This window comes from Eretmochelys imbricata, chromosome 19 (genome assembly GCF_965152235.1).
Source record: "Eretmochelys imbricata isolate rEreImb1 chromosome 19, rEreImb1.hap1, whole genome shotgun sequence".
NCBI lineage: Eukaryota > Metazoa > Chordata > Testudines > Cheloniidae > Eretmochelys > Eretmochelys imbricata.
Window position 1 is genome coordinate 1,320,821 of NC_135590.1, and position 71,065 is coordinate 1,391,885.

The following is a 71,065-nucleotide window of genomic DNA, read 5'->3' on the forward strand; positions in this document are numbered from 1 at the left end:
AATGTTAGTGTCTTTGTAATCCTTCCTATGCCACCGTTCTGCCCTGCCACCCTCTCCTGCCCCAGCACGAAGGTTATGCCTCTAGCACTCTCTGAGCTGCCCCATCTCCTCATTCTCTCTGTTACCAGATTTGTGTTTGCTGTTCTCCTTTCCCCTATTCTGCCCCCTTCTGGTCCTATTTTCTTTCTCTTGCTCTCCTGTGGGTGCTCAGGGCCACTTTGGTTGGGAGCCTAACTATGGGTTCAGGAGCCAAACTTTAGGCCAACCTAGCCTAATAATTTTAGCCTTATTTACATGTTGCTCCTTTGGTGAGCCGGAGCAGGGGTCTGGAGCCTTGCAGGTAGGATTCCCAGCACAAGAGAAATTGGTGAGGTGGCATCTGGGTGTACTCCAAGTATAACAGTCTTATTTACACATGCACCAGTCCTGGAACAGTGGTGATCACAAAGGCATGCAGAGCAACTCCTTCTCCCAGGAAGCTCAGTCCAGCACTAAGACCTGGTTCTTGAAGAGCAACCCCGCCTCATGAGTTTACTCCAATCAAAGACCAAGGCAGAGCAAACTCTCCGACTGCTCACACAGCTCCCTGGGCGCAGAGCCTTGCAGAACAAACACTACAGCATGTCATCCCAAGACTGAACATTTGCTCACAAGCTAACAAAAGGAACTTGAGGATTGTGTGTAGCAGAGCCACTGGGGACACCTGGCATAAGAGTATATACATGAATTCTCTCTCCCTTTTATAAAAAGAGATGGGAGAATTCACCATTCCTGAATGACTCATCCCTCCTCTGCCTAGTCATTAAAAGAAACGTCCCAACAGATCACCCTGTGTCTACTCTTGTACATACACACTCACAGAAAGTGGGCCAACTGTACAGCAACAAGCCTCTGCTTTCACTAAACATGTATGTGATTCATTCACAATCCTGCAGTACAGTCAGTCAGAGGAAAACAAACTGCAGCTGAGTTCATGGCAAAAATTCCTGTTTGATTTGAATTTCTGATATCCCCGTCACCTGTACTACATGATACGGGGTCAGGCATAAAGGCCATGAGATCCCTTCGGTTAGGAAGTGATAGGTGACAGTAGTGAAGACCCCGCCTGCCCAGATCTGTCCTGACACTGCTGGTCACCATGTAACACAGCTTTAATTCAGTGAGGCTCCAGACCACTGAAAAGTGAACACCAATCACATCTGTTAATTACTGTCTGCTTAATTAAGGGCCCGATTGTTAACTGATGTTAGTCAGGTTAATTAAACGTTAAATCTTTGTCAGACAGCAAAAAATTGAAAGTTACAGGAGCTTAAAATGCAAAACACTTACAAGCCTGTTAATGTGAGTAATGCACATACCTAGACATACCCCCCAGTATATAAAATCATGAGTGGTGTGGAGAAAGTGAATAATGAAAAGTTATTTACTTGTACCCATAATATAAGAACTAGGGGCCACCAAATGAAATTAATGGGCAGCAGGTTTAAAACAAATAAAAGGAAGTTCTTCTTCACACAGTGCACAGTCAACCTGTGGAACTCCTTGCCAGAGGAGATTTTGAAGGCTAGGACTGTAACAGAGTTTAAAGGAGAACTGGATAAATTCATGGAGGTTAAGTCCATTCATGGCTATTAGCCAGGATGGGTAAGGAATGGTGTCCCTAGCCTCTGTTTGTCAGAGGGTGGAGATGGATGGCAGGAGGGAGATCACTTGATCATTACCTGTTAGGTTCACTCCCTCTGCGGCACATGGCATTGACCACTGTGGGTAGACAGGATACTGGGCTGGATGGACCTTTGGTCTGACCCAGTATGGCCGTTCCTATGTTCTTAATACACCCCAAACTCAGAGTCAGCACCAGGGACACGGCTTTGCTCTTTATCCCTAACCCTTCTTCCCAGTCCTGCCACTTTCCTTCTGTGCACTCGAAGGCTTGAGCACCAGCACCCAGTTCAGCAAGGCTCTTATCCACAGGCTTCACCTTAAGTAGGGCGCAGTCCCGTTGACTCCAATGAGATTGCTTAAAGCAGTGGTTTTCACCTTGTGCTCCAGGGCCCCTGGGAGCCTCACAAACGAAGTCTAAGATTTCCAAAGGGGTCCACACCTCCATTTGAAATGTTTTAGGGGTCCCCAAATGAAAAGAGGTTAAAAACCACTGGCTTAAAGTAAATCCTGGTGCCAAGCTCTTTGTTGGACTGGGCAGTGCACTCGTGAGCTCGTAGGATCGAGCCTTGTATGCCGATGACTGTGTGTGGAAACAGGCTCAGAACGGGCGTGTCGGGATGAGTGAGAACAGGCAGCATGGTGACTGTTCGAGCCTCTGACCTGGCTGGGCTGGGAAATGACGCCGTTTCTCCTCTCTAGCAATGGGATCATACACAGATAAGAGCTGCGGTAAAAGAGTCTCATATCACTGATATTTTACAGCAGAGGAACTTAAAATGAGGGACAGAGCCCAGCCTTTCATCTCCAGGCACCTGACACAAGCTGCAGATGTCAGATAAGATTCCAGGTAACACGTCCTTGCCCAGGGGGCCTCCTTAGACATAAACGCATAGATTTCCCGATTGTAGATTGCTGCTTCCTCGGGGGTTTTCCCCCTCCTTTTCTTACTGCCATCCTAATCACCTCTCACTTCCAGAGAGGATGCTCTGCCCGTTCAGAGACGCCCCAGTAACTACCAGTGCTGGGCTGGAGCAAAACCAAAACACAGCGCACTTCTGAGCTACTCAGTGGGCTCCCTCTCTGGGAGAGTGGGCGAGTAGCTTTCTGAGGCAGCGACGCCGCGGGGACCAGGCCAGGGACGAAGAGCTCTTCAGATCTGACTCCCCATTTTTATCTTGTGCTCCCCCATTTCTTTGTGCAGCCACCTGTCATTTCTCATCCCTTATTTAGATTGTCAGCTCCTGGGGGCAGGGACAAGCTTTTTATTATTATATATATGGCTGTTCAGTACCCAGCACAATGGGGCCCTGATAAAGACCCTCTGGCACAACTGCAATGCAAATAATCTGTCAACCCCCCTAATAGCAGCTGTTGCTGCTAGTACAGTCTCCTCCAGTGATAACAGGGTGAGGAGCAAAATGCAGAGAGTGGCTAGCGTCACTAACCCCATCTCAGCTCCTTTGGAGTTGCTGAAGAAGCGGACTATCTAAGGGAGAAGTGACACTGCTCTGCAGCGTCAGGAGAGGTAAAATAGGACCAAACCTGCCCTGCGGCATGCCAGACACTCCGGGCTGCCATCTAGGGCAGATTATTTCACTATTCCACCACCCTTCATCATCCTGATGACCCTCAGCATCCCTCCTCACAGCAGATGGATTCTCTGCCTCTAACTAATGCAGAGTCGGGGCTCCAGCTTGCCCGGGCACAGGAAGCAAACAGCCTAGCAGGGTCCGTGAACACGGACACCACGTTCCCAAATGGACACATCTTCTAACAGGGACAAATGGTTTTCATTTAAAAATAACCCCCCTGCTCATTATTCAGCCATAATTTCCAATGTGGGAAGCATCCAGCTGTCCTGGAGTCACAGTCAAAACCCAGCTGCAGAAATCCAGAATGAATCAGCTGGCAAGGCTGAGTCCAGCTACAATATCATTAGGCAACGTGGCTGCTGCAAATTTACTCCAAATAATGCCCCTCAGCATCCAGGCACCTTGGGTCCTTTACCCCGGAAGACCTCAACTGCTCCCTGTTGTGAGGCTGTCTCTCCATGATTCAGCCTGATTCATGAATACTACATGAATTAAGAAAGTGAGTAATACATGTACACACTCTGGCTGGGACAGTTTGTTGCTACAGAATGGAGTTGGGCAAATAATTAGCAACAGATAATTTATGCAACAAATTTCACCTATTTTCACTGTCCGTGGACACATCAAAGAACTCTGGAATTTGTTCATGAATTCCATCAGTAGATAATACTTGGTCTGCAGTATAGTCTAACTGCTACTTGCAAATATTACAATAGAATATAAAGCTGATATTTCATGCTGCAATTTATGCCACAAAACTCATTCAATTGGCGCAAATTTAAAACTGTGCATTTGACCAAATCCACACTTCCTATAAGTCACTCCATCAGGAAACAGAAATAATGCACATCACCATGTAACTAACTGATGCATCACAATCTGCAAATTGCATTGTGTATTTAATACACATTTTGCTACTTGAGCATTTGCTCTTTCCAGGTATTCGCTGTGGCTGTACATGTGTATTAGCAGAAAGTTAACACAAAAAGGCCACATTTCTCATGAGCATTCATGGATAAAGCGTGCTCCCCATTTGCTCAGTTCTGATACATCACCCTAGTATGACGCTACGTTAAGCACAATCCAGAGCAGGCGATCCCTTTCCTAATATGCAGGAATTGCTTGTTTACGTCTGTCCTTCTTCCAGCTCAACTGTACTGACATTCCCCACTCCACTGCGCTCGTACTACGTGCAACTTCTGAACACTCCACAAGGGTTAAAATTCATGGTTCGCTCAGGGTCTAAGGCAGCCCTGAACCCTGGAACCAATATGCTGCCATTTTGTAGTTATTCTCTAACTGGGAATGGGGTATTTTCCAGATGGAGCAGCACAGGGTGAAAGATTGCAGTTGGGAGGGCCAGTGCCAAAGAGTTGTTAAGACCGCAAAGAAGCACAGATTTTTTGGAGGATGTTCTGTACAGTCAAAATAAATCTAGGCACCTGTGCAAATTACAGTGCTGTGCTGCTGACAGAAAGGCAGCATCCAGCTTTACCCTGCATCACAGCTCAGGCATGGACTGCGCTCACCAGCAGCACTAGTTTGGTCAGGCAAACGGTTGTTTGGTTGCCCTCCAGTAGCACAATACTCCACTTTTCAAGGGACTGATTTCTGGAGAGGCTTGGCAATGGAAGAGGTGCAGTGGAAGTGGAAGTAGAAATGACGTCATAGAGGGAAATCTATGGAAACCCTGAGAAATCAAGAAAGCAAGTTTGAACTGGAGTTGGAGCATGGCCAGGTAGGATGGCCTTGAAGGTGATGGATAAGGACATATGGTCATCTTTGCCATATTACCATCATTGCTCTGAAACATTCCTATTCCATTTCCAAGCCCTGCTGCTGAGTATGTATGGACTCAAACTAAGTAAGGTCAATGACCCAATACCACCTGTGAGGATGCCTTTTTAGTCTCCAGAATCAGTTTCATATAATTTTTTTACATCTAAGAAGTCCCTAGCCCTTATGGTGGCAAAGTAAAGCTTGAAAACATGAGCCAAGTGTAACTGATGCAGGATGTTTGCTTAAATTGGGAAAGAGCCTGAAAAACTTTCTGAGAGAATAGCGGAAGGCATTCCCCATTCATCTCGATGGGATGTTAACTGGGGATTAATAATGGGGTGACTAATTAATGCCAACATTAACTATTTCACTGCTGATCCAGCTTATAAGAAAAGACAAGGAGATTTATATGGTGATGCTTTACACACCCTGCTGAGTAACATTTCATTTTAGTGGCAAAAATTAGTTGTGACTGGAAGATACACCTCCTTCTTCCACCCCAATCTGACTCTGGGCACATGACAAAAATGATTTTGATTTTGGGTATGAAGCAGACATGTCAGCTAGAGAAGGAACATGTCAGCACTCCTGCTTCTTTAAATCCAAAACTCCCACAGAAAGTGACTGCCTAGAGCCATCTCTAATTTGTTCTAAGCTATCATCCCTTCTATCAGGAGGCAGGGAATCATCATCTATTTATTTCTTACAATGTCACCGAATTGGCGACCACCTGCAAGGTGTCCACGATGATAAACGCTTGCTTTGTATATGGAGCTATTTTTGACAAAGCTTGATAGGGCACATCTATCAATTTGCCTAGAAGAACCACCTGTTAGGATCATTATCTAACAGAATCCCTTTGTAGGAAGTTCAATGTCAGTGCATCTCGGGAAAGATACCTTGCTGGGTATCTTTTTAGCTCATTATATTCCTGAAGATTAATAATATTTCAGATTTCCATCATCAATTTGGGCTGAACTTTGGCGTTTGATACCCAGAACGAAGCCAACGGCAAGCGAAGTTTGGAGCATGCATTGAAGAGAGAGCTACCCCAAAGCGCAGCTTGCTGCTGCTCCCATCTGGCACAAGTTGGAATTGCTGTACCGAGGGCTGGGTGAGCTTTACACCTGACTTGCCAGACCTGGCTGCCTCAGGTGGGCAGATGGGGGGTGAATTTTCCTGTGATGTTCTTGCTCTCCTAATGTGGATGCACTTTGTGGGAAGAAGGCAACTCACTGCTGCCGCCTTGCTTCATGGTGGGTCACCTACACTCTAGGGACTTGCCCAGGCTCTATTTCTGCCCGACCCATTAGAGGAACTTGTTTTAAAATTCCAGCAGTCCAGGAAAGCTGCTTGGACCCTAAAAAGATGTGCTGGGCCCCAGCCTCCTCATCTGCAGGTAAATAATGCCATCACTTTTCAGGATTGCTTGTTTTAGGGGATTGCCAGGCTCCTCCCAGGGAAGACCACAGCTCCCAGCTCTGGCAGAGATACCTCTGCGCACACCTGGCACCACCCCTGTTCCAGGGAACTAGATATGAGAAGTGGAGGTCTCCCAGTGCCTTCTACTTTAAAAGAAAAGCCTATAACCACAAACAAATGAACAAAGCCCTTGAAGTGGTTTTTTTTTGATTTTCAGGATGAATATTTGCGGAGCAGCTGTTCTGAGAATGCCTTCCTGGGCTCTGTGTGCGGGAAGGAGGCACCAGGCCTTTCCTCTGCCTCCACTGGGAGGCGTTCCCTTTACACAGCCCAGTCCATACAATCACCGATGCCTACCCAAAGGAAAACTCTCAGGTCTGTCAGTGGCAGCAACTGTGCATGTAACACAAAGCTGATTTCAACAACCTGTCAGTGATGCATGCGGATGCCTTTTCAACTTGACAATCATTGTTTTGCTGCATTGCTTTTCATTTCCCACGACTTAGTTTGAAAGGACAATGCTGGCAGTAGCCAGGCTGGCATGCAAATAAATGCACACAAGCACAAAAAGCCTAAGTCCCTTCCCTGTAATGTTCCAGTAATCCCTGCACTGAGCAGAAAAGGGCAGTTGTAATTATTTTGTTAAACAAAATGCATCTGCCACGTAATGTGCAAAGGGGCCAGAAGTGTTGCTGGTAATTTACACGAGTGATAGAACAGCAGAAAAATGAACTACTACTTACCCGTGTTCCAGAGAGCAAACAGCACAGGCCGCATGGGGAAACGGACTCAGGTAATGAATGGGTTTAGCTACTGGCTGCCAGGTTGCTTTAATTCATGTCTGGTCTAATTAACTCTGGCTGACAGCAGTTGCAAATGTAGTTGAATATTATGAGTATTCTTTGCTACACTACAACAAAAACTGAAAGTCATTCTCAGAAGGCACCGACCCAGCCCCAAGGGAGTCTACAGCTAACACCCTCAGACCCCACAGAGCAAGTCCATCCCATGCTAGGGCAGAGAGGCCAGTACGAGTCACAAAACAACCCAAACAGAAATAAATGAGAGGGACCCTAGAAATGCAGCCATAAAACATTAGTTTACGTTCTGCAGGTCCTGCTTCGTCCCATTTTCCAGGAGTTAAAGTTTGCTATGGCTGTTTGCTGCCGGGGGTGTAAATGCTGTGTTAATTCCTGCACCAGTGTGGATGCAGCTGCCTTTCATTGCACTGAAACATCAGAAATGTATAGCAAGATTTCAGTGTCACTGCTTCGAGGATCAGGACTCAGCTGAAAAAAGCAGCATTGCTACTCCTAGGGATCAGTGCCAATTTTAAAGTCCAATATCTCAGGAGCCAGCAGAGCTAGGAATGAATGCGGCGTTCCATAACCGGAGAGCTGGGAAGGTAGGCTAGGGGTCTAAGGCATTCATCTGTGTCTAGGGTAAGTTATGAGACAACAGACTAGGAACTCAAGTCATTCCAATTAGCATCTTGTTTCTTCCCATTACCTGATTTTAATACCTGCTATCTCAAAAGCTACTAGCGCTAGAAACCGATGCTTTCTATGACCTGGGAGCTAGTGAACCCAGCTTTCAAGTGTTTGAAAGCTCAAAGGTAAGCGGCAGAAATCAGTGGAAGCTAGAAGTGGAAACTGTCTCACAGCCTTAACAATAGTGTATCCAATGGGGCTGCATGAAGTCATGTATAGATACACCATTCAGTACAGAGCAAAGCAGGAACAAACTCTGCCTTCATTTAAAGACTGATTTGTGCACCTAATCTTTGTCATTTCCAATGGGCTCCTCTCCATAGCATCTTGGCTCAAAGCAAGTACTTAGTTAAATGACAATCCAGGTCCAAAAGCACCATGCCATCCACATCTTGTCGTTTGTTCTGGCTTCAGGGTATATTCTGCAAGGGCCATGATCGGGAAAAGGCTTGCACAGAGCTGTCTTGCACTTTGAGCTCTGTCCTTCCACCAAAAGTGTTATGCTCTGGTCCCTGAATATTTGATCAGCAATAGCAGTATTGCAGCTCACTGGTGGGTCACAGACGCTGATGATTCTAAAGTAAGTAGGCACAAGCCAAAGTAGATAGAACCCTGAGTGGATACATCAGCTCCAATCAGTGATCTGTGAACGTGGCCTGTGGATAGCTGCAGATTTGCAGGACTCTAAAAGTAGGACCTTGAAGACTAGGACCAGGATGTTGAATTAAGTCCAGGATTTGATAGGGAGCAAGTGTAGAGAGCAGAGGAATAAGGGAAATGTTTGATCTGTGCTGGACAAATTTGCTTTTACATGGAGAAGCATTGAAAGATGAAAAAGATGAAAAACATACTTCTGTCTTCCAAACTGCAGTATTTACACAGCAATTAGATTCTAAGCCAACATGACCATTTTCATATTTACATGTCAGTGGCATTCAGCAGAGGTAGTAAAGCTGAGACAAAGCCCTGAGGCGTAATAATTTGCAGAGTGCCATCTGCAGTTAGGATTTAGAGGAGGCTGCCAAAACCATCAAGATGTTAAATAACTGAGCTCCTTCAAGGTATGTATAAACTGCAATCTGAGGTGTGACTGCAGCTGAGGTAAGTATACATGTACTGGCTTAAATCTAGCTAGCGTGGCTAGAAATGAAAACAGTAGCACAGGCTTCTGACCAAGCTGTACAAAACCTGCCCTGGACTCTGCCTGTGGACTCATGTTGCTAGCTGATACCACCACATCCATGCTGCTATTTTTAGCCGTGATAGCAGATTAAAGCTAGCACAGGTATGCCTACCCTACACTATGCTCATACCTTCAACTGAAGGGTAGACGTATCCTAACTATATGCAGTCAGAGGTTGCCCTACACCCTGACATGCTTAGCTACTTTCTAACCATAATCATACTTTGTATTAAAATATTCTTCACTGTGGGCTGAAACTAGAGAGGCAGTGAATTGCTGGCTACCAGCTGAGAGAAACAGTGCTTTCCATGAAGTGCTATCGTTTTCTAATCTTTAAGGCCAGGTTCTTACTGGAGTAGGAAGTGTGCATGTTGTTGTTGTTTCAGAAGTATCAATCCCTCCATATAAATATACGGGCTAGAAAGTGATTATGTTTAAATGTTTAAAGGAATACTGTCCATCAAACACAAAATCACATTTCTGCCTACATTTTTGTTGGCTCAAGTAACAACATTACTCTAATGGGGGAGTCAAATTGTTGTTCCTATTTTTTCCAGCTTGATGTTATGCAGCTAGTTAGCTATCTTCACCTTTCTTTTGTGCAGATTTTTCAGTTTCCTGAAAAATGAAAAAGTTAGGAATTCAAGTTGATGGCATCCCTTGAATCCAACAGCCTCACAAATCTGCATAGAAAGTATGATGTGCAGGATGAACAAAGACGCAGGGTAAACTGTCCCATTCAAGATAGGGACATGGATCCTAAATTCTGATAATTTCCCCTCCAAACCCATGCAATATGGTGATCACCATTAAGAGATACAAAAAAGTCCAGCCTTTCTTCCAAACCCTGCAGGTTGTCAGATACGCAAACAGATGCCAGGGCCAGACCTCTAGCGTCTTTCCCTCTGTGTTAAAATACCCTGTAACTCAGCTTTGAAAATGTTTGCTGTTATAGCTTTTCTCAAGTTGAGGGAATTTTGGAAAGTTACAAAGTGGCAGAGTTACAATTTCATTTTTCCTTTTACAACTCAACTTTTCCAGAGTTGGAAAAGGATTTGAAAAGTTACAGCAGATAAACGAAAACTGAAAAGAAATAAGTGAAAAGACAAACCCTAGACAGTCATTCTATTGAAGTCAGTGGAGGAAAAAAAGCAAAGAGTGGTCTGGAAAGGGAAAAAAACAAAAGTTTGAAATTTAAATTCAAATAAAATCTAAATTAAAATTTTCCTACAAAAAAATTCAAATGAACTTTCTTCCCATGATTTTTTTCCAGCCAGTCCCATTCCCTTTCTTGGCAAGAGGATAATAGTTACCTTTTGTAATGCACATTGAGCCAACTACTATGTACTAAGTGTCACTGGAATTATGTGGTGGGACAGAATCGGAAGAGGGCATGTAGTTTACTGTTAAGAACTGCCTGTTCCAGTATTGCCTTAGTTTATATAATGTTAAGTACACTATAGAAAAACAGACATTGGAGGAAAAGGGGTTGACAAGCCATTATTCCTAAAGTTCTGGAATGAAGCACAGAACAGAAGCCCAGACAACTTGGGGCTCATGTTCCACTTTGGAAAGATACAGGGTGTTAACTCTTGTTGCAAAGTTCAGCTTTCTGAACTTTTATTCTGGCTTCTTAAAGCTCTCTTCAGAACTCTGAAAACTATGTGTAAAGACACAGAACAGATGTTGTTGTTGTTGTTCCAGGCCAGGTTTCAGTCACATGATTCCTACACAGAGGTTATGAAGTGCTTCAGGCTTTTTCCATCACAGAAATGCTGGAGAAGAGTAAGGTGCTGGACACTGACCATTCTAATGCATCAGTGCTGTCCATGCGCTATTAAGCGAAGCAGGAATTTTCTAAACAGTAAAAGTCAATGAATATGTAACTAATTTTATTCCATCTATAAACAGTATTTATTGTGTAAAACTTTTTTAGTTCATGAAAAGAATGCAGGGAACACCGCAGTGGAGACCTAGACATAGAGGAACCTGGCCCTGCCACATCCCCATCTCCTCCCTAGGAGCTAGTGCAGGAAACAGCAGTTTCCTTGTGCAGAGGGAACTCTCCACTGGCTGTCTCCAACCACGCTAAAGGGACTTGCCCAGTAAGTGTATGTGCCTTAGGCTTAGAGGATCGGAGGTCTAGATGATTGGTTTTGTAGATAGAAGCTTTAAAACTCAGTAAAATGATGGGTTTAAGAACACAACAGTGTATTCATTTCTTTAAAAACAATGGTAGGATGTACAATAAAAGACTTCAAGTACATTGTTCACTGTAAACTGGAGAGCAGGATTGAAAGTTCAGTGGCTGCTGTGAGAAAAACAAAACAAAGGATTCGTTGTACCCCTAGCACCTTCATTAGCTGGTCTGCAATAAAATGTTCTTTTAGCACCCCCTATTAATTATTTGTAATTGAGGTTCATATTCCAGCTGTTAGAATACAACTAATTAGCACCTTGCAATGATGACATCAATAAACAGAAAACTTGCCTGGTAATAAGTGCAATGAGCAGCTCCACCGCTTTTGCTCCCAAACCAGATAAAACTTTTGTCAATCACACCTGTAATCCAATAGATCCCACTGCTTCGATCTTCTGCAGATTGCAGGGCAGCTGTATCCACCTGACTTGTCTCTCATACACTTTGGAGGATCCAAGGCCAAGGTATAGCTAGCTATCTTGAAACAGGAAACTAAGTACTTCTTTCTGTACAAAAAGAAGTCAACCTATTCTAATCACATTATATATTACAGGCTGAAAATCTGTTCCTAACTTCCACCGTGTAACAGAAAGGTAAAAGAATAGAGTAAGAATTCAGGTTGTAGTCCTAAAATTGATGTTCCAGATTTACAAAAAAAGTCAATTATCCCTGAAGTTTCATCTTTGGGTGTTCGTGCTGCTGCATACTTGTGCAAGACGAACCTAAAAAGGAGAAAGATTAACAAATAGCACTTGTAAAGAACACATGCTGCCATATCCTAAAGTAGGGGTGGGCAAACTACAGCCCAGGGGCAGCATCCGGCCCTCCAGACATTTTAATCTGGTCCTTGAGCTCCCTCTGGGGAGCGGGGTCCAGGGCTTGCCCAGCTCCGCGTGGCTCCTGGAAACAGCAGCATGTCCCTTCTCCAACTCCTACACATAGGGTAGCCAGGGGGCTCCGCATACTGCCTCCGCCCCAAGCGCTGCCCCCGCAGCTCCCATTGGCTGGGAACCACGGCCAATGGGAGCTGCAGGGGCAGCGCCTGTGGACGGGGCAGAACTGCCTGGCCGCGCCTCCTCATAGGAGCTGGATGGGGGACATGCTGGTGCTTCTGGGATCTGCTTGAGGTAAGTGCCCCGCAGAGCCTGCCCCCCTGCCATGCCCCAATCCCCTGCCCCAGCCCTGATATCCCTCCTGCCCTCTAACCCCTCGGTGCCAGCCCAGAACACCCTCCTACACCCTCATCGCCAGCCCCACTCCATAGCCTGCACCGCCAGCTGGAGCCCTCACCCCCTCCTGCACCCCAACCCATAATTTCGTGAGCATTCATGGCCCACCATACAATTTCCATACCCAGAGGTGGCCCTCAGGCCAAAAAGTTTGCCCACCCCCATCGTAAAACCACCTACTCTGGAAAAAAAGGAGGGCATATTCACCCTTGAATTAAATCCTAAGCACTACCGGTAGCTCTCTCCCACTAATGAAAGCACTGTTTGTATACAGACCAGTTGAGTGTAAGACCCACCTCTGTGTATTTTGCTGACTAGGTGAACAGACCCACATTGTATAAAACCATATTTTCTGGGCGCGCCAAAATCCAGGCAAACACAAGAGGAAAAGAATTTAACAAGAAAGATGACTGGCAGAGTCTAATGGAAACTGATGGCCCATTAACTTGACTACAGGGATGACGACAATGCTAGGCACCACAACAGACCAGTTTCAATTTATAGCCAAGTATATATTGACTTACTGATAACTTCTTCATAATTCCCAGGGTCTCTGGATTGAGATGACTCAAATTCCTTTTGGTCAGGTCACTGGCTGCTAAACGAATGTTCTGTACGAAAAAGACCACAAGTCTCAGTTACTGTTCAGCTGTGTCATACTGGTACATGTTAGCTTGTAAGTGAAACCAGTGAAAGAACCAAACAAGATTGAAGTATCTGGATTATATATTAGAAAGATTGATAGACCACTATATTTAAGAGCAGGGAATCATGTACTGCTTTTATAGCAAGTGATGGACCCACTGTCCTGGGAACAGGATAAGGTTACTGATAAACAGGACTAGTTACAAATAGAGGACCAGATGCAGCATGAGACCACAGACTTATCTCACACCTTTTCTGTATTACACCATGGCACATACTGCTATCAGCCATTATTTTAAATTGCATTTGGTGCACTTCAAGACCCACTAAAATATTTCCCTACATTTTTAATAAGTTTCTGCTTTACCTCCCCTCCTCCGACAGGGACCGTAATGATGACATCGTTGCTGTTAGCAAGAGGGCTGCCGTTTGCAGAGACGATGTAAACATGCTCATGTGCGGCAGGCGTGCGTAGACCTGGTGTCTTGAAAAGCCTGAAAGACGTTCCGAAGTTATTGCTGAATAACTTTATTCTAGCCAATTAAAATGATCAGCAGTACGTTTCATGAGATTCTCCCCAACTAGAGATTTCAAACATCTCATTTTCAAGGGAAACAGGTTGGAGAAAAATGTGTATCTTGAAGTGCGAAACCAACAGAGCTTGTCAGAACCCAACTGTACTAACAAAAAACTCTGATTAAACTAGGACATGATTTATCTTATCTTCTTTTTTCTATTTATGACCTCCATCTACCCTCTTCTGTGGGACTACAGGCTTCTGGCTCTAAATCAATCAAAACTCTGAGGCCAAAACCTAAGGCTATTAAGTGATGTGTTGTAGTCGTCTCAATATTCCATATTTTACACTGAAAGAGCTAATTCTGAGAAGACATTTGACATATTTAGGCCAACATTTCAAAAGCAGACTCTGGTTTTAGGTGCACAGCTCCAGACATCCTGAGCCCAATCTTCAGAAATGATAAGCACCCACAGCTCCCACTGACTACAGCTTTACTTGAGAACTATAAGATAAGCACTTCTAAAAATCAAGCCCAAGCGGTTTAAAAAACCAAAAGCACCCAACCTAAAAACTAAAGCACCTGCTTTTGAAATTTTAGATCCCTATCATATCCCTCCCTTAGTCATCTCTGTTCTAATCTGAACTGCCTCAGGTTTTTTAATCTGTCCTCATATGGAAGCTGTTCCTTAGCCCTAACCATTTTTGTTGCCCTTCTCTGTATCTTTTCCAATTCTAATGTATCTTTTTTGAGATGGGGTGACCAGTACTGCAAGCAGTATTCAAGGTGTGGATGTACCGTGGATTTGTATAGCAGCACTATATTTTCTGTCTCTCTCTTTTCTAATGGTTCTTAACATCGATAGCTTTTTTGACTGCCACTGTACATTGAGCAGATGTTTTCAGAGAACTATCCATGATGACTCCAAGATCTTTCATGAGTGGAACAGCTAATTAGACCCCACCATTTTGTATATAAAGTTGGTGTCACGGGTCCACTTACCATTGGGGTACTTTCTTGTGGCCACATCTGGGTATTAGCTCCACTAAGGTCTGATGTCCCCCCTCCCACTGGTGGCTCACATTGCATCCTCTCTCACTCTACAGGACATGTAGTGCTCCCTCCTCATGATTCAGCCCTCTGGCCAGGTCATTATGTAGTCCTCCCCTTCCAGGGTATTAAAGTCCCACTGGATTAGCTGTCCTCATCTTTTCCAGACAGTCTTCCCATCCAAGGCCAGGCCCTGTACCATTTTCCCAGTGGCTGGAAGGGGAACCCCAGCCCACACACTACTTTGGGTTCCAGTCCAGGGACCCTATGTCCAGCAATTATGGTCTGCTTGCTCCCTGTTGCTCTTTCCCTGGACTTCTTTCTACTTCTTTGCTCTATCTTCTGGCTCCCCCGGGCCCGAGTTTACCAACCCAAACTTCCTCCACCCAAGGAGGGACTGCAGACTACTTCTGCAACTCATGTTCTCAGCTTGCTGGCTTTATATGAACTCAGCCTGCCTCTGCTCAGCTGGACTCCACTTAGTGCTTGTCCATCAAGCCCAAGTCTCCACGCAGGTGCAGCCTACCAGGTTAATTGACCTAATTTAACCTGCTCTGCCTTGTGTGGCGTGGACACCCCATCACGGCTGAGATTATGTTTTCCAATGTACATTACTTTGCACTTATCAACTCTAAAATTTCATCTACAATTTTGGCGCCTGATCACCCAGTTTTGTGAGATCCCTTTGCAATTGTTTGTAGTCTTCTTTGGACTTAACTATTAAGTAATTCTGTATCATCTGCAAATTTTGCCACCTCATTGTTCACCCCCTTTTGCAGATCATTTATGAATATGTTGAACAGCACTGGTCCCAGTACACATCATTGAAGGATCCTGCTATTTTACCTCTCTCCACTGTGAAAACTGACCATTTATTCCTGCCCTTGGTGAAAAGATAGGAAACAAGTTACTGACTCATGAGAGGATCTTCCTTCTTATCCCATGACTGCTTACTAGTCTTTGGTATGGGACCTTGTCAAAGTCCAAGTACACTAAATCCACTGGATCACCCTTGTCCACATGCTTGTGACCACCCCCTCAAAGAATACTAATAGATTGGTGAGGCATGATTTCCCTTTACGAAGGCTATGTTGACGCTTTCCCAGCATATCTGCTAATTGTTCTTTACTATAGTTTCAACCAATCTGCCTGTTCCTGAAGTTAGGCTTACTAGCCTGTAATTGCCAGGATTGCCTCAGGGCCTTTTTAAAAACTCGGTGTTCTATTAGCTATCCTCCTCTCATCAGGCACAGAGGCTGATTTAAGCAATAGGTTACATACCACAGTTGTTAGTTTTGCACGCATCAGATGCACATATTTGAACAATGGAAAAAGGAGAGGGAGAAGGGACAGTGTGGAGATGGTTCAAACAAATAGACTACAATTTTGCTGATTGCACAGTACAAGACTGAGCACAGTAAGCCATGCACAAATGAATACAGAATCATGAAGTCTCAAATTCCAATCCTGGCTCTGCTGGTGACACTCTACTAACAGTAGTCAAATAATCTCACTTCTCTACCTCAGTTATCTCATCCTTAATATTTCAGGGTTGTGACGGTTAGTCAATATTTCTACAGCACTTTGAATATGTGAAGTGTTATATTATGGCTCTTATAACACACATCAGATAGGAACAGCCACTGCCCTGGGGCAGAATGGTAACAAGCTGATCTACATTGCAACTGTTCTGTCCCAGCACATGGAAAACTAATGGCAAGACACACTAGATGCCTTGACACCTAGCAAATTCTGATACTTAATAGAGACATTTTGCAGAATACTATAAATATATAGCAATGTGGCTTTGCTAATTAATGCACACTCACCTGGAATCAAATTTAGGGGTGACAGTGGAGGTCCTTCCCCATGTGCGGGCACCAGCGACTTGGCCAAGGGCTGGAGTGACAAAATTATTTTTGCTTGACCTGCTCAAAGAGAGTGGCAGTGATAAGATGATGCCCTTTTAAAAGACCAGTTTAGCAGTTGCTTCTCAGTTCTGAACATCTGTTTTATTAGTTAGAAAAGCTGAGAACAATGTGAGGGTATTTGGAAACTAGAGGTTTCTACTGATTTCAGGTAATGCCTCTTGGCAGCAAAGACTGCAGTTTTATGACAGCTTGATTCAGTGTAAAACTCCACACACCCTCAAAGAGAATAGCTGATCAGTCACCTTACCATACTATGAGACTGCCCTTTGTAGAGCTCCTCCATTTACCCCACCATACCTTTGTTAGCTCCTCCAGCACAGTACGCTTTGTCAGCCAGATTACTCTCTCCTCCATCCATCCACCCACCCCAACCATGGCTACTCTGGCAGTATCATTTCCGGTCTCCCCTTTCCATCCCCACATTGAAAGAGAGGGATTCACACCACTCCAGACTCTTACCTTTTACTAATGCGTTTCACTCTCGCTGATGGAGCTCTTCTGCTCTTCGAAACTGGCACTTTTTTGGTTGATGTCTTCACCTGGAACACACAGAACTAACTGAATTATTTACTGTTTCTTGATCAAACCACAGCTGAACTCCAGTTCTGAAGAAGTGCTCCCATAACTGAACTAACACTGGTAACAGGAACTGAAGAACAAGACTCACTGTTCCTCTTCTCAGATGATCAAAACTTTGGAAAACCTGTCCCTTTTGAGTCTTGGCTTTATCACAGCCTAGAGCTGAGCTGGGGAAGACACAGGGATTTGTGCAGAATTCTTTTCCATAGATATCAAAATTCTAATAGTTAGTTAGAGCAGTCTTGGGTAAAGAGACTCCTGCTCCCAGAACATGATGGAAGTTGAACATACAATTTAAGAGAAAAGGGATATAAAATGTTTCTTTACACTTTCAGAAGTGGTTGGGTTCTACCTCATAACAGAATCTATCTAAGGCACTCAGATACCATGTGGACTCTGATCTCATGACAAACTTAATTCAGGCTATGAAGCAAAGGGAGAAACTAATTTCTCGTTGAAGGTTTGGAGACACACAAAATATATGAAAATACCCTGAAGTCCCCTGACAATTTGTGGTTTTACACATTTTAAAAGAAATTCTCTCCCCAACAGGTCTTTCACACAGAAACAAACTAGGGAAATTGACTGTACAGTACAGAGGGGAAACAGTGAAAGAGACTACCCAGAGAGCTTTTACAAATGTACAAGAAAACAAAATGAGAAATCTCTCTCTTCCCATTATAGTCATCTTGGATATTACAAATAGAATAGGTAACATTTTCAGATGGTCATGTGATTTAAGCCGCATCTGAAAAATACGTATATTCTTCTGCAAAATAAAACTAGTTGTAAAGTTATATTTTACAAATTTTAAATAAAAAGATTATATAAACCTATACTGCTGATTAAAACAGGTAGCTAGCCTACGGCAAGCAAGCTATAAGCATCACCTCCATCAAAAGTCAACTCACTTCCTGCCTGGGCCATAACCACAACAAGATCAGTTATTTACCTTCCCTGTTTTGGGATTAACATTTTCATGTTCTGGTTCTGGTTCTTTGCTATCCTGTTTCCTCTTCTTTGCTACAGGAAGCAAACTAAGTTCTGTTTCTTCTTCAATAGCATCAATATCCTGTTTGGATTTTTTAGCTAGAAGGAGAAAAAAGTGTCCAAATTGAAAAAATTCAAAGCATATTAAAATATCCACGAACAGATAAGGTGAAAAGAAAACAGTCGTGAAGTTTGTTTGGCAAACAAATTATTGAACTAGTAGTTACATACTTATATAGAAATAAAATAGGATTTTATAAGGAAAGGGGTTTTATGGATGGCATAAACAAATGTGAACAACACTTCTATAAGATTTAGCAAATCTAAGTTAACACGCTCCACATGTAACATCACAAAGACTGAAGCAACAATTGTTTCTTTGAAACCTATTTAGGCCAGTTAATGAGAGTTGGAAGATAGCTGACAAGATCCATAAGGAACAAAAAAACATTCCACTATTGATTGCACCCAGAACATTCAGCAATGCTTGTAAACAAACTGACCTTTCTTGACAATTCTGAAAGGCGTCTGGATAACTTCTGCTGTAAGTTTGTTTATTTCTGATAGCTCCAAATCTGCCTAAAACCGAAAGCAATCACAATACCATGTGTATTATTAGTAAAGAACTCATTCCTAACTGCCTGCAAACAGCAGTGTAAACCCATAATTATTTTACAATAAAAATGCTTCTATGCTGCTTTGCACTTTGCTATGTAAACACTTCTCTGGTATTTTAGAAATGGTAACAGCTTGCAGGACCTGCACAGCACTTAGTACTGAAAGACTTTATTCACCTGCTACAGCTACTCCCAACCCCCAAACATTTCAGTCCAATCCCAACATAGAAGTTTTCTGGTTTACAAAGAAATGCATATTCCCTGGTGAATGAGGCAGGGCAAGATAACAGTAAGGAAACATTGTTTAACTGATAGTCTCTTTAGTCAATTAGTATCACTGGTAGGCAAGCCAAGATTTCATTGCAGAAAAATGGCTTCCTATAAAAAGACTGCTAAAATTGAAAACTTTCAGCTATCTGGGCCATGAGAGAAAGTAGGTCAGGACACTTGCTATTTTCCACTTCTTTAAAAATCAAAGGCAGACACCCACTATCAACTGCAGAGACCCAGCTTGAATTACAAGGTCAGTTTTCTGAAACTTGAGAATCCTCTGAGTAAGACAAGCAAAGAGGTAGTTACAGAATTCAGGAACAAGTCTTCCAGCTACCAAATGCTTCAGACTCAGGGCTTCTCTACACTTGAAACACTGCAGCTGAGCCACAAAGAGCTTCGGTATAGACACTCACTACAGCAAAGGAAGGGTTTTTTCAATCAGCATAGTTAATCCATGTCTCCAAGGCAGTAGCTAGGTGGTGGAAGAATTCTTCCATCAACCAAGGGCTGTTTATACTGGGGCTTAGATCAGCTTAACTATGTGGCTCAGGGGTGTGCATTTTTCACATTCCTGAGTGATGTAGCTGAGTTGACTTAACTTTTGAGTGTAGACCTGGCCTCAGTAAAGATTTCGGAGAAGTCTGTATTAGGTGGCAGCCATAACAATGAAGTGAGTTTCAATAGTCATTAAAGTGCACGGCACGGGAGACTGGATATGTATCTTGGAAAAAGGAGTGTCAAAGATTTACCATAAACCAAGTAATTGAAGGAGGAGGCTAGCACTTTGGCCAGACAGGAGAGACTACAAACGTTTCATGTCTTATTTAATCCTTTCACCAAGTGCTGTGCTAAGACTCTTAAAATGATGCAATGGTTTAAATAAAGATTGGGTTCCTAAAAACATTATCCAGTTGTACCAGAAAAGAAGTTTTTATTTGGCTTAGGAGCTACACTAGATGTATGTTACCTACCGTTGCTGCTTCTTCTAGGGCCTTTTTACTTCCTCCTTTAGCTGGAGACAGAACATTTTTTTATCAATGTATAACCAGAATAATTTATGCAATATTAAAGTTTTAATACTTGGGTAGAATTAAACAAACAGGCAAACAATGAGCATTTCTTGACAGTTAATGACCATCTTAAGATAAAGGAACTAGTGGGAAAGCAGGATTTATCATAAACAGAAAATCTGTGGTTGTCTACGAATCCATGTGGATAGGATATTCAATTTGCCTCTTCTTGTTCCCAAAGGTTTTTTTTTAAACACATGATTTTGTACCCAGTTAACCCAGTGCCACACCTCTTATCTCATGTGCCAATGAGTTTAAGACATCCAAAGGAAAAACATTTGAAGCCTTATTTTGAATTAACACTTTCATACAAATAAACTTATCCAATATACTGACTTTAAATGTGATATGTTACAAAAGAAATAATTTACTGTAATTATAGATAACAAGGTAAATAGTAATTACGTTTCTGAAAATCATGCAACTAGGATATGTCATTAAACAGAGTCCACTAACTGGATGAATATGACTTATTAATTCACTTTTAGCTCTAAATTTAGTACATTTTTGAACTATTTTGTCAATACATATTGGAGTGGATGGACCATACCAAAGTAGTCAAGCCAGTTCATCTCTCTCAGTGCTAGAGGAAGTCGGAGGTTTTCTATGTTATAAAGATTATCCAATTCCTTGAGAAGATTTTGCCCATTTGTTTGTAGCTGATCAATTCTAGTTTGGACTAAAACAAAAAAAATAAAAGAATTTTGACTGATTACTACATAGAACACAAATGTTATTCAGGGATTTACATATCAGGGCTTGAATTTATATTTCTCTGAATATCAGCAAAAATCTACTCCCCTGTGAATGCGCTTTTCTGATCAAATCTATTTCATTCTTGCCAAATAAGCCTTTTTGAGCACTTATATTTTCATTTGCTGTGAGCCAATGGTAGAAAATTAACTGGACTGTATAAAGGTATGTCTGCAGTGCTTCTGTGTAGACACTCCCTAAACCAACAGGAGGGTTTCACCCATTGGTGTAGGCAATCCACTTCCCCAAGAGGCAGTCACTAGGTTGATGGAAGAATTCCACAAGGTGGAACAGATTGTCACCTACCACCCACATTGGAACCCATATCATTAAACAATTACAACCCACACTTGATGGGGACCACATCCTGAAAGAAATCTTTCCTGAACCCCCTTTCCTGCCCTTCAAACAACCCCCCAATCCCATCATCAGAAAAAAGTTCTGCACAGACCAAGACACATTAACTCAAAGCAGCACCAGACACTGCCAGAACAACAGATGCAAAACCTGTGGACCTCTCCACTGCTGCGATGATGAACACCCCTTACAAGACACCTCTCAAAATCCCTGGCTTCTAAACAATTCTATCACAACATGTGGTGTATCTCAGCCAGTGCACTAAGTGTACCTCGATAACAACAACTATGTGGGTGAAATCAGGTAATCACTAAGCTCTTGAATGAACTCACACAGAAAAATGATAAAAGACAAAAATACCATATCACCTGTGTGGTACACACTTTCCAAAGTGATCATTCTATGTCTGACCTCTCAGTCCTCATCCTCAAAGGAAACCCGTGCAACACCTTCAAAAATCGAACTTGGGAACTTAAATTCATAACTTTGCTAGATACTAAAAATCATGAACTGAATATACACACACTGGATTTATGGTTTATTACAAAAATATATAAAACACTAAACCTCCCCCCTATAACTGGAAGGGTATTAACAGGCCACTTCACACTGAATGGTCCCTTGAAATATGTATTAACTATTTATGCTGGACAATCTGTTCTACCTTGCATTTAGCTGTGACACAGAGTACATTTCCCAGATCTGAAGAAGAGCTCTATGTAAGCATGCAAGCTTGTTTCTCACCAACAGAAGTTGGTTCAATAAGAGATATCACTGCATGGACCTTGCCTCTCTAAATAGCCTATTGACAAGCACCCAATATTAATATTTAACAGCTAACAGTTGTTAGGATATAGATAATTCAGGCCTGTCTGTAAAGGCCTATACTCTAAGAATTTAGGTGTATTCTTATCACTTGGCTAGTTATAGAGATATAAAAGAAAGAATCAAAATCACTGTCTGCAGTGTAAGGTCCTTCTCTTACTGTGACAGTCTGAGGCCCTGTTCTTAGGCTAAGGCCTTTGGCTAAGCAACAGAGGCAGCCGTAAACTGGGAAGCAACCGGTCACATCCTCACATTGCAACCTAGTCACATTGAAATAAGGTGCTATTGGGCCGTTAGGAATACAATCCTGTCCTGATAATGCCTATCACCTCCAGAGAAAGGAAAGTGCCTAGAAGATGTAAAAGGAAACTTAGTTTGATAGCATCCTGTCTGGCAAGAACTCTATCAATAGCTGGGATGTGAAATCCTCACTTCTGTATTGTTTTGTCATTATAGTTCCCACTTTGCTATTGTTCGTCTGGTTCTGTGATTGTTCCTGTCTGCTGTATAATTAATTTTGCTGGGTGTAAACTAATTAAGGTGGTGAGATATAATTAGTTAAATAATCATGTTACAATATGTTAGGATTGGTTAGTTAAATTTCAGGAAAATGATTGGTTAAGGTATAGCTAAGCAGAACTCAAGTTTTACTATATAGTCTGCAGTCAATCAGGAAGTTAGGGGGTGGGGGGAAATGGGAACAGGGAATGGGGGTGGGGAAATTAGAATCATGTTTGGCTAAAGGGCATGAATGGGAACAGGGACACAGGTGTAAGGCTCTGTGGTGTCAGAGCTGGGAAGGGGGACACTAAGGAAGGAAACTGGAATCATGCTTGCTGGAAGATCACCCCAATAAACACTGAATTGTTTGCACCTTTGGACTTCGGTTATTGTTGCTCTCTGTTCATGGGAGAAGGACCAGGGAAGTAAGTGGGTGAAGGAATAAGCCCCTATAACAACCATGACCTCTAAAGAGAGTTCCTATTTTAGTTTAATTCCTAGAAGACCTGCATCAACATTGCAGCATACTCATCACAACTAGCCCCCTGGATAGAAGCCTCAGGAAAGGTCAAGGATTGCATAAGCATCGAGAATTAAACCACCTTCTCCAATCCCTCAAAGTCATCCTTCTGGATCAAAGCTACAGTTTGTGCTGTATCTGTCCTGCCTGTACAGGACTTCAGAGTCCTGAGGTGTCAGTTTCCAGGGTTGTTAAGACAATAACTTTAACCAGCATTAAATTAACCTGGAAAACAACTCAGGACCCTGAACCCTTTGTAGAAAGCAAGTTTATGAATGAGTGCAAAGGTTACCTTCACGATCAAAGTCCTTTAAAAACGCAGCAAGCTTTTTCTTTTTCACATTGTTTTTGCTGGTTCCATTGGCTGTTTTCTTCCTGGATGGTGCCATGGTGTCGGATGGAGCTCTGCAGCAGAACAGAAACAGCCAGTGGGGTTCATACAAGGGAACACTTGGCCAGTCAGAGACAAGAGGCCCTAGTCTTCTGGGAGGCTGGGAGCTACTGCTGCTCTATCCCTATTGAAAACCAGGGCTCCTGGGACTACTGCAAGCCACAGCAGAGAGTCGGCATTGGTGCCCCACACAGGGGAGTGGTTCCCCAGCACCAGGACCAGGCAGCAGACGCACCACTGGTGGCCTGGGGCTGAAAGCCTGGCAGGGGCTTGTCTGAACATGTCCCCGCCCCCCCGAGCGGCCCCCCCGCCCCAACAGCCCCCCCTGCGGGCCCCTCCGCCCCAACAGCCCCCCGAGCGGGCCCCTCCGCCCCCCCCGCCCCCCCGAGCGGACCCCTCCACCCCAACAGCCCCCCGAGCGGGCCCCTCTGCCCCCCCCCACCCCAACAGCCCCCCGAGCGGGCCCCTCTGCCCCCCCGAGCGGCTCCCCCGCCCCAACAGCCCCCCCCGCCCCCCGAGCGGCCCCCCCTGCGGGCCCCTCCGCCCCAACAGCCCCCCGAGCGGGCCCCTCTGCCCCCCCGAGCGGCTCCCCCGCCCCAACAGCCCCCCCGAGCGGACCCCTCCACCCCAACAGCCCCCCGAGCGGGCCCCTCTGCCCCCCCCACCCCAACAGCCCCCCGAGCGGGCCCCTCTGCCCCCCCGAGCGGCTCCCCCGCCCCAACAGCCCCCCCTGCCCCCCGAGCGGCCCCCCCTGCGGGCCCCTCCGCCCCAACAGCCCCCGAGCGGCCCCCCCGCTCCGGCCCCCCCGCCGGCCCCTCTGCCCTCCCGCACCCCCCCGAGCGGCCCCCTGCCCCCCGAGCGGGCCCCCCGCCCCAACAGCGCCCCCGCCCCCCCGAGCGGCCCCCCCCGTCCCCCTGAGCGGCCCCCCCGCCGCTCACCGGCTCGCTCCTGGCGTCCCCAACGCGCGCGCGAGCCCCAACAACTACTTTCAAACCCGACCGCCCAATCAGCGAAGCGGCGGGACGGCGCCCAAACGCGCACGCGCTCCCGCCGCCAATGGAAAACGAAGCACGAGAGACAACTACAATTCCCAGCATGCCTCGGGGGCAGTCAGGTAGGTGACTTCCGCTTCGCGCGAGCGCCCGTCGCTGGGGCAGCCGGTTTCACTTCCGGTCGGAGGGGCGCTGGCAACTACACTTCCCAGGGCTCAGGTAAGGGAGGGCCCTGGGGTTCGCCTGCCCCCCCCCCCGACCTCTCCCCCCCCTCGGGGCCCTGCTCCCCTCCCCCACCGGCCCCGCATCGAGACCCCCCCCCCGGGGCCCTGCTCCCCTCCCCCTTTGGCCCCGCATCGAGACCCCCCCCGGGGCCCTGCTCCCCTCCTCCACCGGCCCCGCATGGAGACCCGCCCCCCCCCGTTCTGCTCCCCCCCATTGGCCCCCCGTGGAGACACCCCCTCCCCCCCTGGTCCCTGCTCCCCTCCCCCACAGGCCCCGCATCGAGACCCCCCCCGGGGCCCTGCTCCCCTCCTCCACCGGCCCCGCATGGAGACACGCCCCCCCCGTCCTGCTCCCCCCCATTGGCCCCCTGTGGAGACATCCCCTCCCCCCCGGGTCCCTGCTCCCCTCCCCCTTGGCCCCGCATCGAGACCCCCCCCCCCGGGGCCCTGCTCCCCTCCTCCACTGGCCCCGCATGGAGACCCGCCCCCCCCGTCCTGCTCCCCTCTCCCATTGGCCCCCCGTGGAGACCCCCCCCCGGGTCCCTGCTCCCCTCCCCCACTGGCCTCGCATGGAGACATCCCCCTCCCACCCCCGTGGCCCTGCTCCCCGTCCCCATTGGCCCCAGCATAAAGACCCTTCCTCTCTTTCCTCCAGCTCTGTCAGGGCTCTCACCTCAAATATGTTCACCCCCATAAGCAGCAGTCCACCCCGAATTCCCCCCCACCTTTCCCATTTCTAAAGCAAACTCTTGTCTAGGAGCTGCCTGAGCTCCTGGAGGCCTGCGCTCCTAAGCCAGTGGCGCTGGTCTGTGGAAGGGGATGGTGAGTGTGGACAGTGGCTGCTTACTGGAAGGCGGTGGGGACCCTCAGCCCTAGGATCTCTGTACCTGTGTGTGCATATTGCAGGTTTCTGTGTGGTGCCCATCACCAGAGCCTCTCTCTTCCTGCAGCTCTCGGTCTGCCTATGAGAAGATGTCAGAGAGCCCAGCCATCCTGGTCCTTCATCGGTCCCTGCAAAAGTGCTTCCAGGCCATACAGCAGCAGCAAGAGGCTTGGGAGACGGCGCTGACGGACTGTAAGCCTCTCCTGAGCTCCCTCAGCAATCTGGCAGAGCAGATGCAGGCCTGCCAGAAGGTCACATTTGCACATACACCACTGCGAGGCTTCCCGGATCTGGAAGAGCAGTTAAAATATAAGCAACGCTGTGCAGCAGAGACTCTGCTGGAAGAGCTGGTGGGCAAAGTGTAAGAGGCTGTTGTGTCAGGTTGTAAGCACTATGAAAGCCTGGGCAAACATGCTGAGAGAGGTGGGATTCCCCTTCTGGCCTGTTTGCAGGATTCACATCTGAAGGAGAGGAGATAATGTCAACCTAAGCATCACGTTTCTGTCTGGAAATGTTGTACCTATTATTCTAACAATATGTAAAATCATAGCAACTGAAAGTGAGCAAAAAATTGTCCCCTGCCTTTCAATTTGTTTACTTTGACTTTACATGGTGGGCCAGATTCTCAACTGGTGTCAATCAGTGTAGCCTCATTGAGTTCTGTTGGACCTTTGTTGATTTACAATAGCAAAGAATCTGGCCGAGTGTTGTCAAATATTCATTTTCACCCTTTGTCCTCATTTTGTGTCAGTCTTTCTCACAGAGTCTTGGAAGTATGTGTGTTTGTGTGGGATGAGCATTTTAAAAAAGGAGAAATATATAATTGTAAAACCACAAGAATTATTAGGGGTCTCAGCCATGTGTAATACTTAATAGTTTAGAGGAGTTAATAGTACTCATTAGATTTCAAGTTACAGTGTCTCTTTAAATTATGTGATTTAATTTAGCAGCATGTTCTATACGATCAGTTATACAGTCACATAGGCTTTCAGCAGCATGTTCTATACGATCAGTTATACAGTCACATAGGCTTGCCTTTTCCTTGCATGAATTCCCTAGTCCCAGTTCAGGTTACTGCATATTGTTGAACTCACCAAACTGTCAGTGCAAGGGGAAGCACTTTTTTTGTTTAAAGCAAGTACTGAGACTTGTCCATGTAATTCATTTTGGGGTACAAAGTGAGTGAGGCCACCCTTTGGAAAACACAGCCGTGAGTATGACTCTCTGTTTTCACAGAGCTGACTTGCAGAAAGTGCGGGATGTAGTTAGTGGCTACGTGGGCACTGTTTTCCAACTCTATGAGCAGCATGCGGATGTGCTAGGTTTTGAAGCTTCTGTGCAGCGTACTGCTCTTATCCCCTCGCTGGCAGACATGTTGGAATGGCTGCACAATATTGAGAGATATTACCGACATGTGTATCCTTTGCTAGAAAAGCTAAAAGTTTGTAGCTCAAACAGGTCAAGGAGGTTGTTGTCTTGATTCATGTCAACAGAACTGGATTTGGCTTTCTTTATTTGTGAGTTGTCATCAGCTGGTGTCCAGTAAGGTCACAATAAAACCTCACCAAGCATCTTGATGGACAGCTCTGGCAAATTGCTCCTGCCTCCACCTTCAGGAGTCAGTCTCCTGGCCCTGCTGTTTGGCCAAGGGAAATGAGATGAATAGGGAACATTTTTAGTAAGTGAATTTCTCAAAGAATCTAGAAAATACAGTCCATAGAGGGGGAAGAAGCTTAGATACTTGGGGTGACTATCGTTAGTGTGTTTTGACAAGGAACAACAAATAGAGCTCTTTCAGCATGTCCTGGTGGGAGGGGGAGTTGGACTGCAGGACTACAATGGGTCCCTACTCTCTCTTTTGAGCTCATAACTTCCTAAGAAGTCAGCTTGCTTGTGTTTCCTTCTCACCTCCCACCGGCCCCATATTTCAATCCTTACCTTCCAGAAAGATACCTGGAGAGTAAATTCCTTCTTCTCCAAGTCAGATATGAGAACTTGCCAGACATGCAAACCCTGCCGCAGTCCTGGGAGAGGATTTTGGAGAACAATAGCCGAAACATAGTTCAAGGTATTTTCATAAAACTCTTAAACATCTTAATGTGAGCTTAGTGCTATTGAAAGGGGCTGGTGTGGTGGCCCTGGAGACTGAAAGCCACTGTTTATCACCTGAACCTGTACTGTATTGGGTTTGTTTAGTCTGGAAAAGGGAAGACTGAGGGGGGGACATAACAGTTTTCAAGAACGTAAAAGGTTGTTATAAAGAGGAGGGAGAAATTTTTTTTTCTTAACCTCTTAAGGACAGGACAAGAAGCAATGGGCTTAAATTGCAGCAAGGGAGGTTTAGGTTGGACATTAGGAAAAACTTCCTAACCGTCAGGGTGGTTAAGCACTGGAATAAATTGCCTAGGGAGGTTGTGGAGTCTCCATCATTGGAGACTTTTAAGAGCAGGTGAGACAAACAACTGTTAGGGGTGGTCTAGAGCAGTGTTTCTCAAGTTATCTGATGTGGGGGACTGGCAATTTTTTTTTCCAATGTGTGCGCAGACCTGCAGCCGATGGCTCGTGGACTAGCACCGGTCCATGGACCAGCACTTTGAATAGCACTGGTCTAGATAATACTTAGTCCTGCCTTGTGTGCAGGGGACTGGACGAGATGCCCTCTCGAAGTCCCTTCCAGTCCTATGATTCCATGCAGCCACAACAATGTCTATCAATTAGTGCTACCATTGCAGTATTGGTTATATGGATGCTTGTCCTATGAGAACTGGACTGAGACCCACTGAATGATCACTATCTGGTAACAACTTGAAGTCACTGCACACCTGGACTTGACTGGAAATGGGACCTTTGAATAGAGGCAAAAGGTTCAGTATCCCATTTACCAGTCCTAAGATATTGAATTGTTGGTGGGTTATTCCCCGTTGGTCCTTGGTAATAAGTGGGGAAGTTCTCTGTTTGTGTATGTGTGTGTGTGTGTATGTATTATGACAAAAATAACACTTAGTGCAACATTAATGGCTTCTGTTTTTTCCTCCCAACTTAGACACTCTTCTGAAGGTCTCCTTTCTGGAGACTCTGTGAGGAGCTCTATTACTAACCAGCTTGCAGAGAGAAAACACCAGAGGATTTGTGTGAAATGATTAGTTTTGGGTGCCTGGGATAATACCTTGTTCAGGATACCCATGAAGAAGCTGGATTTGCTGAATGAGCTAGCCCAGTGCAGGGGTTTCCCTTGCTCTCTGCTATGAGCTAAGTGGTGTGTTAAAAGTCAAACAAGCCTGGCACCCAGTGCGAGTGTCTCTGCTGCTTCCTTGGCTTATGAAAGTGGACTTGATGTAGCAGCTGAAACAGTGGCTTGGCTCATAAACTGAAGACAAGGGGAAAATGACAGATGTGGAATTTCTTCTTTAGCTCAGGGAGAGCTGCCAGCAGCAGCGCTCGTGGACTTTTTGTCTGCCAATGGAAATATACTTTTTTAATAAAATATGTGTCTGTCTGTGGTTAATGGCACACTGCAGTTCTACCCCAGGTAGCTAAATAAATGTTAGAGCAAAAACTTCCACTTAAAAATATTCCTTGTGTGATACCTACTGTCATTACATGTAACACTAAAGATTGCTACAGCATGAAGTCTAAAGAGAAACTTCTGATTGCTGACAAATGCACAAAAGAAGCCATCTGTCTGTTCAGTTTCCTTGTTTCCTTTTTTTACTTGTGTGGGGCCTTCACCCAGAAAGGCCAAAGAAAAACCTGTTTTCAAAAAGTGATTATGAAGCTGAAATAGTGGCAGGTGCCGCTGTAGTTGTGGAAACTACATTTAGTATTTTCTGAATTTACTAGATTTCAAATTGCTGGCTCCAAGTAGAACAGATAATAGATACAAGTCCTTAAGTAAAGAATTCTAGCTCACTTCTCTAGCAAGGGCTGGCATTTTACTGCTGCTCTCTGTCCCAGGAGGTAAAGTGATTAATATTTAAAAGTAAGATACTTCTCCATTACAGGGCAGATAGTGATAAGCAATTCAAATTGGCTTTATATCCCAGCCAGGCAGCTGTAAGACAAGCTTCCTGTCAGTGCTGTTCTGAGCGAGCTTCCCCTGATTTTAGCACTTGCCTTTGGTGGGGTGCAGGCTCCTTACGTGTAGAACCTTGGGCTTCTGCAGGGTAGAGACTATCCAGTATGCTGTGCTGAATTGTGCTTCTGGGCCTCCCACCAATGTTACCGGGAGCTGTGGGCAGTGTGAATCCATTTAGCTGTAGCCTGATGGTTTTGGAATGTAGTCTTTACTGAGAACACCAAAGTCATTTCACTTAAGACCTAAAGATGGACTTGACCTCCGTCCTAGAGGTGAAAGGTGAGGGCTTGTCCATGCTATGCGCACCAGTGGTGAAAATAAAATGGCCAAGCATCCTATTATGAAACGTTTAACATAGTTTCATCTTCCTCCACAAGGGGGAGGTATTGCAGTTCTGCTAACCAAGTAGTTTTGCCGGGAATGATGCCAGGAACAGGAAGGGCTTTGCACTATGTAAAAGGGAGAAAGTTGACTATTGTGGCATTGCTAACAACCCCACCAGGAAGGTGCTGGTAAGAAAGTGCTGCCCTTTGCTATACAGCTCTCCCTTTTCCTTCTGGGTGGGTTGATGTGATGGAGATTTTGAAAGCAGTATGGAGACCAATGTCCTCCATGCTAAAAGTATCACACCCTTTTGCTTGTGGCAGGTGCTGTCCCCTGGGGCTGAGGCAGCATGTGCTGAATAGGGAACAGAAGATTTAATTCTACACCTTTCTAAAAGCACATGGCACAGGCTACTGAGAGACTTGTTCCCTGTGTTTCTCTGTGCAGCCTAGAGAATAAGGGTGGGTACCTTAAGCACCACTGAAAGCATTGCCAAGAGATGTACGAAGGAGGGGGCATTCTCCCCAAAATGTGCATGCTTGGTCCTCACCACTTACTGGTGACAAGACACTCAGATGGCAGAATAGACTCCAAACTATTAAGATTTAATCTATAGCTCGTCCCAACCCACCTCCAATTGCAGCCTGAGCAAAGAGATGAGCCTTGTCGTGTGCTGGGGGAGTGAATTCCAAACCCAAGAGCCCTCGGCTCTGCAGCAAACCACCTACCCTACCATGAGCCTGTAAGTCATTAACCAAACATCACGCTCAATGGTATCGAAGGCTGCAGACCGCGGTAAACATACCACGTAGGACAGGTACCTGTCCTCTGGCCACATTGCCTGGGGAGATCAGCAATGACCCAAACTAGGGCCTAGGCTGACACCAGATGGATTTCGCTTTAAAGACCCATTCAGTGAGAGATGTAGCTCTTTGTTTCCTGGCTCCAGACACTGTGCAGTTAATAGGAATTATACCTGCTAAAGGGAAACAGAGAAACACCTCTTTGTGCTTTGCTTTTAGAATGAAATGACTCAAGCCCAAGGAGCCATTTGGCCACATGAGGGCACTGCTAGACCTGCCTAGGGAGGGGAGCATATTATCAGCTGTGTGCTTCTGGGAGCACGAATGCCTCCTGTCTGCTGACAGTGTTGGCCTTATGAATTTTTTTTTTTATCTGCTCTTTTAATTGGAATGGAAGATAAAAAGAACTGCCTCCCTGCCTTTGCTGTGTCTCAAGTCTGCCCAGCTTAGTCCCTCCTCTGCTAATACAGAGCCCACATTAGATGCCAGGGAACCCTTTGGGTACACCTGCAATGTACATGTTCTCTCAGCAGTCAGAGGTACACTCGCAGGGGTGTCTAGCCAGGGGGCAGTGCTCCCATACAGGCTCCATCTGACTGGTCCCCATCCCTGCCGTGTGTGTGATTAAGAGTTAAGGCAAAGGTGCTCAATGCATCTCTCACATAACAAAGCTTTTGTGCCCAGCAACAGCAGGGGTATTGATTGGCCACGCAGCACCCTGTATCCCTCTGAGCTGGACTGCGGGAGGTCACATGGCAACTTCTGCACTGGCACAGGAGAGGCCAGCAGTCCTGCTTGTGCAGTAGCAGCCTTGTGAGTTACAACACTTCTTGTTTTTGGCCTATTGCAATTGGTGAGAGATGCCTGGCTGGTTTCCTGGTGAAGACCATGCCGCTTTCCTCCTCTGTACCAGGGGAAGCAGCTTGGAGGGAGATAAGACTCTTGACTCTGCCTTGTCACATGCTTGGTTTAGAGATTTCACCCCAGAGGCTCTGTCCTCCTTCAAGAGATGGACTTCAACTTCCAGGGTTGGTGGCCTCTATCCCCGTCAAGGGGCATTTATTACAGTAATGCTCCCTTCTGTGCGCATTAATGGTAGATTGGCTAAAGGGTGGGCTCAAACCAGCTTGAATTCCATGTGCATGTGAATTCATAGAATCATAGACTTTAGGTCAGAAGGGACCATTATGATCATCTAGTCTGACCTCCTGCACAACGCAGGCCACAGAATCTCACCCACCCACTCCTGTAACACACCACTACCCTATGTCTGAGCTATTGAAGTCCTCAAATCGTGGTTTAAAGAATTCGAGGTGCAGAGAATCCTCCAGGAAGTGACCGTGCCCCATGCGGCAGAGGAAGGTGAAAAACCCCCAGGGCCTCTGAATTCTGTGGATTCCCTGCAAAAACTTAACACAGGAATGTGACTGTGCAATGAGTCAAGGTGCAAATATCCCAGAGCCTTGCACTGAGTCATCTCCCTCTAAAGGAAGTGCGATAAGACCTCTTCCTCCTCCGGCAGGGTTTTAAGCTAAAGCAGATGATGTTGTGAAGATGTTAGTTTGGGAGATCAGTCTTGAAGAGCATGGCTTCCTGAGGGTCACAGGTGCCACAGAACTCTGTCGGAGGAATGCTCTACCCTGCAGGTGGAGCACTCTTTCCCCTAGAGAGAGGCTCTTTTCTAACAGCCTGCCCACCACTAACCAAAACCCACCACTCGCTCACTTCTGTGGCCTGTATCAATGGCTTCTCGCTATTTAGTGCTTCTCTACAACTGGCACAGACAGGGCTGCAGCACAGTGGCAGCCCATTAATGAGGCTGGTGAACGTTTCCCTGTGTACCTCGCTGGGTGGCAGCTTCTTGTGTTTCTATTCATCTCACCTTCCCCCCCCCCCCCCCAAGAGTTTATCTCCCACCCCACACCCAGCCTCTGAAATTCAGCACCTGGCTTTATCTCTGGTTGGTTTGCGACCACTTGTGTCCCATCCAATGACGGAGTGACTGGTTAAGGATTACGAGCCATTGGCTGCTACCTGGGATTCACCTCATCCAGGTTCCACTGAAATGCTGCCTGCTTCTCCTGGGCTTAAGGGGCAAGCTGTGGCAGGTGAAAGGGGAGGACTGAGGCTGGTCTGTGGGCTTGTGGGGTTCTGGTGTCCGAGTGTTACAGCTGCACCTGGTGGCCCTCTCCAGTGTTAGAGCTTCAGCGGAGTTCCCTGTGATGGGTCGACGCATCCTCCAAAGTACTGGCCTTTGGAGAGGATCTCAAACTGAAGTCCCCTCGCCCACACAGAAATTAAAGATCCCAAGAGATAATCCAGGTGTCCATGGTCACATCACCGCCTCCTCCCCCCAATAGCTGGGGGTTTGAAGCAGTGAACAAGCTACTGCAGACCTGTAGGTCCGTACACTTGCACAGGGCTTGTGCTGCCAGGACGTAGCTCGTTACTCTACAAAATGCTTTGGGAACAAGTAGCATTTGGGAGGTGGTGGGGAAACCCAAGACAGTTCTCAGGTGTGTCAGGGTGATCACACCTTGCTTCAGAGTATATGCTGCAACTTAGGCCCTCGTCCCTCCCTGTTGTACACCTGCCTGAACCAGCCAGGAGAAGAGACTGCTTCTAAGCTCCCGCTTCATACACCGTTGGAGTGTGTGCAGAAGGAAGCGGAAGTCTGGTAATACAAGCAACTGATGCTGACACATCCCATCAGCATACTGGCATCAAGCTTACATGTTTTATGGGCTTTCTTCGGCCTGCTGTGTGATGGCTTTCACATCCCATGACTGTCACCCATAAACACCTTCTTAGTTTTAATAACATGCACCCAGTCAGCTTTAATAACACTTTCTTGGCCAAGGAGTTGCTATATGCAGATAATGTGCGGAGTGATTTCTACAGCCTGGGAGCCTCATGTCACCCCCCTCCCCGGCCCCCCGCCCCACACCAGTCAGACCGCAACACCGGAGAAAAACAAACGCCAGCCAGGGGTGGGGTACTGGAGTTTGTCAGTGGTTTTTCTAGGGGGCAGAACTGCAATTTGATTGCTAAAGCAAAGGCTGTGGGCCAAACGCTGCTGCCCTTACATGGAGCAGTGGGTCAGCCCCAGATCAATGGGAGTATTTGCAGAGTAGCATGCTATCCCACCTGAGTAAGGATAGCAGCTAGGAAGTCAGGCTATTCTGGGTAACTGTCCACAAATAAAGACCAGGGTTTCTAAGGTTTAGAAGCCACTCTCTGAGCTGCTTGTCCATGAAATGCACCCCCCTCTCTTTTGTGTCATATGTGGGTAGGACGGGTTCATCCAGACCCATTCCATCAGGGCTGTATCCCTCAGTGACCTTCATTCCCCATTTCTGAAGCAGCATCAGTGAAGACAAAGCAAAACATGAAACCTGCCCCAAATCCAGGGAGTTTAGGAGCCAGCTCTTGCAGGAAGAGGGACGAGGCTAATGGAAAACATGCCAGGTCCCACTGCAAATGCTGATGATCAGTTCTTGAAATATCATTTAGCAACATGGGCTGACCCCCTCCTGGTTTTTGAGGGATGGAATCTGAGAGGGCTGGCAGCCCCAACTGACAAAGAACATCTTTGTGGGCTCATTCTCAGTACGCAGGGCAGGATGCTGGCAAAGACAATGATCAGACATTGACTTCCGTTGAGATGGAGGTTGAGGTATCTGCCTTGGCCCCAGAAATCTCAGGTGACAATAGATCATGATGTTCCCAGAGCCAGGCAGCCTGTGTACTGCATGGATCACTACCTGTAGATCTGAGTCCGGAAACCTCCGCTCTGACCACGAGTTTCTGAAGCACAGCTTCATAAAGGAGGAATGGAGCTGGAGACCTGGCACAGGCCAGTATGAACTTGCCTTATGTTCTCAGCCAGTCAAGAGCCAGGGGTTTGTGCCATTCAGATGAATGGGAATGGGTGTCCACTTCCTGTAAGACGTTTTGTGAATCATCTCCCCCTGACAGTACATAGGGACACTGGAATGGGACTCTGCTATTGGTGACATTTGCCTCTGTCCAATGTGGTGTCATACTTTGAGATCCGAGAGACTGCCTAGAGCCCGGCTATACCTGCGTATCGTGGGGATTAGCTGAATCTGCACGAACATATTAAAACAATATGGGGTGGGATCTTCAGAAGTGCTTGGCCTTTGCCTTACCCTTCTCCCACTGCAGCCCATGGGAGTTTCACCAAACACCCAGTGGGAGCAGAATTAGGCCAATGCAAACTTTGAAAATTCTACTCAGATTAAATTAATTGAGCTTCACAAGAGCTCTGGGAGACCATTAAGGGCTAGAGAGAGTTTACTTCTCCCACCCCTGGGATATAACCTACACATCATAGTTTAGGACAGGAAGTGAAGGTTGTCTTGTCGAACTGAAACTGTAGGAAGGCAGAATATAATGGAGCTGGAATTTGACTAGGACTGTTGAGGGCTCATTAATCAGGGAGCCGTTTTCAATGCATAACAACAGCAACTTTATTGAAGCTCTAAAGTTCTGGACAATGTTCCATAGTCATCAGAAAGCATTCTGAACTATCCACACCCAGAGATATGTCTGTCTGTTATGCAGAACTTTATACAGAAAGCCTTAATTTGAAACACTTATTTCTAGCTCTCATGGTTACGGAGAAATGCTTGAAAACATGACCCAAATGTAACCTGGTGGCTCAGAAGCCAGAAGGCAAACAAATCAAAAATAACCAATTTTATTTTTAGTCGAATGATTTTTTAGCTATCGTCATGATGTTTGCGGAGCCATTCTTCTGGATTGAGTTAACTAATAATCAGTGAACCAGGGCTGGCCACGCTGCTCTACTTTTGAAGAATACCATGAGAGCTTGATGGGTCAGAAGTGGCCGTGACCCCGCTCAGACTCCAAATGGGGTGATGCTGAGTGCCCCTGCATTTTGGAGGTGATTATTTCATTGTGCTGTAACGCTCGCAGTTGACAGGACATTCCTTTGAGTGCATTTGTCTGCAGTTCTCTGGGAAGGCCAAGGCCCAAATGCATCTTCACATCAGAGTACTCTAATTGAACACAACTGTGGGCTGAGATGGATTTCGGGAACTGTACCTTACAGCTCAGACAGCCTGCCAAGATCCCCAGCTGTTAACAAGAATGTCTTTCCTCACATGTGTTAATTCCTTTTAAGCCAGGATCCATCAGAGGATCTCTGCAGGGCAGGGGGCTTCCCACGCTGAAGCTGTGAATTCAGGACATCACTAGTTTGCATTGTGGAGGAGAAGGTGGTTTCTACAGAAATGATACACATTTCTCAACACTCAGCTTTGCTTTTGAAAAGTGTGGGAGGAGGATTGGGAATGGTCCTCTGGACAGAGTCCTGGCTGCATCTGAAAACAGTTAATCAGTCAGCATCCCTTGTAGCACCAGAGAGATCCCCATGACCCAGAGCATGCTATGGGGCAAGGAGTGTCCCATTGCAGTGGGTATGGCTATGCTACAAGCATTACTGCAGCTAGGCCGCTGTCACGTCGACACTTGGTGTGCGATGGAAGGGGTTCCTCTGTTGTTGTAGAAAATGGAGACGCGGCAGTGAGGTCGGCAGAAGAACTCCTTTGACCTAGCAGTGTCTGTAGTGTGGGTTAGGTCAACCTGCAAAATTGTTCACAGCCCTGAGCTAGGTTGAGCTAACTCTTAAGTGTAGACCAGGTCAAAAGCTTGTTTTTTCACAACTCTTCCTCTGGAATGTCCCATTACATGTTGTCACACGCCCTGTCTCCAGGCCGTGCCTCAGTTTCCCCTCTGGCTATATAAATCAGTCCTGAAGCAAACTTTAATTCAAAAACTTTTGTGTGTGTGTGTGTGCGGGGGGGTGGGGAGGGGAGATAACAGGTGCTGCCGGGAGCACCCGATTACTCCCAGGGGTATTCCACAGGTTGTCGTGGGCCAGTTAGGCCCTAATCCTTCCTGAAGATGCCATTTTGAAGAGCATGCCACTGGGACAGCACACTCTTCAAAATGGCATCCCCCATGCAATAGCAGACAAAGCCCCTCAGTGCGGGATGGGGACAAACCACCCCAAAAGAAGACTGTCCAGTTTAAACTGGATGAATGGCTGGCTGGCCTGTCTGTCTGATCTCATCACTGCAGCATCTGAGAACCTATCCTGGGCCTCAAGAACAGAAGTTCAGTTCCTCCTGCCAGGCAATGAGGAATCTCCTGAGTGGTGTTCAGTCACCACTCAGTGCCCGAGGCACTTGCAAGAGTTCTGCTTTATTCTGTACGCGGTTCCAACTGGCTGGGCAGAACAATAATAAAATCTTCCCAGAGCCCCACCCAGCCTCTCTGTCTGGGGAGGTGCAGCTCCTAATACCACATTCTGTAGCTCTCTGGGGACCCTCATCCTGGGGGCTGAAGATTCAGAGTTCTAATCTCCATAGGAGCCTCACAGTCCATGTGACTAATTCACCCTGAGTAAATACATCTAGATGTAAATGAAAGTGAATCTGAGCTCTTTTACTTGTCGAGGAAGTTCCTTTAGAGAGTATGCTGGGCAGCGCTCTGTCTTTCAGGAATGCAATAAAGCAAGATTAGCAGCTGGAGCTACCCTGTTAAAATAGAGTACAAAGTCCATGCTTTGATTTTCAGCTCTGCCCCCCTCTGATTTAATGTGAAAATAGTTACTTTCCATTTGCAGGAAAAGCACAAAGTAATAAATCAGTTCCGAAAATTAAATAGCCACAAAGCGTTTATAGAAACAGCTGACTTTTATCATCTAGTTTGCATTTCATATAAGTAACATTCAGTACGGACGTTGCAGTGAGCTTATAATGTGATTATAGCGAGACTGCTCTGCACAGCTTTGCTTGAAACATGGGGGATTTGCTAAGAGTAATTTGACTTTCAGTGCATTTTCCTCGGTTCTTTCTTCTGGTCTTAGAGTGGTAGCTGTGTTAGTCTGTATCAGCAAAAACAACGACAAGGCCTTGTGGCACCTCAGAGACTAACCAATTTATTTGAGCAAAAGCTTTCGTGGGCTAGAACCCACTTTAAATTTGTTAGTCTGTAAGATGCCACAAGGACTCCTCATTGTTTTTTCTTTTGGTCTTGCCACCATCAGAGCAAATTTAGGGACTACTGAGCAGTATGCCCTCGGAAACCTGCCAGATGGTAATAACGTTGTGTCTGAGACGTGCCCTTGAGCGTACGTATGTCTAAAAGCTGCACTGAACTCCCACTGACGTGACAGTGACCCCAGGCTTGCCAGCTAAATGAATGTGCTGGATGAATCAGATTGAAAGAAATAGCAACCAAACAAGAAACTTTGCACCAAATTTATGCCTGTCTGTCTCTCTAGCTTAGGTTGCAGGCATTAAATGCAAGTTTAAGCTAAGCACTACAAAAGCCCATTGAAATAGACGCTTCTCTTGCCTAAAGTTCAGAGAGTTACATTTCCTTGGTTTTTTTCTTTTTCTAAATCCTTCTTGTGGGTAGAGGCACCTGCAAAGAGGGGAGTTTTTGCACTGGGCTTTGAAAATGGACAAAGTAGGTCTCGTTCCAACTTCCCCCTTTGAAAAGCTGCCCCATAGTCTAGCACCTAGAACTTTGAGAATGCCCCAAAATGTTCCTAAGCATTTTTAATGTCTGCTTCCTTGGTGAATGAACCTGTCTGGGTGGGTCCCAGATGGAGAGGTGCTTTCTGAAGTAGTCTGGACTCATCCACCACGGAGATGGGCACAGTATAAGATCTTTAATAGATAGACCACAGAGGGCTTTGACACTTAGGACCAGAATCTTAGATCCAGAAGCAAACTGGGAGCCAGAGGCGGGCCCAGGACACTGGTGGCTAGTCCACCTCCAGAGTTGTGTAGCAGGGCTGCTAGGTCCTCAGCTGAGAGGAACAGGCCCAGACTCCCAGCCCGTAGATGAGGTGGATAAAGATGCTTGTCTTTTTTTTTTTTAATAGAAGGCTTTCGTTGGTGAACAGTCTGTATTGAACAGCCTCTCCCAGTGCCTTGCCTTGCTCTGGCCAGCAGAATGCCACTTCATTCTGGCCCATGCCCACATTTGAAATACCAGGCTCCTGACCTTGTAACTCTGATGACTGTCTTCTCTCCTTTCCAAAGGATTTTGTGGATGAAATCATCACATCCCTTTGATATCAGGCCTGGGGCTTTGCTGGCCTCTGCATGAGCGGGACTTCAGCCCTGGACTTGCATCTCACTAATATCTCTCGACAAAGCGCATGCACGAGAGCACTCAGGCTCAGCCCAATGCAGATTTCTGTTCCCTTGAGCGTTGTCTTTGCATATAATTAAATCTGATGTGGCTGCAGTGCAGCTTATTGACCCACCAATACCTTGGCAAGTTGGCGTGAAGCCGGCAACCGGGGACGCAGGGAGGATGCAAGTGAGAACAATTTGACATTTAGTGTTTGACTTTTTAAAAGATGAATGTTTTCTGACAAGGGGGATTCAGATGAGTTTACTCCGCTCTGCAGACTAATTCATATGATCAAGTTCCCAAGAACTTTGCCCTCATGGCATGCTGGGACTAGTGGTCTGAAAAAAGTGTGTGTGGGGTCTATCATAATCTGGGAGCAGCAGTTTTGGTAATCCAAGTGCTTATAGTGCACCCATCACTGACTTGCTCAATTTTTATTTTTTTCCCCAGGTCTGTGACCCCTTGTGACTCCCTCTACCTTTAAGCATTGGCACCTGGCATTGGCCCCTGTCGGAAGACAGTATTCTGGGCTAGATGGACCTTTGGTCTGACCCAGTGTGGCCATTCTTATGTTCTTATGCTGAGACTAAAACACACAGGTGTCTAGCCCCAGACTCAGAACTCCAGACTTCACCAATTCGATGGAAAGCAATAGAATCATAGAATCCTAGAATATCAGGGTTGGAAGGGACCTCAGGAGGTCATCTAGTCTAACCCCCTGCTCAAAGCAGGACCAATCCCCAATTAAATCATCCCAGCGAGGCCTTTGTCAAGCCTGATCTTAAAAATATCTAAGGAAGGAGATTCCACCACCTCCCTAGGTAACCCATTCCAGTGCTTCACCACCCTCCTAGTGAAAAAGTTTTCCCTAATATCCAACCTAAACCTCCCGCACTGCAACTTGAGACCATTACTCCTTGTTCTGTCATCACCTACCACTGAGAACACTGAGTACTTTCTGGGCTCCTTACCAGTGATGAAACTCTGGGTTTAAAGTAGATTTGAAATCTGAATTTATCACAATGTTGTTTAGCCACATAGGAAATCGCAAAGGGATTTGGAATTTGAATTTCAGTTTAACGTTTAATTAAGGACAGAAATGTGTGATAAAAAGCTCCAGGAGCCATTTAGTTCCATCAGCCTCCATGGCTTTCACACTTCCTCTCTCAGACTTTCATCTTGGCCTCAAACAGAATTTCTTTGTGATTGCAGGCTGCTTCATGGGCTTCTTAAGTTTTATCCACTCAGAAATAAAACACCTCCCCTGCCCCTGTACATGAACAAGTTCAGTCTCTCTCATTCCTACCCTTTGTCTGGCTTCACTCTAATGTTTCTTTAGTGTTTTTGACTTTATTACAGCATTTGTCCTGTTGATCCATTGCTGAGTCCCAAGGAGAGGGAAGGCTCTTAATCCTATAGATGGGAGTTGAATAGGAACACATGTAAATGGGAAGCAAGTTTTTGTTCTTCTGAGCTAACGGGAGGCTCCTGCGGAGTAGAGAATTAGGTCATGCCAACAGGGGAATCCATGGAACAAAAGGTTTTCTGGGCTGGTATGCTCCATCCAGCCCAATCTGGTCAACCCAGCCAACCACATCCAGTCCATCCTGTCCCTGCTACAGTACCAGGACAGCTAGGATGGACTGTTCTGCAGCCTCGTACAGCCAGCCCAGCCAGACTCAGCATATGTACTCCAGCCTAACTCACCTCCTCTGACAGCTCTGGGGAGGTTTTATCATAATCCACCTTCCCGCTTTTCCCCTAGGCCCTTCCACTTCCCTCTCTCCTTCTGTAGAAACAAGTCTACAGTAGGTGTCTCTTGAACTCATTAGAACTCCTTGTCCTGGTTGCCTTCCCTCTAATCTATTCCAGATGTCTAGGACCCTTTATGTTTAGGAGTTCTGCCTTCGTTCCCAATTTATTCTTGGTTTCCTAACTCTTAAATTTAGCTCCCTTTGTTTTCAAACCTTCTCACCAGTTTGAGGAAAACCAATTATATTTCCAAACCTAAGTCAGATGAGAAGTCTGACATCTGCCTTGTATAAGGCTTTGAAAACTACCAACAATCAACACTTTAGAAAGAGCATAGTCTTCCACAGTGCCCAAATTGGAGAAGGCAATTAGAATAATCATAATTCACAAATAGCATAATAGTTTGCCCTGTTCTAGCCCATTTCATTCAAGACTCTGACAGCGCTTTAGAGGAGAGCTCTGCTTATATTCTCCTCTGCTCTGCGTAGCATGTCTTCACGCCACCCTCCTCTGGTACCTTGACAAACCTGCAGAGCACCAAAGGAGACTGGCTGAGGGAATTCATCAGGTCTCCCGACCCCTCTTATCAGAGCAATGACCTCCCACCTCTGACAATAACAGCCATGGGGTGAGGCAGCTGCCTCTCTCTGCACTGCCCTTTCGTGTTACCTCTGACTCCATGACTCATTCATGTCTGCCTGTTCCCAGCTGAGGTTTGGGTGACCAAAAACACTTCTCATGCACTCCGCTGGTGCTTGCACCTTTTCCAGTTTTGCTTAGTGCCCTTCCAGTTTTAACCCTTCCTTGGATAATTTTGTTGCATCCACCACTTTCATATTCCCTGGAATTTTACATACTTCTCTCATGTCCCCTTCCTTGTGCCTAGCAAATGCAAAGTGTGGTGGTGGAGTGGGGATGGGGAGGATTGAACAGACTGAGATCGGAGCCAAGCCTAGAAATATTTGACGGGTGTCAAGCGTTAGGGATGGGAAGAAATGTTCAGGAAGGAATAACTGGCAGTGACAGGATCAAAATGAGCAGAGGACAATTTAGGCTATTAGGGAAAAAAAATTCCTAGCAAGTATGTGGCTTAGATTTTGGAAGAGGCTCTCAGAAGAAGCTGAAAGAGCTGTACCCTGGCGTTATGGGAGCATGGGTCACACAGGCTCTCGGGAATGTCAGTAGGAACCGGCCTGGCCTGGCTGGGAACAGGATGGATTATTCCACTGGGCATTTCCCATTTGAATGTCGGCAGCAATTACCCCATAGCTCCTAGTTATGCCACAAGAATAAAAGTTGTTTATTGGCTCAGAACAAAGTGACCTCACAATCCAAACCTTGTTAAACAGGGCAAGGTTCCCCTTCATTTATCTAAGATGCTTAAAGAGACCCCATTACTGCAGCATTTGAGCACTTCACAATGTTTAATGTATTATTCTGGCAGCACCCCTGTGCAGCGGGGCAATGCAATCATTTCCCTTGTCCAGATGGGGAAGTGAAGCACAGAGAGGTGAAGTGACTTGTGCAGGGTCATCCAGGGAGTCTGTGGCAGAGCCAGGAATTGAATCTGGGTCCCAAGCTGGTGTTCCTAACCACTGACCAATCCTTCGTCTTCAGCTGGCTAGGAAATGTCCAACATGAGAAAGTTCACCTTGGATGTTGTGCGTGTGATGCCATGGACTCGGGCAGCAGTTCTCAAACTGTGGGGTCAGGACCCCAAAGTGGGTTGCAACCCCATTTTAATGGGGTCATCAGGGCTGTCTTAAACTTGCTGTGGCTCTTGGCTGAAGCCTGAGCCGCACCGCCCAGGGCCAAAGCTGAAGCCTTAGGGCTTCAGCCCTGGGTTGCGGGGCTCAGGTTACAGGCCCCCTGGCTGGGGCTGAAGTCTTTGGGCTTTGGCTTTGACCCCTTCCCCACCCAGGGCAGTGGGGCTTGGGCTTTGGCTTCCCCACCCAGGGCAGTGGGAATCAGGTGGACTCAGGCTTCGGTCTCCCCTCCTCGGGTCGTGTAGTAATTTTTTTTTGTCAGAAGGGGGTCGCAGTGCAATGAAATTTGAGAACCCCTGGACGAGGGTAACTCACAGTGGTTTACCTTTAATTGCTTCTTTATGGTACCCTCCGAGACAGGCTGGGCTGGAGTATTTGCCCTGAGTTACCTGTGCAAGTGGAAAAGAAGCAGTTCTGCTCCTGAGAGGTGACCATCTTGTGGCTGTTTGCCTTGAAGAGGGGTTTGTGCTTTATGAATTTGTCCATGAGTCAGACGTCAAAAATGGGTGTGAGGAGAGGCGAGAGAGAGAGAGAGTCTGGAAAAGAAAAATGGATTTGAAGTGATTCTGAATCCCTGACAGGAGCAAAAAGCCCAACTGTCTGTGGCAGCCAGAGCTGGCATGATATCCCAGACACAGACAAAATGTCCTGCTAACAAGGGATTAGTGAATAATCCAGCGTTCCCATTTGCATTAGTCACATCTCTGCTGCAGTCATGTCAGGAAAAGGCAAATCTTAGGGCATGCAGAGTCCTCAGTTAAGGCAAAGAGGGACCAGAGAGCCTGAGTTTGTCAGGACAATCCTTATTTCTCGTAGTAGTGCACTGGCTAAGAGTCGCAATGGTGGATAGACCTGCCTGGAGGTGCCTGCACAGGACACTGCTATTGGTCTAAGCACTAAAGAGTCAATGGTTTGGAGAAAACCCAAACATGCTAGTGGAATAACCCAGAGCCCCTTGAGCTGGACGCTGTTCCACCAAGTCTAAAAAGCTTTTTGGTTGAGTTTAACAAGATTAGTCTATAAGCCTTTGAGATGTCAGTTTGCTGGCAGGTTTGCATTCAGTAGTTTCTGCATTGCCAGGGAATGCAATTGCTCATTTCATTGGCTTGCTTTGATTTCACTAAATCAGACTGTTTCTTTGCTTCCCAATTAGTCCCTTCTGCTCAGCAGTAACAAGCTGAAGAGAGAAGAGTCTGGGGAAGGGGTGCAAAACATTCAACATCCTGGGAGGAGAGTTCTCTGCCTTCCCCCTTCTTTGGGCCAATGGAGATTCAGCGCCAAGAAAGAGAACAGCTAAGCTGTAACAATGTGCCAGGGTGACAGATGTCTGTGGGTTCCAAACCCCCTCCCCCTTCTCTCTGCAGCTCCGGAATAAATTCAAACAGCAACCACTGATTGCACCATCTCCCGGGACACCGTTGTGCTGCTGATGCTCAGAAAGTTCACATCCTCCTGACCCCGGAGCCGGCACTGACATTACTGAGGCTACTAGTGAAAAAACATATCACTACAGAGGCCAGGCCCACTTCGGACCCTGCAATGGGGAAATAAAAACTCCAAGCAGACGCCGGGCCTGATTCCAGGGGTATGGGGCGTTCAGGACTCCAGCTGGAGTCCATAGGAGGTGGCACCTTTCCCACCTGTGAGTCTACAGACGGGAACGGGTGAACAGGTGGGATTTCCAGCCTCCTGCAGTCAGGCCACGAGTGAAAGTGTAAAACACTCCCACACAAATGGACGATGAAAGACACTCGTCAGTGGCTTAACCGTCCCATCGCGAGCGTGTCACGATTTGGAGCTTGGCTGTCGCAAGTTGCTGAACTGGCTCTGATAAAAAGCTGTCTTGACTTTTCTGTCTAATCTTGCTAGGTATTTATACTTGACTCCTCACCATGAGATCTGAGCTCCTACTAGAACTGGCCCAAACCCGAGCCAGGCCTCTTTCAGGCTGGAAAAATTCAGCTAACTTCTGTGTGGGTTAATTTACAACCGTCCTCCACGGTGGAGCTTCTGGTCTTCCCCATTTCTGCCGGAAGGGGAAACGCTATGGAAGAATCTGTTCTCATTTGTATCAGCTGTGGCCAGCGTCCCCAAGAGCTGAATCTTTCGGTGTGTCTCTGAAGCCAGCTGTAGGGTCTTTTGATGTTAGCTTAGTTTTTCCGAGTGTCACTAGTGCCTTGTGAGGTTCTGGTCCTAAACAAAGCACTGTGTGACAACCAGTGAGGAGGTTATGTAGGCCACTGCTGCAAACTGCAAAGAAACCACTCACAAGGAGGTGCTGTTCCGGGTGACTTCTCATGGTGCAGAGATTATTTCATTGGCTTTTGTTTTACATAGCTGAGAAATGCAATGATGCCGCTTGAATGACAATTGTTAAACAAAAAGCTTGGGCCCTACTTTGGTTTAGTGCATGATTTGCATCTCTAATCAGAAGGGATGATGGGAATAGACACATGCTGTTGGCGGAGCTATATTTACCACTGGGGGAGTTGTGTCGCTGGGGAGGAATCTCTTGGAGAGATGCAGTAAATTCCAGTCAGTCAGGTAGGAATTGCATTAGCTACCTGGGAAGCATTTTCTTTTATCAGCTGAGCTACAGAAATCACACAGAGCAATGTGTGTAACACTACGGGGAGGACAGTGACTAAGGGGATAGCTGGAGGTTCTGAATATTGCTGCTTGCAATCTGAGCAGCCGTTTCCAATTTTTGCAGGGCAGTGAAGGGTGTGGCGTGCAGAGGGTTTTTTACAAATCAGACGGAAGCTGTTTGTGCATCTCAGATTCATTTTAGGATGTGTGCCAAAAGAACAAAAGACAGCTTTGGCCTTACAAATAACATAGTCTGCGTCAAACCCTGGGTCGCAATTTAGAGCCTAAAACTGGCAGTCAGACGTTCTCGTGCAACTTTCTATGGGGATTGTGAGTGTGACTGACTGAATGAATTCCTTACCCTTGCTGAGGTGTGAGTGATGTCATCAGCTCCTGCAAAAGAAAGAGCATCCCCAGTTCAGGTTCCGGGTTGTGTCTGACCCAGCTGCAATCTGAAACGGATTAAGCTGAGCTATATGAATTTTACAAGCAGTAACACAAAACCAATGTACACATTAGGCTGATACGAAGCAGAAGATGAGTTGGTATTTGTCTTAGAGGGAAATGAATGGTAATGAAATGGAAACATCAGGTTTTGCTCATAACCCCGTCATGTAGAAAATATTTAATAGAATTATCCCAGGGGAGGAGATTTATTGAAGGACAATTTATTAAAGACGAATGGAATCTTTTAAAATATGTCTCATTTAGGGCAGAGGTCTGCATGCCTCAGAGGGCTGGTAACTAGAGATTGTGCCTTGGCCCCTACAGGTCACTAATCCAGAGTGCTAGAGATGGTAAGAAGCTTTGCTGTGGTAGGACAAGTATCCATGTCAAAACGCCCCCGCCCACCATGCACAAAAGGCTCAGTCCTGCAAGATGCTGAGCACTAGGACCCAAACCAGCAAAGCATTTACATACGTGCTTAACTGCAGGCACACCATTGACTGTAATGGGATCACTCACATGCTTAAAGCTCAGTGTGTGCTCACGCACTTTGCTGGACTGGGGCTCAGCAGAGTGTCCCCGGGTGGAATGGGGCCGCGGAGAGGGAGCATGGGATCTCTGCAGGGTGCTCTCTGTGGAGCTGCCCTGGTAACCCGGTTAGAGGGAACAGGTGATTACAGTCGCTGGCTGAGTGGGGCTGGCTGCAGAGGGAGCACAGAACCGCTGGGGTCTAGAGGCTGCACTGATTCTTCTCTCTGCAGTCCAGAGAGCCCGTGTTGCTCTTTATTTGCTTTGGATCCCAGCCTCTCTCCTGCACTCAGCCACCTGGCTCTGGCTACCAGCCCTGGGACTCGGTGTCTAGGTCTAGTGGCAGAGTCGTCAGTGGAGAAATACGCAGAGTGGAAGGTCCGTGACAGCCCGACGTTCCTCTTTCTGGACAGGGTGAGGGTGGGGGGTTATTTACCTCCTTCTAGCAGAGCTGTTTGGAGGGTGTTTTCTGGGTTAGTGTGGCTGTCGCCGTTTGGGCCCTAGGATATTAGAGAGACTCAGTGGGGGAGGGACTGGCCCAAGAAAAGATGTTACCACACCCATTTGCCTTAGTGAGCATTGTACGTACATAGGGGCAGGTCCAACAGGGGGTATTTAAAAGACTCTGTAGCAGGGTGGCCACTTAGCGAGCGCCCCCCTCATGGCCGGGGGTTGCTGGACAGGCACCCTGCCCTGATTAGCCCCCTCTTGGAGACTCCTTAGGCACTCCAGACACTGCTGTGGCTCTCAGCACCCCTTTCTGGGGCTGGATTAGCATCACAGAACCTTCACACAGACCGCAGAGTCCTTCGTCTCAAACTAACCCAAACACTCCTCTGTGGGTCACACGTCAAGAGTTCAGACTTGGCTCTGTTTCTTCAGCCACATCCAGACCTCTTTCTCTGTCTGCCAACTCCATCTGAAGCCACCAGTTCCGGACCCTTTCTGGCTGGAGTGCAGCCCTCTGGCCCTCATTATGCCTCCTGTTAGTATCTCCTAAACTTCTCTCAACCACACCCTCCTGCAGCTCTTCTGTTTGGATGCTCTGATTCCCCTCAGGTGGGGCTCCTCTTCTCCTTAGGGCTAGCATTAGCCTCAGGCTCTCCAGCCCAAGGGCCAGCTGCCCTGTCACAGAGACAAATCAATGAAATATAAAAGCCGGGAGACGCAATTAGACACCCCTCTCCCCTAGGAGTCCCTAAGATACCGGAGACATTTCACAGTCCTGTGAAATCATAAGGCCCAGAGTGTTCCCCCAGCAGCTGCTAAAGGGTAATTCGCAGTATAAAGATGTATGGCGATATTTACCCATCGAGGTGTGCCCGCTCTTAAAGTATGACTGTAGCACTTCAGTGTAGATACTGCCTACACCGACGGGAGGGGCTCTCCCACTGCCCCAGGCGATGCACCTCCCTGAGAGTCGGTAGCTAAACTGATGGAAGAATTCGTCTGTTCACCTCACACTGTCTACACAGGGGTTATGTCGGTATAGCTACATCCCGCAGAGTCACACCCCGAGAGATGTAGCGAGACTGATGTAAGTTCCTAGTGTAGACCAGGCCAGAATTTAACCATATTGGACCAAATTCTGCCTTTATTTACCCCCATGCAACCGCACTGATTTCTGCAGTGTTGCATTGGTGCACCTGAAAGCAGAATTTGGTGCCTTAATTCAGGCCGACATGTTCAAAAGTCACTGGTGACTGGGGTGCCTCTGCTTTTGTGAACTCAGTTGAAGGTATCTTTAAGGGTAGATGATTTTCAGAGGGTGGATGCTCAGTACTTTTTGAAAATTAGGCTCCTTTGAGACAGCTTAGCTTGGACATCCAAAGCCACCAGCCACTATTGAAAATTTGAGTCACTGTCTTTTCATTTTCTGACTTATTGATCCTGAGCTGCAGGGCAATTGGTTAACAACTGCTGTTAAAGTCACATCTGCAGGTAATTTCTCTGTTCAGCGGGAATGGAACAGCGTTCATTCAATTAATTAGAAAAATACATGCTGCCTTTCTGAAATCTATCTGAAGAGGTCATGTCATACCCATAAGACTCTGTTTATTGTACTTTACATATGAAATTATATGTCTGGTACAATAATGTTATTTGTAATAAAGAGTAGGGAAGTTTGCATGGTCATTAGAAGCATACATTTAGTTGGTTGCATGTAGGAGAACTTGCTGGCTAAATTTAGTTTGAAATTTGCAACCATTTAATTTGAGTAAACATCCTTTTGTGTTCCATCCAGCTTTTAATAAATCCGCCAAATCGTTTGTAGGGGACAGAACATAAATCCTGCCACTGTTTTCTCTGCTGTGCTATCACCAGTATCTGTTATTTGCAAAACTGCTTGTTCCCTTCCCTTTCCAAGCCTCACCCAGGTCAGCAGTTCAGATGCTGAAAAAGAGCTGGAGAATGCTGTAGATTCCTGATGAGTGCAAAGTGTCTCTCAAACGTGAAAGGCCTCGTGCCCTTTGTCACCACTGAACCTGCTGGGCTGCACGGCAAATCAATAAGTTAGAGGGAAATGCACTCCCCTGTGAGAGCCATGCCCAGGGCTACAGAGGAGAACAAAGTAGATGGGCCTTTGAAAAAGGTATTTGTACTGCAGGGCATGCTGACAGATGGCCACTTACTGCATTTTGCCCAAGTGTCTGGAGCTGTCGTGCAGCAGTTGAGGGAGGCAAGTCCTCATCCTGCCTTTAGGAAGATCACTTAGGTCATTGGTACAGGAGCCAAATCCCTGGGAAAAGCTGCTCTGAATTGTACAGCGTCACAGAGACAAGGGTCACCCTGCTAAGGTGACTGTGGTGGCATGAAAGGCGGCACTTCTAAAGGAAAACTCTTCTATGGGGGAGCGTCCCAGTCAAAGGACAAGAAGTGGGCAGTTTCTGACTTTGGCCTCATCTGAGAGCATCAGTGTCAGGAGACAGACAAATAAGTCAACAGTAGGAGATTTGAAGGCAAGAGAAGAAAAGTTCTACCCCTTGAAAATGCCCTTCCCTTCATATTACATATTGCTCCAGAGACCTCGGTAAAGTGAGGGTTCTACCTACATCACCATGACTCTGGCTGGGCTCTGCTGCAGATCATCTCCTCTCTGTGGCACTGGAAACACTAAGCCAAAGACTAGTCCATGATCTTAACTGGAGTGAGGATTCATACCACCATGTCTTGGACAACGTCCTGCAGAGATTGATTCACAAGTGTCTCGTGTGTCCAATCAATTAGCTTCTGTGGCACTTTGAGGCTGCCGTCTCCCTGCTCTAAATGGGAACCATAGCCCCCTGAGCTCTACAAGTGGAGACACAAAGAGTGTCTCTGTCTTGTTCTGTGTTTCATAGAATCATAGACTTTTAGGCAGAAGGGACCATTATGATCGTCTAGTCTGACCTCCTGCACGACGCAGGCCACAGAATCTCACCCACCCACTCCTGTAACAAACCCCTGACCTATGTCTCAGCTACTGAAGTCCTCAAATCGTGGTTTAAAGACTTCAAGGTGCAGAGAATCCTCCAGCAAGTGACCTGTGCCCTGTTCTGCAGAGGAAGGCGAAAAACCCCCAGGGCCTCTGCCAATCTGCCCTGGAGGAAAATTCCTTCCAGACCCCAGATATGGCGATGAGCTAAACCCTGAGCATGTGGGCAAGACTCACCAGCCAGACAGCCAGGAACAAATTCTCTGTAGTAACTCAGATCCCACCCCATCACAGGCCATTGGGCATATTTAATAGTCAAATATCAATTAGTTGCCAAAATTAGGCTATCCCATCATAACATCCCCTCCATAAACTTATCAAGCTTAGTCTTAAAGCCAGATATGTCTTTTGCCCCCACTACTCCCCTTGGAAGGCTGTTCCAGAACTTCACTCCTCTGATGGTTAGAAACCTTCGTCTAATTTCAAGTCTAAACTTCCTGATGGCCAGTTTATATCCATTTGCTCTTGTGTCCACATTGGTACTGAACTTAAATAATTCCTCTCTCTCCCTGATATGTATTCCTCGGATATATTTATAGAGAGCAATCATATCTCCTCTCAGCCTTCTTTTGGTTAGGCTAAACAAGCCAAGCTCTTTGAGTCTCCTTTCATAAGAAAGGGTTTCCATTCCTCGGATCATCCTAGTATCCCTTCTCTGTACCTGTTCCAGTTTGAATTCATCCTTCTTAAACATGGGAGACCAGAACTGCACACAATATTCCAGATGAGGTCTCACCAGTATCTTGTATAATGGTACTAACATCTCCTTATCTCTACTGGAAATACCTCGCCTGATGCATCCCAAGACCACATTAACTTTTTTCATGGCCATATCACATTGACGGCTCATAGTCATCCTGTGATCAACCAATACTCCGAGGTCCTTTTCCTGCTTTGTTACTTCCAAGTGATGCGTCCCCCAGTTTATAATGTTATAACGGACAAACACAGAGCATCAAAGCCGTGGTGGCAGAATGGTGCCAAGATGGCTTGGGAAGTCAGACAACGCCGGATGATGCAAACAAAGCTAGGGAGCACTGGAAGGAAGAGAAATTAGATGTGTGAAAGGCAGATTGTCATGCCCTTATTCATGCTGAATGGCACCTTCCTCCATCAGTGGCCCATTGGTGTCCATGGGACTACTCATGGAATAAACACGTTCAGCATGAGTAAGGCCATCCCATCGGAGCCTGCGCTGGGAATGAGGAACAACTTGGGGCCTCCCATCATCCCAGAAGGCTAGGATAAGAGCATGATTAAATATTGATTATAGAGCCTGAAATCCATAATGTGATGGGAACATCCCAGTGCAGGGACACATTTACTCTGCAGGGTTTAAATTACCATGCCCACAAGACATGACTTTATGACCCTGTGACTGGGTGCAACTCACCCCTGCAGCGCCCCCTGCTGGATGTCCCAGGGATCAGCTCTGCTAGCCGGTGCGCCCTCTTCTGGTGGCATCTCACCGCCGTCACTTCTGCGCCAGAGACCCACATCCCTCCCGGGACTGCAACATCCTCTTCATGACACAGCCCTCCCTCTGTGCCGCACGCCGTGCTCCGCCCTTCCAGGGGACTGGACTGCAGTCTGACAGCCCAGCCACTTCCCTCCGTGGCGAGGGAGAGGCACCCGGGCCCACGCACTACTCCAGGTCCTGGCCCAGAGACCAGGGAGATGGCTGCCACTTGTTGCGTCCCCTCCGACTACTCTATCGATCTCCTCGTGCCACTTCCCCGCAGCCCGAGCACCCTCTTGGCCCTTGCCTCAGGGCCTCAGCCTGCTGACCCCGGCAGCCCACCAGGAGCTGCCGTTAGCTCCCCGGGTGTCCGCCTGCAGCACGGCTCTGTCCAGGGTGCTTGCTGCCTTCAGCCTGCCAGGCAGCCAGTCCCCCTCCCTCCTCAAGCTCCAGGGAGCGACTGAAGCGGGTCTGCCCTGCAGCCCTTCTTATATGGGCCTGCCCAGCCCTGATTGGCTGCCTCCCATGCAGCCTCCCGAGGGCTCTATTAACCCCTTAGAGCCCAGGGTGGGGAAGGCGCCCCATCACAGCCCGGCACACTAGCACATAGACCGATGGATGGATACTTTCACCCCAGCTACAAGCAAAGAGGAGAGTCCGTGACAGCCAGGAGATGTCGAGGGGACATCAGATGAGCAGGCAGAGGCGCTGCTTCTAGCAGAGATGGAAGGCTGTGAGCAGCAGGAAAGAGTCGTGAGCAAGCTGGGGGCTGTCTGGATTGCAGAACGCCTCACAGAAGCCTTGGAGGACACAAAGAGAGTCCTCTTGGGGAATGGCTCACACAAGGGCTTGATTTCCATCGGCATTCAGGAGACCCATCACATCAGCCAGCTGGTCCTGCTCCACGGCTGCCTGTCTCTCCTCCCCAGCAACGCTGTGACTCCACACAGAGGGTCACTGCCTGACACTGACTTGTCACTGGGCTGGGCAGACGCCATGTTCACACTGTGCCGTTACTAGCTGGGGGCAACACTTCGCTATCGCACGGTGCGGGGGGAGATCCTTGGAATAATGTTATTTCCCATTCCATTGTGTCTTTCAGCCCAAAGGCCTTTGCAAACCATCCAGAAGGGTCAGGAAGCCACCTCTGGCTGCCATGCAGACAAACAGCACGCCCCGGGCTGGGGACATTTGATGGCTAAGGATCCAAGCCCTGACTCTTATGGAAAGTGCCCTGCCAACTCTGATGCCTGGGCAAAGCAGAAAGGACCCCGGTTGTTAAAGGGTCACCAGGAAGAGGTGCTCACAGTTCACTGACCCACCCTCAGTTTCTCTGCTGAGGCAGTTGAAGGGCTGGTTTGCCCCAACGAGGATTCAGATTTGTGGTTTCAGGGAGATTATGTATGTCCAGCCCCATGCTCAGACCCAGGCATGCAGCAAAGGCCTTGAACACTAAAGGCAATGTTTTCGAAGGCAGGTGCCTAAAGTTGGACACCCAAGTCCATGAGGAGGCCCTCAAGAGGGGTGTGGTTTTCAGAGATCTAACTACAGATGTAGCTGTCTAGTGTTTGACCCCCAATTCTGAAACGTGTGACCTAAAGCAGTAGAAAGGAGCTGGTTCCATGGCTCCAACCCATAATGGGGACTTGGAGGGCAGTGGATCCCTCCACCGTGGGAGAGTCTGGGGCTGTCCATGCTGGTAATTATGGAATCATAGAAGTGTTGGGCTGAAGGGTACCCTGAGGGGTCACCCAGTCCAGCCCCATGTGCTGAGGCAGGACCAAGTAAACCTCGACCTTCCCGGCCAGGTGTTTGTCCAACCTGTTCTTAAAAACTGCCAACTCCACAAACTCCCTTGGAAGTCTGTGAACTAGCCTGAGAGTTAGAACATTTTTCCTAATATCTAACCTAAACCTCATCTCCTTTGCTGCAGATTAAGCCCATTACTTCTTGGCCTGCCTACAGTGGACATGGAGAACATGTGATCACCATCCTCTGTATAACAGCCCTTAATATATTTGAAGACTGTTGTGAGTTCCTCCCCACTCAGCTGTCTTTTCTCAGTAATGCCAAGGATGCCGCAGGATTTATTCACTCGCCAGTTGTACTTAGGGGACCTGAAGATCCCAGTATTCTCTCTCTCTCTCTTTATGACATACTAGCTGCCAATCTTTCATTTTAAAAGCACCCTCTCTAATTACTTGGAATGTCCATAGCCCTAACCAACCCAGAAAAGACCATTTAAATAAATTGTGTGCAGATGTGTCTTATCTGTAAGGAGCACAAATCTCAGCATCTGCAGATCTGCCATGAAGAAGCAGTGTGGGGCGAGCCTTTGGCAGGATACACAGCCGGTGCTCGGCATCAGTAAGAAGAGATGATTTCTGTCCTGCAGAATTGCCTGCAGAGCCAGTGGGTTACAGGTGACTTGTCCCCAGGAGCTTGGCTTGTGTGCGCTGAATTGTTACGGAGGGGAGAGCTGCAACATGACTTGCTCTGAATGCCCTCAGATATTTGTCCTGTTGGCTGTAACTTTCCACACTTGGCCTCAGCCCCAAGGGTGAATTTCTTGGACAGCTTAAATTAAAGGCATTTGACGCTGGGGAGAACGGTCGTGTTGTCGATTAATTTCTGACTCCCACCAGGGCTTGTGCTGGGGGTCCCATTGTGCTCGGTGCTGCTCAGACACAGTCCCCACTCCAAAGAGTTTATAGTCCAGATAGGCAATGGCTGCAAGGGGAAACAAAGGCAAAGTGTGGTGCAGGCAGGACTAGAACACACATCACCTGAGCCTCAACCCAGTGCTCGAGCCACTTTGATGGTTCTATGGGACATTCATGGGAGTCAAGAACTCGGAGGGACTCTGCTTTCCATAGTAACAGGACCCCTGGGGCATGCCGGCTAAGAGCGAGACAGCCGTTCTCCAGCGGAGATTCCCAGAAAGCAAAGTGCTCTTCCAGAAATAAAACAAACCTTTTATTGTGGCCATTGTTCTCAGAAAATGGCCAGTCCACATGTAGCAGACTTGCCATTACACATTGGCCCAGTGTGGACACGATGGACAGCATTCTGATGGGTTCACCCAGGCTCATGGTATCCCCCCACTAAGGGCCTGTAAAATGGACCATTCATTATTTTTGTATCTACTCTGTGTGGCTGGAGAAAGGAGCTCATTAAAATAACATCCTCCTATTAAAAAATCAGTTCTCCTCTTCCTGGGGTGGTGGTGGGGAACCAGGGAGGACACTAGATGAGCCCAAGGCCCCATCTCAGAACGGAGTGGTTGTGGTGGAAATTGTGTTAGGTGTGTAGGCACTGGGTCAGAAAGTGAGTATTAGCAATGAGAATGCCGAGCTCCCTAAACCCATTCAATCCGCCCCCCACTCAGCGCCAGCCTCAGGACCTTGGGGGCTCTGATGGGAGAATCAGAGAAGGCACATTGAGAGCCCCACATGCTTCTGGCAAGCTTGGGGTAGAAGCTGCTAATGGCAACTGTTGTGTTTCCTTGCTGGTGCAGCGTTCTATATACCTTCAGAAAACAACCCATCAAAAGCACCTTGGTTTTGAATGCGCAGACTCACATCTCTCTGGCAGCATTGCAGGAATCATTGGGTGGGGTTCTCTGGCTTGTGCTGTGCAGGAGGTCAGAGGAGCTTTCTGAATGCTTCCATCTGGACTCTATGAAATCTCAGCCTTTGTTTTCAGTTGGTCAGTGGAGAGGTGGGGCAGGGGTTGCAGGTGTTTTCTCTCCGTGTCTTTATTTTATTGGGTGGCTGCTGGGGCTGTAGATGTCTGAGCCCTGCCTGTTGGTTGCAGCTGTGCAGGAGGGAAGAGCGTGCATTGACTCCTTCCAGGCCATTGTTTGTGCTGCTCTCTGAGTTGCCCAACTCGTATCCCATGACACACCGGCCAAGCAGCCAGTGACAGATCCAGGCTTGAAATGCAGAGGTTTGCCATGACACCTCTCCAGATTTACGCTGGCTCCTTTGGAAACCACAAAAAAGTTTCTCCCTCCACAGTTCAGCGGTGCCCAGACAGAGATGACATGAAATCTGCAGGAAGCTTTATTTTATAGCAATATTATAATTCACTGAACCAGATGTTGTTGTTTAGTTGTCACCCCTTCATGTGAGCAACACTGCTACGGTTCAATGCAATCATCTGCGAGATTATTTCCAACCTCTTCAACCTGGGTCTCTTGCTGCTGGGTTCTTTAAAAGCTGGCCAGAGCTTAGGAAGCCTGGGCAGAAAAGCTCCTATATTCTTCTCGGTCGCATGACAGAGTGGGGATTAAAAAGCTACAAAAGCCCTGGCAAGAAGGCTACAAGGGGAACAAACATATTCCCAGGATTTAGCACAGTGGCTGACAGTCCCTCCAGGGTCTGTGCTTAATCTCCCTTGATGCCAAGTCCTTCAGTAGCAGGGAAGACAAGATGCAGCCATGGTAACAGTGCACATTCCCCTGATGTTCAGGGCAAAGCACACGGGAACAGCTCAAGGTAGGACTGGCTTGGCCTATGCACCCGTTTGAGGGGTCACCTGCTCACAGCAGCAAAGAGTGAGCCAATGCCAGCCTGGGAGTGCAGCCGGAGGTGCAATCAGCGCTGGGGCAACGGGGGAGGACGGGAGGCTGTCTCCCTTCTGGTTCCAGCCCCTGCCAGTCGCCAGTTCTGCCTTGCTCTGGAGGAGCCTGCCCTCCTTCTGTGCTTTGTCCATGGGGAGGGCAGCATCCAGTGCTGCAGATGGTGCATACTCACAATAATCCACTGGAATGACCCCTTGGTTATTGGCTGGGCATTCTCATGACTCTTAGTGGGATATACTTTGACTAACATACAGATATAGGGCCAGCTCCTCAGCTGGCCTAAATTGGTGTAAAGAACGAGATAAGTTCATGGAGAATAGGTCCATCAATGGCTATGAGCCAGGATGGACAGGGATGGTGTCCCTAGTCTCTGTTTGCCACAAGCTGGGAGTGGGCGACAGGGGATGGATCACTTGATGATTCCCTGTTCTGTTCATTCCCTCTGGGGCACCTGGCATTGGTCACTGTTGGAAGACAGGACACTGGGCTGGATGGACCTCTGGTCCAGTATGGCCATTCTCATGTTCTTGTGTTCTTATGATGCAACTCCTTTGAAACCACGGGAGCAAGGCCAGTTCAGCCATCGATTTTTATCTGAAGTTTATGCCACCTTCTTCTAGACGTTGTAGCTGCAAGAAGCTGCTGGGTCACCATCCGTAGCTCCTATATCATGGGGGTGGGGGGCATCTACTAACAAAAAGGGGAATGGAAACCACTGGTTGAAGCTCCTTAAAGATTATTCAAACTTTTTCCACTGGGTGGAACATATGAGTGCTGCCTCTGCCAGGAGAGCATGTGAAAGTGATTGTGACATGGGGCCGAGCACTATGGAATAACTCCCTGCCACACACACTGGCTTGCCCAGGGAGGAAGAATTAGGGACTGTTTGCAAAGCATCTGGGGTAAAACACTCCTGTGGAGTGGGCCAGCACATGGGCTAAGTACCACTTAATTATTAAGTGTTATTATTATTGTTCACTTACAATTAGTTCACTTACATCCCAATTATTAATTCACTCACAGTGAGTCCCTGTATCCCCACTGCACAGGCTGCCCTCAGCTAGAAATGAACATTGTTTAAAAAACTGCATTATCTTTGGGAGAAAAAAAAGAGCCATGGGTTTAAATGAAAGGAATAAAACAATTTGTGACTCCCCCGAACAGGAACATTTGCAAATCCACCAGCTCCAGAAGGCCTGCCCAGGGCTACAGTTTATTGTAAGTGCTCAAAGACACAAGGAGCTCTGCAGTGGCCATCTGGTTCTAACCTCAGCGTAGCCGATTGCACTATCCAAAAGTGTGTTGTGAAGTTGTGTTGCAAGCTTCACTTGGTGGCAGGAAATGCTGCCGGCCGGTATATTTGGACCTTGAACACATTAAACCCGCGGCAAGTATGTAAAAAGCAAGGAATAAATGAGCTGGCTTCATACCTGACATAGATTTGATTCTGGATGCAGCAGTTTGTTTATTTCCTTGGATGGAAACAAACCTCAGCCTTTCAGCTGTTCTGGATTTTTCTCAGCAGAATAATTTTTCCACCAAACCTCATTACTTTTCTAATCCTTTGTAACTCACCAAGCCATGCTGCCCTCACTTTAAAAAGCCATTTTCATAGCCCATTAGCAAATTCACAGGTTTTTTTTATACACCAGGAATTAAAGTGGAAACATAAGGTCTAGCAAATTATTTTCACTCGATATGCAGTTTCCCTAGTAAACAAGTGTTGCAAAAGCCTCTGTGTTGTCAGCAAAGCATGGAAGGGTGAGGAACAGAACACAGTCACATGTGTTTGTATTCAGTGAATTATTTATATAACCCAAAGGATAAGACCGATTTGTTTGGATCCAGCGGCTCCCTGCATTGGAGCCTCTTTAGATTTTGCTTCTCAGCTTTTCTTTTGTTACAGAAAAGTAAATAATAAAAACATTAAATGCGAAATCGGTTCCGAGGGGGTGAAATTTCCCCTGGTGCAAAGGACGAGCACATGTCTGTGCAATACCCTCATTTGGAGGGCTTGGGCTGGACTTTGTGCGTGGGCCTTGGTCTGGCCCTAAGCACAGGGCAGAAGTGCACCCGTTTTCCATCACAGCAATAGACAGAGGTTAATGGAATAGCCTGTTGACTCCAAGCACTTGCGCACCTGACTTGAAGCCAGTGGTCGTTTTGCCCAGTGAAAGAAAGTAGGATCAGCCCCCATGTGCTTCCTCACCCAACAGTCCTCTTAGATTATTACTGATTTCTCAGAGACGTTTATACTTCATGCAAGTAACCAAATTACTTAGCAAGGGCAAATTATTCAGAATTTGGTCAGTCCTATTATTTCAACTTCTCATACAGGCAGAGGCCAATACTTTCAAGCTTGGAGGCCTGATACTTAGGTTCCTAACCCAAATTTGGATACTCAAATTAAAATTGCTTGATTTTCAAAAGTGCTGAGCAGCAGAGGCTCCCACAGCTTACCTGGGTTAAAGTAGAAGCGTGTCCAGTACCATCTTGTACCCCTCAGCTCCAGACAAAGGTCTAGCAAGAAACAATAGAAAGTAAAAACCAACAAGGCAATAATGTTTCAAATGAAGTCCACCTGAATACTTTCTCCATTTGCCCTGTTGCTGTAGGGAGGTGAATTCAATCTGAGATGTATGGAAGAGCAGGACAAATGGAGCTTGCAGAAGCAAGAATCTGGCCCAGCAGGAAGTGAAACCACTGCAGCGTGGGAAGGCCAGGGAGAGCTGAAACACGGCAAGTGGAGATGCCTATGGAATGCTCCATCCCACACCACACACCTCCCTGTTTCAATTTTCTCATAAAGAGCCAAGCGGCAACAACAACACTGCAGACATCAATTATCTCATGTAACTCTGCCAGCTAGGACAGATGCCTTGGCCTTTCCTTCTCAAACTCAGGTTCAGCCATATGCATCCTTGTGTATAAAGGGAAAACAATTGGTGGGTGCAATCTGGAGCAGAGAAGGCCAGGATATCCCAACTTTACCCAAGGTCAATAAGCAGAGATGTTTGGACAAGCACAGAGCCTGCACAAGATAATTTCTGAACCCTCAAGCCTCCTGTCAAACATGTTTTTAATTTCACTGGTATCAAAAAGCGCTGCAGCCATTCAATAGGCAAGTGAAAGGAATTCTTGATCAGGGCTATTCTATCTCACATAACAATAAGGATTACCTTCCAGAATCTCTGCAGCTCAGTTCAAGCCCATGACATGTGTTTGTAATCTTCCTCGTTCTTTCAGGCTATGCCAATAACCTCAAGAAGTTCTTAAACTGAAGCTGTAAAGTTTAACAGGTATCTGACAAACTCTTCTAAACTCCTTGCAAGTTTGCATCTCATCCTGATGTATGATTTTTCTCTGGTAATGTACCTACAATAATTTACCTTCAGCTCTCTTTTCCACGTATTCTCCTTCAGCCATGAAAATCAGAGCAAGGACAGCACTGCATGATGGAGCACTAAGTGATTGGCTTGGGGTTTTCTCAAGCAGCCTGTAGTAAAACATCACGGGAGTTTCTAAAAATTATCGATGATAAGTTTCTAATACAAAAATGATTGCACCCAACAAAAGGTAATTCGATTTATAACCTTATTATGACAGATAGACATTAATTACTCATTGGACTGGAAGTTGGTGGTTGTCTAGGGACCAATGATCATGATTTGATTACATTCAATGTGACCAAACAGAGGAAATGCAGTATGTATACTTGGTATATCAAGAGATCTAATTTCCCAAAGCTGAGGAAAATTATGAATAAAATTGACTGGGAGGAAAAATGTAGATAAAAAAATGTGCATGAAAATTGAAAGTTCTTTAAGAAGTGCTTCTTCGATGGCCAAAAAACCACAATCTCACAATCAAGAAACAGGGCAACTTTGGCTTTCCTGGTTACATGGTGAAGAGAAAGCAGCAGTTACGAAAAGAAAAAAAAGACAATATATAACACATGGAATAAAAGTGAAATAAATAGCAAGCAATATGAATGAGACAATATGAGTGTAGAAAATTGATAAGGGAAGCTAAAGACATCAGGGAAAAATTCTGTCAGGCTGGCAGTGCTAAGGACAATAAGAAGGAATTTATAAAGTATATTAGGAACAAAAGAAATCCAAGCAACAGTACAGACACATTACCAGATGTAGAAAAGGCAGAAGTATTAAATAAATATTTCAGTTCTATATTTGGAAAGAAGCAGAATGATGTACTCATATCACACAACAATGATGAAATACCTTCAAGTCCATTAGTAACCAAGGAAGACATTAAACAACATCTAATAGGGATAAACATTTTTAAATCAGCAGGCCTGGATAATTTGCACCCAAGAGTCCTAAAAGGACATCTCCGGCCCACTGATGTTACTTTTTAATATCTCTTGGAATGGTGAGAAAATTCCAGATGGCTGGAGGAGTGCTAATATTGTGCCAATATTCAGAAAGGGTAAGTGAAATGACTTGGATAACTATAAGCCAATTGGCCTGACATGGATCCTGGGCAAAATATTGGAAAATCTGCTACAGGATTCAGCTGATAAAGAGTTAAAGGACAGGACTATAATTAAAGCCAGTCAGCATGGCTTTATGGAAAATAGGTCTGGTCAAACAGACTGATTTCATTCTTTGTTGAGATTACAAATTTGGTTGATAAAGATAACTATGTAGATGTAATATAGAGAGACAATGTTGGTGAGGTAATATTGTTATTGGACCAACTTCAAGAGACAAACTCTTCTTCACATCAAAGAAGAAGAAGTGCTTTTGTAGCTTGAAATCTTGTCACTCTCACCAACAGAAGCTAGTCCAATGAAAGATATTACCTCACCCCCCTTTGTCTCTCTGACTTTTGTAAGGCATTTGACTTAGTACCACATGACAGTCTGATTAAAAAAATAACATTATACAATATAAGTAAAGCAATAAAGCACACGCTAAATGGATTAAGAACTGGCTAACTGACAGACAGTAACCATCAGTGGGGAGTCATCATGCAACGGGGATGCATCCAGTGGGGTTCCACAGGGATCGGTACTAGGCCTGATGCTAATTAACATTTTAATCAATGATCTGGGAGTAAATATAAAATCACTGCTGATAAAATTGGCAGATGACACACACAAAGATTGGGCATGGTGGTAAATGATGATGAGGACACGGCGGTCAGACAAAGCTTGGTAATCTGGACTCATTGAAACAAAATGTGTTTTAATACAGCCTAATGCACAGTTACACATCTAGGAACCAGGCCTGCAGGCCACACCTACAGAATGGGGCTCAGTTTCCTGGACAGCAGTGACTCCAAAAAAGATTTAGGGGTCACAGTGGATGAGCAACTCAGCATGAGCTACCAGTGCGATGCTGGGACTAAAGGAGCTTATGCCACCCGCGGATATATAAACAGAGGGGACTAACAATAGGGGGGTGATTTAACATCTGTGTGCGGTGTTGGTGAGACCAATACTGGAATTGTACATCCATAGTCACAGTGTGTAAGGATCTTCACAGGGAGAAATCCCAGCTATGAAAGGGCTCCCTAATCTAGTGGCAAAAGGCAAAACAAGAGCCAATAGCTGGAACCAGAAGCCAGAAAAATTGAAATGAGAAATGTAGGCACACATGTTTAACAGTGAGTGTGATTAAGCACTGGACAAACTACCATGAAGAGTGGCCATTTCTCCATCTCTTGATGCCCTTCTGGGAGATCTGCTTTGCCCAACACAAGTTACACATTAGACAAACACTAGCCGGTGGTTCAGTACGGCTGTAACTGGGTGAGATATATTGGCCTGTTATACAGGAGTCAGACTCAATGATCTAATGAGCCTTCTGGCCTTAAACTCTATGAAGCTATGAGGCGGAAATTTCCAACGGGACATAGGACACAATTAACCATTGGAACTGCTTGTTAAATCCATTGCCACTTGGAGTCTTCAAATGAAGACTGGATGTCTTTCTGCAAGTCCTGCCCTCATTTGGTCCTGAGTCATTGGGCTCAATAGTGTCATGTATAAAGGAGGGAAGAATATTTTCCTGCAATGCTGGAGTCACGGGGTGAGGCTCTCTGGCCTGTGCTATGGAGTGGTCAGACTCGGGGATCAGAATGGTCCCTTCCAGTTTTAAAATCCATGAAACTGAGGCACCAAAGGAAACTGAGTGTGAATGAAGAGTAAAAAAACACGTGGCATCAGTAGCTCAGAGCAAATTATTGTGAGATACAGGGGAGCGGAACAGATGCTGAGTGATAGTGGTGGGATGGGTGCATCGTCACACTGGTCTGATTTACAAAAGAGGTTATGGATTATTCTGGTTCCAGGATGGGGAAGTTCCAACATTCAGACTTTGTTGCTCTCACCTGGCAATCACTGTGTGGCCGGATTTGCCAAGTGCCTTAAAGCATCAGATACTCCAGTGATGGGCACCAATGGGTTTTGAGCCGGGCATTTCTGCAGGCATGTCAGGCAGGCAGGTGGCCAAAGACTGCAGTGGGATTTGGTCCTTTGCTCCTTTAGGCTGCTTTGAAATCCCAGCCAATAGCGAGGGCTCTGTCCATGAGATGCCTGGCACATGGGTCGTGTGTCAAAGCCTCTGGCTCTGTGCCTGTCACTGCTCACCAGCTGCCTTTTGCAGTAACAACACTGTGCAAACATCCAGTTTCACTGTGTAAATTTCATGGAGATGAAACCCAAAAGCATTGGCTCTGCGCCCAACCCCAGCGCTGCCGGGAGAGGGTAAGTCAAGCCACATTCCCCTGAGGCCCGTTCAGAAGTGTTTTTCGAGTCTCAGACGCCTTTCTTTTATGAGCCAGTAGTTTTCACTTGAAATGAACGACAGTAATTGCCTAATCCGAAGGAAGGAGGTTGTTGCTCTTTATGTGCCAAAGGAATGAAAAATTGTCGCAACATAAACACCACAGGGTTGCCCTACACGCAAGCGGCTTCCATGGGCGTTTGCTGAGGGCCATGCACATGTTACACGTTTACAAGATGCTGACTTCCCCAGGGAAGAGTTCCATTAATTTCTTTTGTCCCTGTTGTCACAGCCAGGGTGCCCAGAGTCCGCTTCCTGGCTGCAGACCCAGCGCTGCAGTTTAGGGGAGGATGAATGACATGTGCAACATATTTACAGGCAATGCTGAAGCATAGACAGGATGCTGCGTTTCATGCATCTGTAACTGCAAATGCAGGCTTGTGGTAACCAGAAAATTCATTGCATCCATTTCATATTTTCAGTCGCCCCACAACGGCTCATAAACAGTCTAATTCCAGCTCCTGTTGTCTGCGGCTGACAAGGAACAGTGAGTTAGCTTATGGTTTTGAATCAGGCTGCATCTGTTGGCAGTGGAAGTGGAAGTTTGTGGGGTCATGTCATTCTGTTCCTTCTTAAAATCCTACTTCAAAACCCACTTCTTTCTCTTAACCTTCCACCACCCGCCTCTGTGCCAGTTCTGTCTCCTCCTATTCGTGTGCCTGAGAGTGATCTAGCATCTCTGGCTAACGCCGGCTGTAGGGAACTCGCCTGCCGGGTCACAAACCCACAACAGAATCAAGAATTCTGCTCGGATGGGACTGACTCTTGCACACGTAAGGGTGAATGTGAGCTGGTGGGCGCCCATGTTACTTCATCTGTGCTGCCAAAAGGGACTAGTCCATAGAAGAGCACCGCGATAATGCACCAATGCCTATCACAAGAGATTACACAGGAAATCTAAACTCATTTCTACCAACCGTGGAGCAGAATAAATATAGAGGAGGCTGGCAGAGGGATTCGATTTGATTCCACATACGTTCTTACGCCGCCTCATCATCTAGTAGCTGGGTGCCATCCAGCTGTGCGTTTAGTCCGTGACTAACAGCTGCCAGGTGTGGTCCATCCTCGCTTGTCCTCTCCCTGGGGGAGAGCGGTGCCTGTAGAGTTTTGTTCTGGTATGTTGGGGGGAGGCGTGGGGGGCTGGTGTTTGTGTGGGGGAGGGTTGATACATATGGGCCCTATTCTGCACGGAGCAGGCTTACACTGGTATTTCTCCTGGTTACAGATTATTTTAAAAGAAAGGACCCAGCTATTCATTTGTGCATCTGTATATTATTTATTTTAGCTTCACTATATGTGCTCTGAACATGGTGGGCTGCCAGAATCTATGCCTCAGGCTATGGTAGTGCTATGTTTCCATTCAGACTGAACTGTTTGCTCCAATTTTATTAACATTCTTCTATATAGAAGTTTCCTATGCTTTTAGTTCTTTCCTAGATACACTGTAGGTATGAATGAAAGCCTCTTTCTGTAACTCAGTGGTGCCTTAAGTATATCCTTGTGTGATCAGGAACAGTCATTCCCAAAGCAATCTGAACAGCAAAGCCATCTATAGCCTGGACTGGCCAGGAAGAATTGTGAATTAAATCAAGTGGGAGAGGCTGGAGTGGGATTCCTTGCTTGTAAACATATTAAGTCCCATAATCAAATTACAAACATGTTAGCTGCTGTTCAGACTAAATCAGCCACCCAGCATGAGTTCAGCCTTGGAAGGCCTCTGGTGGGAGCAGTGTCACATCTGAGGGATGGTGAGCAGGAGCTCCCCTTCCCTGCTGCGTAGTCTCCCCTGACAGGCTGCCCCAGCCTGCAGGTGCTGTGTACACACTGACCATTGGGTGGAACAAGCTGGGGTGTGGACCAGGGTTTCATTTCTCTTACAGAAGCCCACTGTGTGCTGGCGAGAGGCGATTCAGCATCTCGGGCTGGCCTCATTTACAGCCCCTCTGCGCTCTGTGCAATTCAGGGCAGGCTCCTGCTCATGCCAGAAATGGCTATCTTGTTAACCTAGAGAGTGACTCCTCGGGGATCCAGTGAGAGCCTGGCGGATTATTCTGGTGGCACGAGCAGTGTCCTGGGCACTCTGCCCTCTGCGTCCCTGACAGGCTGCACTCCTGCTCCCATTTCTCCCTGGTGCTTTGTAAATTCTGCCATGGCCACATACTGGGTGTAGGGTGATTTGTCATCGTGTCATGCACAGCCCTGTGCAGCCAGGAAGGAGAACAGCCACCCAGTGGCCAGTCCAGCCCAGGCCCCGCTGTCTGGGGCAAGGAGCCATAATTTCCACTCTCGCAGAAATCCACAGCCTCGCTCTCGGTGTCCTCCCATCTGCACACATATATTTTTCTTGTTTTCTGTTTACAAACCAGGTAAGTATTGAGATTCCCGAGGCTATTGCTATCCATTACCAGTGGGCCTCCCCCACCAATACACCCTCCCTCTGCGATCCGAGGTTTGCAATTGGGTTGCACACAGCCCTCCCACACCCCCAACGCCCTGTCATGGAAACAGCGTTTGGTTCATTTCTGTATCTTGTTCATCAGGCCCAAACCAGGGCCTCCACCCTAAGCCTTTCTATTCAGAACCACGTTATTGCATTAACTAACACAGCACGTTGTAGGGGACAAACCTGCAATGCCTCTGAACAGCAGGGTCCTGTCCTGCATGGCTAACACATTGTTGGAGGAGCTGAGCTGTGCAGTCCTGCCATTTCTGTCTGAATAGAAGGAAAGGGCAGCAGAAGGCATGGACTTTCCTGAGTGAGACGTGGCAAGTGGAAGCTCATCTGAACCTCTCGCCCGATAACAGATCACAAATGAGCATTCAAGTCCAAGGGCTTATTCAGGAGTGAGCTGAGCACCTACTGCTTCCCCGAAAGCCAGTGTGCACCAGGGAGCTCAGCAGGGCTAGAAGTGAGCCTGCTCAGGCACGGGCGCTGGGCCATGTGGAAAGGCCAGAGTGGGCAGGGTTAGGTCACACTGTGCCCTAGCGTTTGCCATCGAGATGGCCCAGGCACAAAGGGCTTCAAACAAGACAGGCATGGCAGTGTCAGGAACCAGCAAGCTACACAGACTGGGACAGCCCTCCTGGCTGTCTGCTCATCTAGGGCAATGATGGGTCTTTTATAGGAAGACTTCCTCCTCCTCCTCTGGCTGCACAGGGCACTCGGTTCTGCAAAGGCTGCCAGGCTCTGATGGGTGCATCTCACCTCTGAACTTCACAACCCACCCTGTGGGGAGCTCCAGTTCTTCTGGAGCCTGCCGAGAGCCCCTGACTGAGCTCAGAGTCATGTATTCATGGCCTCCCTTGTGTGTATCAGGGCAGACTTGAGGGATAGTTCTGTAGTGAGCCCTTTTTATTTGCATATAACAGCCCCCCACCCCCTGCCAGCCATTCCTGATGGTTTCTGGATCCTGGGTTCAAAAACATGCAGGGCAGGGATTGTGGTGGGAAGGACAGCAAGTACAAACAAGGGTTTTGTTGGTTTTAGAGCCAGTCTGTGCCAAAAGGATGTGGGAGAAAATCCCCTTTGTGCCAAACACAGAGGATAATAGAAAACAGGGATGGGGCTGGGTGCCAGCTTGTAAAGAACGGGTTGGCAGCAAGCTGTGCTGTTTTGGTAACAGTCACCTAGCAGCAGGGACCAGTGGAAGGGGAAGGGGGGAGAAGGAGATGAGACTGGGTGTAGGGTGACCAGATATCCCAATTTTATAGGGACAGTCCCGATATTTGGGGCTTTGTCTTATATAGGCGCCTATTACCCCCATCCCCACCCCCTGTCCCAATTTTTTATATTTGCTGTCTGGTCACCCTCACTGGGCGCGAGGGAAGAGGTTGGCGTTTCATCAGCAGACCTCAGGGCTCTCGGACATCAACTTGAAGAGCTAGCACCAAGAAATGGCTGGACTAGCCCTCGTCCCTTTGCCTGCTGTTAATAATACTTCCCACGAATGCAGCAGGCTTCATGCCTATGGATCCAGGCCACTTGACAATTACACCCATGCCCACGCACACACACACACGTGCATACACACACAGGAAGCCTGTGGCAGAACGGGGACTTGAACCCCAACTCCCAAGCTAGCGGCCATGCTTCCGCGCTAAGACTGAATAGACTGCAGGGCATGAGCTTGTGCGGCCAGAGTCAATGACCTACCGGCTCCCTCCCTCCAGTCTCTCATTCCACCATTCAGTGACAGCCCCTGCACCATGCCCTGGGTGGGCAGCTTTGCACATCAGGACTCCTGGCCTGTAGCAGAGCCGGGGCAAAGGCTGTTCCGTGCTGCCAGACGCGCCTTCCAGCTGCCCTGCGGGGGACTGCATGGGGTCCGCAGATATTTCCTTTTCTCACAGCTGCTCCTGCTTCGGGGGGATGGGATCCCGTGTGCACCCTGCCCACAATCTATCAATGACCAGCTGGGGAGGAAAGGTGCGAATGCACCCTGTGCTCCCATTCCCTTTGCAGATGCCAGCCCCAGTGCTCTGTGAGCAGGGCCTGCCCCACTCACGCTTCCTTGGCTCTTGGCCAAGCAAAGGGCGGGGCGTTCGATTAATGAAAGCTGAGCTCCTCCTTCACAAGTCTCGAGCCCCAGTCTGCCCAGAGACTTTCCCAGAAACAGGGCATCCTCTGAGCTCAATACAGGGTCTGCCAGCCTGAGAGACACCAAGCGAGTAGGAGGACTAACTCCACTCACCTGCCTGTAGGTGACCCTGTTCCACACACAGACCCCGGGGCACCTTTGCTCCTAAACCTGCCCAAAAGTGACCCCCAGTGGCAGCAGCAGGCGTCTTCCAGGCTACTGCTTCCTGCCCTTTGAACGTGAGACAATTACTAACTGGAGAGCGAGGCTGACACTCTCCTCTCTGAGTCACGCTGTAGCTTTGATTTCAACTGTATATTCTGCATCTGGCCTGCTAACTGGCTGGGGAAAGCAGCTCCCTCTTTCTCCCTCTTGTCCTCCTCAGGAGCCGTGTCTGATTCCCCTCACCCCAGCACGGGCATGCAGCTCCTGAACTCAATTGCCACCGGTGTAGACACTCACAGACGGTTCGTTCCTGCAGCTTTCTGGCTTTCAGTTCCACGGCTGGTCCTTCCATGTGCCCATCTCACTGCAGGGCACTTTTCAGGCCGTAACTTCCCGGACAATTCATGGTCCAACCTCACCTTCACCGTCTCTAGGGCGACAAATGACTCTCCCCTCCGCTCCCCCCCCGACCTCCAACTGGCAGCTGTGGCGGAGGGGGACTGGACCTGGTTGCACCGGGGCACCTGGAAAGCACAATGGCCTGCTGCTATCAGGGCTCTGGGCACATGGTGGTTGACAGACCCTGGGGAAGGAGGAGAGGCTCCTGACTGCAAGGGGCTGGTTATTGCAGAGGCAGCTAATCATGTGTCCCTCTAATTACCACAGGTTCCTACCTCTTCCCTTTTAACCCTTCTTTAAATCTATTTCAGAATGATAGACTCTCCTCCAGGATCCCTGCCAAGCGAGCACAAGAGGGACGTGGCGGCAGGGCCCGAGGGAAAGGGAGGATAAAACACAACCACAGGAGGAAATGAATAAAGCATGATGAGAAGCGGGGGCAGCATGGCTGGGAAAGTGTGCAGTGCACAGGGCTCCCAGCACACATCAAAGCCTGACTCTGAAATTAGCCAAACTGTTGGGAATGAAAACCAGGGAATTCTCCCACTGGGCCGGGGATTGCGAGTCCCCCGGCTCTGAGGCGCTGAAGCGCCATTCTGGAGCTTTTCAAAGGGCACTGCTGGGACACAGCAGGCCACCTCTCCAGCGCAGCAAACACGGCCCTTTTCATTACTGCTCCAAGACAGCACATGTGCCAGACCCCCCCACTCATTCTTCTTGCAATTACAGAGATCTGATTGAGTTTATTCACTTCCCACGGCTTGTGTGTCTTTCTTTCTCTCACTCCCTGCCGGTGAGAGCCAGGGCCCCCATTGATTGGTAAGGGAGTAATACGGGCAGTGTCAGACTGCGGCCCCACCTGGGTTCCCGGCATGGATTTATTGTGTCCATTGAGCTGCTGGGAATTACAAAACTCTTCAGAGTCAAAGCCTGGGCCCAGGGGGACTCACAGTCCTTCAGCTGGCTCAGACACAAACTCATACTAATGGGAGGTTTCGGAGGGGCAGCCGGATTAGTCTGTATCAGTAAAAACAACGAGGAGTGCTTGTGGCACATTAGAGACTAACACATTTATGCCCAAATAAATTTGTTAGTCTCCAAGGTGCCATAAGGACTCCTCATTGTTTATACTAGCAGGAGTTTTATCACCGTAGTGTTTGGGTTTCCTTTAATTTTTTGTTATCAACTGAAAAGTACCTACAACTAAGAGAGAGTTTACCCTTTGGAGACTGCAGGTACCGTCCATCTGTCCATACTCCCTGTGGCTGTCAGTCTGGGAATGCCATCTCTCTGCAAAAGGGTGAAACATGGGCTTCTCAGGGCCAGTGGGATAAAGGATGGAGAAAGTTACAATTGCCAATTTTCCCATTCCCAGTGGCATCACAAATCCCAAACCTCAGGTACTCTGGTGCAGGAGCAGGGAGGGCCAAACTCACCAGAAGGCAGGTGAGGAGATGGGCCAGTGGCAGGAGTGTGGGGCTCACACCCTTGGGAGGGGGAGTGTTTAGAGGGGTGAGGTCCAATTGTTGCCATGGTCCACTGGCTCGCAATGACTATAAGTAGGAAGTGCTGGTCCTTTGCACTCGGAGGAACATGTTCTCCATGGGACTGGCTCCCTCTTCTTTTGTCACCCTCTCCCCTCTTTCTGTTTCTCTTCCCTACTTCCTTGCTCTCCCCTTGCATTACTAGGTTAGTGGCTGGAAATGACTGACCCTTTCCTGAGTGGCTTTTCTGCTTGGGTACCTACATCCGTGGGGACCACTCCAGAGGCCTGGGAGCTGGAATCCCTGGGGATGGGGATCTGCTGCTAGTGCCCGCACGTGCCTCCTCACTGATTTCACAAACAACAAAAATAAAATGTATTAAAACCCCAAACATTTCGCTCCCTCGTGTTCATTAACCACAGAAAGGCTGAGCTCAGTTTGGGGGAATTGTAACTGCAGCTTAGGACAACCTTCCAACAGGTTGGAGAAAGAATGTCCTTTGGCACCTGATTCCTTCCAATGAACTCGCTCTTTGTTCCTTTGGGGCTTAGCTGAGCACTAGGCTGTGGCAAAGATAAAAGCCCTGGGATCAGAGGAGCTCTCTTTGCCTGCTGAGGGGCCTAAACTCACGCTGGCTTTCTCATTGCTCAGCTGTTTAATAAAGATCCTTAATTCAGAAACTCTGTGGAGAGTGTGAGAAGTCAGTTCCCAGCCAGCCCTGCACAGGGCAGCAGGCTCTGGGAGAACAGAAAGGGCTATGAATGGACAGGGCAGCAGAGCATCATTCCGCGAAGGCAGCAGGACCTGGTGTCTCCCGAAAATGAAGCAGCACAGGAGTGGGCTCTGGGTAACAGAACATGGAGACACCCAGACGCTGGCCTGTTAACGTGACAGAGCAAGAGAGCATTAGTAGAAGCAATATGACAGCAAACTGACAGCTGCCGCTTATCAGTATGGGATTCTGAGCATAAGGCCTTACTCTGAGCCGAGGGAAATGGGTATTCCTGCTGCCAGGCATAGCTTTTAGTTTGCAAATATTCACATCCTGGAACCAGTGGGCAGCAAAGTCAGACTCCGCCCACCACGGACACCTGGACAGTCCAGCCAACCAGGGGAATGAACTTGGGCCCTTCTGAGTCTGTTTCTGTTTCTGTTGCTGTGGCCCCTAGAGGCCCCAATCAGGGCTGGAGGCCCGTGGTGCTTGGTGCTGTACAAACATGTGATATAGAGACAATGCCCCAAAGAGTTTACGATCAAGAGGAAAATCTCCATGCACAGTGCTAGTATTAGGGCCTGACAGCCCCGGCCGACCTCCCCCCATTAGAGGGAGACATGGGCACTCAAGCACCAACAGCTCCGACATTCCACCCAGAGGAGAAGCTATTTCTGAACTGCCCTGTTAACATCTGCTCTTGGGCTCCTAATGGTGCTCTTGAAGTGTGACCTTAGCAGACACATGGTAATTGGTAATTGGCAGACAGCCCGATGGAGTAGGGGGTAGGAATTAACTTGCATTTAAGCCCAATTTAACTGTAAATAAACGATAATCACTTCAAACCTTTTGCTTAATAAGAAAAGGATGCAAAGCATTAACCAAACACTCGGCAGGCTTGTGTTACTGCTGGATTAGAGATATTAAACTCTAGTGATACTTGGCTTTCCAAAATCTGTCCTGCAGCTATATTATTAAAACAAACACATTTGCAGACCTGCAAAAAACCCAAACTAAAATAAAAGAAGAGATTGAAATTCTCCCAAGAGCACTATCCGAATTTAGGAACTACATTTGGTCTCCATTTGCTGAGCCAAATAATGCAGGGAAATGACACGCACAAAAATTAACATCTGGAATTAGTGTCGCATGCTTTACTACAAACAGGTTAAAATGCTTAGGTCAGAGTCTAGTGCCCTTACTCTTGCTGAGAATGTCTTACTCCATAAAAA

At 47.2% G+C, this 71,065-nt stretch overlaps 2 protein-coding genes across 3 annotated transcripts; one reads left to right on the top strand and one right to left on the bottom strand.

Annotated features, from left to right (window-relative positions):
* Nucleotides 1-11,006: 11,006 nt before the first annotated feature.
* CDCA8 (cell division cycle associated 8) lies at nt 11,007-24,600 on the bottom strand. The gene is made up of 11 exons (XM_077837931.1): nt 24,519-24,600; nt 23,482-23,594; nt 20,784-20,912; nt 20,135-20,175; nt 18,777-18,852; nt 18,236-18,372; nt 17,164-17,243; nt 16,603-16,701; nt 13,573-13,699; nt 13,085-13,171; nt 11,007-12,053 (listed from the first exon to the last, which is right to left on the bottom strand). The coding sequence occupies exons 2-11, from the start codon at nt 23,576-23,578 to the stop codon at nt 12,009-12,011; spliced, it is 918 nt and encodes a 305-aa protein (XP_077694057.1). The 5' UTR covers nt 23,579-23,594; nt 24,519-24,600; the 3' UTR covers nt 11,007-12,008.
* Nucleotides 24,601-24,681: 81 nt separating this feature from the next.
* Nucleotides 24,682-29,241, top strand: AIRIM (AFG2 interacting ribosome maturation factor). Of its 2 annotated transcripts, XM_077837933.1 has the most exons (6): nt 24,766-24,791; nt 25,554-25,618; nt 25,747-26,040; nt 26,916-27,095; nt 27,629-27,747; nt 28,723-29,241. In XM_077837933.1, the coding sequence occupies exons 3-6, from the start codon at nt 25,769-25,771 to the stop codon at nt 28,758-28,760; spliced, it is 609 nt and encodes a 202-aa protein (XP_077694059.1). In that variant the 5' UTR covers nt 24,766-24,791; nt 25,554-25,618; nt 25,747-25,768; the 3' UTR covers nt 28,761-29,241. The 2 variants fall into 2 exon arrangements, with proteins under 2 accessions (XP_077694058.1, XP_077694059.1); XM_077837932.1 differs by lacking the exon at nt 25,554-25,618 and having other exon boundaries at nt 24,682-24,791.
* The last annotated feature ends 41,824 nt before the right edge of the window (nt 29,242-71,065 follow it).

Excerpts from the sequence above, each read along its gene's own strand:
- CDCA8 (XM_077837931.1), bottom strand. The coding sequence starts at position 23,578 with ATGGCACCATCCAGGAAGAAAACAGCCAATGGAACCAGCAAAAACAAT. Across the intron at positions 20,176-20,783 it reads GAACTGGCTTGACTACTTTG|CTAAAGGAGGAAGTAAAAAG; the intron begins GTATGGTCCATC and ends TTCTGTCTCCAG. Across the intron at positions 13,700-16,602 it reads ACCCCTAAATTTGATTCCAG|GCTTTTCAAGACACCAGGTC; the intron begins GTGAGTGTGCAT and ends AACGTCTTTCAG.
- AIRIM (XM_077837932.1), top strand. The coding sequence starts at position 25,769 with ATGTCAGAGAGCCCAGCCATCCTGGTCCTTCATCGGTCCCTGCAAAAG. Across the intron at positions 26,041-26,915 it reads GAAGAGCTGGTGGGCAAAGT|AGCTGACTTGCAGAAAGTGC; the intron begins GTAAGAGGCTGT and ends CTGTTTTCACAG. Across the intron at positions 27,096-27,628 it reads GAGAGATATTACCGACATGT|ATACCTGGAGAGTAAATTCC; the intron begins GTATCCTTTGCT and ends CCTTCCAGAAAG.